Source organism: Protomyctophum parallelum (assembly GCF_964188405.1).
Source record: "Protomyctophum parallelum genome assembly, chromosome: 20".
NCBI classification, from domain to species: domain Eukaryota; kingdom Metazoa; phylum Chordata; class Actinopteri; order Myctophiformes; family Myctophidae; genus Protomyctophum; species Protomyctophum parallelum.
Window position 1 is genome coordinate 15613977 of NC_139718.1, and position 72089 is coordinate 15686065.

The following is a 72089-nucleotide window of genomic DNA, read 5'->3' on the forward strand; positions in this document are numbered from 1 at the left end:
GCATCACTATAGCTGGGCCTGTAGGGCTCCTGGAAACAGACTCCATTGTTTCCCCGCTAATCATATTTTCTTTGGTTTCATTTGGTAAATTAACTAGAATCCAGCAAACTCTTGGCCCTCTTCGCTTCACTTCATCTTTAACTTTTTACCCACATCTTGCCGTGTCTTACTGTACTTATAGACTAATATAATGTGTTGAGTTACGGTAAATACATTTATGAACCATCTCTATAATACAGTTGTTTGTGGGTCTGCAGGTCTTCATATGCACGCTCACACCACCAGGTCAGATTGGACATTTCATAGTGTTATGATGAGGCAGGTTGTGGGCAACTTTTTACATTTTTGTTTCATACTTTATCATTTAACCTTTCATAACTTAAATTGTACACCATTTGCGAAAGAGGCCCCTAACTTTGCACAAATATGGAGATGACTGACACCATAGACTGTCCTCCACATACTCTGACGATGTCCGCCGCATTTGTACCCATTTCACATATTATACGCATTAAGTCAACCTGGGCAATACTGTGCGTACCATGCTAGTTTAGTAGATTCCACTACAATAGACAAGGATGCTACATAATGTCATCACTTAAAAGCTTACAAGCACTTCAATGATTGATGTTTTTCGACATAGCCTGGAGCTGAAAATGGGTATATCAAAGAAATGAACAAAAAAGTAGGCTATGATTATTCACTGTGCCATATTCTCCCTCCACAAAATTAGAACAGCGAATGGCTATTACAGTAGTTATGTGTTTACATTCCCCGCCAATTCAAGGCAGCACCAACAAGAACATACCTTATATAGACAAAATGTCAGCCTCCACAAGTGCCACAGGCTTAGCTTGTCTGATTCCAAGACAGAGGAGAAAGCAACTTTACCATGGACTGTAGAAATGTCTAAATCAAGAACTACCCTGGGTTGTGTGTGCTGCTGTGCCTCAAGCTAAACTGTACGTGTGCAAGTTTCACGGAGACCAGATTGATATCATTCCTCGTAAATGATTATTCCCACTGGGGCCAGCCTGCAAATCATGAAAATCATTTGGAGGCTTGCAGACGGAATGTCTGAAGACAGGTAAGATGAGAAAAGACCCTGAAACGTGCTAGCGGATTCAATGTGATATAGGAAATGACCTGCGTCCGTGCCTGCATGCACATCGTCATGCCGGCTAGCGTGCATGCGTACCTGCGAGCTTGCATGCACTCTGGAGTAAGACGTAATTTCAAGCAAATTCAATTGATTTGCTTTAGCTCAAAAGACCAATGGTTCAGTTTTTTTCCACGTGGGCCAAACCTCTCTATGAGACACGGTCTGAATCACAGAGAGGGTGAAAGGTGGGCCGCAGAAGTGTGTCAGAAACCCGCCAGCACAAAGCCAGAATGAAACTGGGGCTGGAAAATGAGCGTGCAATTGTGTGAAACTGAAATTAAGGTACAGAACGGACTCCTCCGTGTGTATCCCGGACCCTTACACAGTACAGAGGTGGGTTTTTTGTGCACTACAAGACATGAATAGTCAACACACTCACTTGTTTTCAGTTGTAGTACAGTAACTACAATGGTGTACAATACAATGGTGAAAAGGCAATCCTGATTTATACTTTATCCTGGTGTTGCTACAAGCTCACAAAAATCTTCACTCTGCCTTACAGGTCAAAGGTTTTTAAAGTACATGTATGGCGTCCCCAATTTTCATCTTATGGTATATTACAATTGTGACGGGCTGCCTGGTTCGCAACGTGCTGTTCACAATTGAGCGACTAAAGCCCACCACACACCGGCTGCGTCCCCTGCGTGTCGCCGCGCGGCGGACACAGCCGCCTCCATTATTTTCAATGAACCTATCGCACACCGGCTGCGTCCACGCGCGCTGGCGCGCGGTCACGCCTCGCCTGCCGCGCCGATGCACCGCTGTTCTATTTTCCAGGCGTTGCCGCGCGGCCTCCACCCGGCTATCCGTGGGCGTGGCAATGGAATATAGTCAACAAAACTCCCCAGCCGCGTGGTAGCGCGCCGCGTCCTGTTGGTGTTGCCGTGCGGCTATGGCGCGCGGCAATACTGTACCGCGGCGGTCGCAGACGGTGTGTGTCGGGCTTTACATGCTGTTCGCGGATGTCCTGTTGCACCGTGTGCTGCGCTTGTTAAAACAGTATGTCTTCAGAAGAGTTAACTCTAAATAACTTTGCTTTAAGCAGTGACGTCATGTGACAGCCACAGTGGGCAGCCCTTACTTCACATGAGTGTGATTTTGTGTATACTTCATTGTCTGATGAAGAGCTGCTCTATGAGGGCCGAAACGTCACTCACGTCCACTGGAGGAAACCAAATATTTTTTTATCTTTGGAGCATGATCCAGTGTGCTGCCTTTATTGTTTTAGGAACCCTATATAGATTTAGGGCTCCATTTTCGTCACAGCTAAACCCCTTATCCATAAACTTCTTTGACTTTTTTTACTATTTTGAAAATCATTTTTGAATAGTTCAACTAGCCAATCTACATTGACACGTTGTGAGCTTGTAGACTGGCCATTTTAACTATTCAAAAATGTTTTGCAAAATTGTAAAAAAAAAAAAGACAAAGAGGTTTAGGGATAAGGGCTTTAGTGGTGACAAAAATGGAGCCCATAGTCTCTGGCTGCGCTCTCTTGTTTAAGACCGTAGCCCAATCAGGGACCAGCATCTCTGGTTACGTCATCATCAACAGCTAATAAGGGACCACCATTCTTGGTGACGTAACTAAGGTACGTTTATACGGTCATATCAGTTTTTTGGGGGAAGCGGTGATGCCAGTGGTGAGCACACCTCATGGCATGCTCCTCTTGTGCACAAGTAGGCCATACATGGCCTACTCCTATATGTGCAAGGCGCAAGTAGGCATCTCGACAGAGTGCATTTCTAGTTATTTGCGCATAACAGAAGATCATGAAGGTAATTCATGTTCTTCTTTCAGAGAGAAGCTGAGATTTGACATTTTGTAGCGGTCGACAGTACTTGTGCGCTCTGCTTGCGCACTAGTAGGTAAATGGCCTACTTGTGTGCAACAAGCAACTCGACAGAGTGCAGTTCTAGTTATATCTTATTTCATGTACCACATACTCAAATGCTTAAAAGAAAGAAAAAAACTATACAATAATCGTAAATAACGATTATAGTCCCATCCGTATTGGAACTGAAAGTAATTAAGCCAGCTGCCGCCGCGAGGGACACACTTTGCTGTTCTCTGCCTGGCGCACATTCTCTCTCACACAGAGAAGCCTTGATCTGTGGACATATACCGTAAATTATACCATGGAGTCAGAGGCCGCCCCTCACCAAAAGCCAAATATGACAAGGAAAGCCTTTGAAGATAGGAAGGAGTCCATTCCAGACTTGTGTCATTGTCATGGGTCACAGAACGAGCTACATCATGTCTGGCTCTCCAAGCTCTAGAGCGCTCATGCACTCATGGACAGAGCGTAAACACTTCAGAAGCTTGTCGCAGCTATTTCGACACTTCACCCAAGGGAGTGGATCTACTGGAGAACGATAAAGGTCTGTCGCCCCGATAGCAATAGGCTAGTTCAGAGGAAGTGAATGAGCTGAGTAACATGAACGTAAAATGAAGCCTGTCAGTCCTTGAATTGTAAGTCGCCATCTTTCTAGATCCGTTTGGGCCCAGCTGGCCCATTGGCTGGCCCAGACAATGAGGCGGGACTTCCGCCCTTCTTCATAGTTGGTTTTTATTTTGACTCGAGTGGGTGGGGAATCCCGATCATAGACTGTAACGGTAGCCACGCCCCTCAGAACATGCGCGACTTTATGGTAAAAAGAATTATAAATGGGACCATAATTTTCCAAAAAGAATATTATGACATTAGAAATGAGACGTTAAACTAGTGACTGGAAGCAAAAAGTATTCATGACCATGTTTATTAAGGTAATACAGTCTAGGTGAAGTTGGGCCCAAATACATGGACTTCTATGGGGCTATGGGTTTTTTTGGGCCCAATGACAGCGCCACAACAGGCCATTATATGAACTTTCAGGAAATCCTGATTTCCTTGTGGCTTCACAAAATATCTGTCTGACTGCCCCCCTGGTGTAAACGAGGAAGGAATGAAGGAAGTGGAGACTCTTGAGAATGACAGTGACGATATAATACAGATGACAGTCGTTAAGCGCTTTCTATTGTGGAGAGGCTCTTGATGAGTTTATAATGGAGAAAGGGTTTTTATATGGCCTGTGAAATTCCTCCTTCCGCTGTCAAGACAGGAAGGAGGGGTTTTAAAGCAATATGATATACAGTAGGAACGATAAGCAAGCAATAAAGTAACACAAATGAAGAACGTATTGTGTCACTAGCACTGACATGCTGAGAGTTGGGCCTCAAAACAAGCCACATTGTGAAGTGGTCCCATCATGCAGTGGTGGAAGAAGAACTCACTTTGAATTTAAGTAAAAGTATCAATACCATACTGTAAAAAAAAGTCTGGTATTCAAAAGTATTCGTATTCAAATATACTTAAGTGCTGAAAGTAAAAGTACTCATTATGCAGAATGTTCCAGTTTCCAAATCTATAAAAATGCATTGAAAATGGCAGATCTACAAGCTCACATTGCAATGCGTTGTGAGCTTGTAGATCTGCTATTTTCAAATATACATAGGGCTGAAGTGGTTAATGTATGTTTTGTAATAATAATCAAAATCTACAGTACACACATAGTAAATAGTAATTCAAGTTTTTAAATAATTGTAGTGGAGTAAAAGTACAATATTTCCCTCTGAGATGTAGGGGAGCAGAAGGAAAAGTATTGAAAAAGTCCTATCATGTAGAAAAGCATTAGTGAAACGGAAGTCCCCAGGGGTGGGAGGAAGGTAAGACTGAAGGTATCAGCCCTGTTTGCAGGGGAAGTTCATTCTTCAACCCGACCCCCCCACACCTGTGGAGCTGCTGGCTGCTGTGCCACTTTTCATCCTGTTGTGTTGCTGCTGTATAGTGCGCTGATAGTTGTTGGTTTGATGTGTGTATCCTATTATCCCTTCAAGTGGAGTTAACTCTACCAGTGCAAGAAACCTTTTATCTCAATTTTTATGTTTTTTTTTAATGTAAATGAATTACTCCCCTACTTAGTCATACTACAGTGTCACACGGATGTAGCAAAACTTGCTGATCTGCAACGCATTGCAAAATGCTGTGAGCTATTGATCGGCTATTTTTTATTGTCTTTCTTTGGGTTATTTTATATAAATATAAAACGTTATGTTTAACCAACCAATATAAAGTGTTAACGAGAACTTGGAATACAATGGAACAATTGGAACACAGGTTAAAAAGAAATCTTTTTCTTTTTCTTTTTTTTTTTCTTTTGATGACTATTGATGACTCTTAATACTCTTATGCCTCAAGTATGTTTTCAACACAGCTATAGTATAATCTATTTATCATTTCTCTGTGTTAGAAGAATAAGGTATTATGCTAATGCTTCCATTAGGGTCTGATCAATAAACATCACCATGAACAAATAGTCTCACTTCACTGTCTTCAAGTACGGAAGCAGACCTGAGGTCCTCCGTTACTAATTTCAGGGACATGGTGCAGATTATCAAAACACATCTACACCAATCAACACTGTTGATCTATTATGTATACTTTCTAACCATAATATACACATAAAATTGCTCTGCAAATGTAAAAAAATTGCAAAAGCAAATACTTGGGTGGCAATACTGGAAAGCACTCTGCAGCCGTCCTGATTTAAAGTGACTCAAGTACATTTCCTGGTCTCGGTAAAGATCCTGTCTGCACTACAGTAATTATTTCACAATTTACACTCCCAGATACACAAGGCTGTGGCAGGCCGCACATAATGAACACAGCTCTACCATAAGGCCACCCACACACACACCCTTATTTCACACAAATGCATGTTTCCACTTTGGCACTGATTTCCGGCTTCTTGTTTAATTTACTGAAATTGTCACGTAATGCTGTGATTTAACAGAACCATGAAAATTCATTCTGTACTTCTGTCAAACAGAATCCTTTTATTTATTTATTTTTTTCTATATAGTTTTTGTACGACAATTGTACAAGCTCTGAACTTTATTTCTTATAACTGTTGCATTTTTTTAATACATTTTTTGTAGTATAGATTTTTTAAACAATTCTTTACATTTTTTATTTTACATTTATTTGTTTTGCTATTTTTGTCTATGACATGCCCAAAATAGGAACATGCATGCAAATTCAATGCGTGCACTGCAGTATCTAGCCCGGACTGAACTCTGGCGATACCAGCGGCTCATCTGAAGAGTGTAAGCAGTGAAGAGGGGTGGTGTGTGTGGTGTGGTGTGGTGTGGTGTGGTGTGGTGTGGTGTGGTGAGGTGTGGTGTGGTGTCTGTGGTGTGGTGCAGTGCGGTGCGGTGTGGTGTGGTGCATTGCTGTGCGGTGTGGTGTCTGTGGTGTGGTGTGGTGTGGTGAGGTGTGGTGTGGTGTCTGTGGTGTGGTGCAGTGCGGTGCGGTGTGGTGTGGTGCATTGCTGTGCGGTGTGGTGTCTGTGGTGTGGTGTGGTGTCTGTGGTGTGGTGCAGTGCGGTGTGGTGTGGTGTGGTGAGGTGTGGTGTCTGTGGTGTGGTGTGGTGTGGTGTCTGTGGTGTGGTGCAGTGCGGTGCTGTGTGGTGTGGTGTGGTGTGGTGTGGTGTGGTGAGGTGTGGTGTGGTGTCTGTGGTGTGGTGCAGTGCGGTGCGGTGTGGTGTCTGTGGTGTGGTGTGGTGTCTGTGGTGTGGTGTCTGTGGTGTGGTGTGGTGTGGTGTCTGTGGTGTGGTGTGGTGTGGTGTGGTGTGGTGTGGTGTGGTGCGGTGCGGTGTGGTGTGGTGTCTGTGGTGTGGTGTGGTGTGGTGTCTGTGGTGTGGTGTGGTGTGGTGTGGTGTGGTGTGGTGCGGTGTGGTGTGGTGTCTGTGGTGTGGTGCAGTGCGGTGTGGTGTGGTGCGGTGCGGTGTGGTGTGGTGTGGTGTGGTGTCTGTGGTGTGGTGCAGTGCGGTGTGGTGCGGTGCGGTGTGGTGTGGTGTGGCGTCTGTGGTGTGGTGCAGTGCGGTGTGGTGTCTGTGGTGTGGTGTGGTGTCTGTGGTGCGGTGTGGTGTCTGTGGTGTGGTGTGGTGTGGTGAGGTGTGGTGTGGTGTGGTGAGGTGTGGTGTCTGTGGTGTGGTGTGGTGCAGTGCGGTGTGGTGTCTGTGGTGTGATGCAGTGCGGTGTGGTGTGGTGTCTGTGGTGTGGTGTGGTGTGGTGTGGTGTGGTGTGGTGTGGTGTGGTGTGGTGAGGTGTGGTGTGGTGTCTGTGGTGTGGTGTGGTGCAGTGCGGTGTGGTGTGGTGTCTGTGGTGTGGTGTGGTGTGGTGTGGTGTGGTGCGGTGTGGTGTCTGTGGTGTGGTGTGGTGTGGTGTGGTGTGGTGTGGTGTGGTGTGGTGAGGTGTGGTGTGGTGTTGTGTGGTGTGGTGTGGTGTGGTGAGATGTGGTGTCTGTGGTGTGGTGTGGTGTGGTGTGGTGTGGTGTGGTGTGGTGAGATGTGGTGTCTGTGGTGTGGTGTGGTGTGGTGTGGTGTGGTGTGGTGCAGTGCGGTGTGGTGTGGTGTCTGTGGTGTGGTGTGGTGCAGTGCGGTGCGGTGTGGTGTGGAGTGGTGAGGTGTGGTGTGGTACGGTGTGGTGTGGTACGGTGTGGTGTGGTGTCTGTGGTGTGGTGTGGTGTCTGTGGTGCAGTGCGGTGTGGTGCGGTGTGGTGAGGTGTGGTGTGGTGTGGTGCAGTGCGGTGTGGTGTGGTGTGGTGAGGTGAGGTGTCTGTGGTGTGATGCAGTGCGGTGTGGTGTGGTGTCTGTGGTGTGATGCAGTGCGGTGTGGTGTGGTGTGGTGTCTGTGGTGTGGTGTGGTGTGGTGTCTGTGGTGTGGTGTGGTGTGGTGCAGTGCGGTGTGGTGTGGTGTCTGTGGTGTGATGCAGTGCGGTGTGGTGTGGTGTGGTGTGGTGTCTGTGGTGTGGTGTGGTGCAGTGCGGTGTGGTGTGGTGCGGTGTGGTGTGGTGTGGTGTGGTGTGGTGTGGTGTGGTGTGGTGAGGTGTGGTGTCTGTGGTGTGGTGTGGTGCAGTGCGGTGTGGTGTGGTGTCTGTGGTGTGATGCAGTGCGGTGTGGTGTGGTGTGGTGTGGTGTGGTGTGGTGTGGTGTGGTGTGGTGCAGTGCGGTGTGGTGTGGTGTGGTGTGGTGCGGTGTGGTGTGGTGTCTGTGGTGTGGTGTGGTGTGGTGTGGTGTCTGTGGTGTGGTGTGGTGTGGTGTGGTGTGGTGTGGTGTGGTGTGGTGTGGTGTGGTGTGGTGTGGTGTGGTGTGGTGAGGTGTGGTGTCTGTGGTGTGGTGTGGTGCAGTGCGGTGTGGTGTCTGTGGTGTGATGCAGTGCGGTGTGGTGTGGTGTGGTGTGGTGCGGTGTGGTGTGGTGTGGTGCGGTGTGGTGTCTGTGGTGTGGTGTGGTGTGGTGTGGTGTGGTGTGGTGTGGTGTGGTGTGGTGAGGTGTGGTGTCTGTGGTGTGGTGTGGTGTGGTGTGGTGCAGTGCGGTGTGGTGCGGTGCGGTGTGGTGTCTGTGGTGTGGTGTGGTGTGGTGTGGTGTGGTGTGGTGTGGTGTGGTGTGGTGAGATGTGGTGTCTGTGGTGTGGTGTGGTGTGGTGTGGTGAGATGTGGTGTGGTGTGGTGTGGTGTGGTGTGGTGTGGTGAGATGTGGTGTCTGTGGTGTGGTGTGGTGTGGTGCAGTGCGGTGCGGTGTGGTGTGGAGTGGTGAGGTGTGGTGTGGTACGGTGTGGTGTGGTACGGTGTGGTGTGGTGTGGTGTCTGTGGTGTGGTGTGGTGTCTGTGGTGCAGTGCGGTGTGGTGCGGTGTGGTGAGGTGTGGTGTGGTGTGGTGTGGTGCAGTGCGGTGTGGTGTGGTGTGGTGTGGTGCGGTGTGGTGTGGTGTGGTGTGGTGAGGTGTGGTGTCTGTGGTGTGGTGTGGTGTCTGTGGTGTGATGCAGTGCGGTGTGGTGTGGTGTGGTGTGGTGTCTGTGGTGTGATGCAGTGCGGTGTGGTGTGGTGTGGTGTGGTGTCTGTGGTGTGGTGTGGTGTGGTGCAGTGCAGTGTGGTGTGGTGTCTGTGGTGTGATGCAGTGCGGTGTGGTGTGGTGTGGTGTGGTGTCTGTGGTGTGGTGTGGTGCAGTGCGGTGTGGTGTGGTGTGGTGTGGTGTGGTGTGGTGTGGTGTCTGTGGTGTGGTGTGGTGCAGTGCGGTGTGGTGTGGTGTCTGTGGTGTGATGCAGTGCGGTGTGGTGTGGTGTGGTGTGGTGTGGTGTGGTGCAGTGCGGTGTGGTGTGGTGTGGTGCGGTGTGGTGTCTGTGGTGTGGTGTGGTGTGGTGTGGTGTGGTGTGGTGTGGTGTGGTGTGGTGTGGTGTGGTGTGGTGTGGTGTGGTGTGGTGCAGTGCGGTGCGGTGTGGTGTGGTGTGGTGCAGTGCGGTGTGGTGTGGTGTCTGTGGTGTGATGCAGTGCGGTGTGGTGTGGTGTGGTGTGGTGTGGTGTGGTGTGGTGTGGTGCAGTGCGGTGTGGTGTGGTGTGGTGCGGTGTGGTGTCTGTGGTGTGGTGTGGTGTGGTGTGGTGTGGTGTGGTGTGGTGTGGTGTGGTGCAGTGCGGTGTGGTGTGGTGTGGTGTGGTGCGGTGTGGTGTCTGTGGTGTGGTGTGGTGTGGTGTGGTGTGGTGTGGTGTGGTGTGGTGTGGTGTGGTGAGGTGTGGTGTGGTGTCTGTGGTGTGGTGTGGTGCAGTGCGGTGTGGTGTGGTGTCTGTGGTGTGATGCAGTGCGGTGTGGTGTGGTGTGGTGTCTGTGGTGTGGTGTGGTGTGGTGTGGTGTGGTGTGGTGTGGTGTGGTGTGGTGTGGTGTGGTGTGGTGTGGTGAGGTGTGGTGTCTGTGGTGTGGTGTGGTGCAGTGCGGTGTGGTGTGGTGTCTGTGGTGTGATGCAGTGCGGTGTGGTGTGGTGTAGGTCTGAGGAGGGGGGTCTGGGGAGGGGGGTCTGGGTAACCCGACCGCTTGGTGACCCGGCTTCGTTTTCAGGATACTAAAATGTAGCGAGCTGCTCAAGCGGAACGTGTTGAGGTGCAAAAGAGAGGGAATCACGGAACATTATCCGCCCAATTACACAATGAGAAGAGCGGCCTGCTGGGAGTATCCCCGCTGCACGACACGTAATGTTCAGCGGTGGGCCTGTGGGCCAGCCTGGCCTCATGCCCCTCTCCCACCTGCAGCCAGGGAACATGGCCTGGGATGGCCTTCTGCATGTCTCAAAGAGACACGGAGACAAAACAAGCTCAGGGACACATGTCACACATGTAGGAAGAAATTTAAACAAAAGGAGAGAGAGAGAGGAAAAAGGAGTACAAAATTAACTGAACGACTGTGGATGCTCATAGGCCTAACAGATTATGTGATTTTTTTTTTGGACAGCAAGAAGAAAGGTGTTTTCACGGGTAACAGATTTCACGGGGAGTTTGATTGCCAACTAGAAACACTACATGGTAATTTTGGTATCGTCTTGCAAAAGCACACGCGCACACACGCACACCACAGAAAGTCAGATTTCTCTGCAGTCAGCAAAATTCAAGGGAACATCCTTATTCAACAGGTCTGTAGATAAATGAGAAATGCTTGCCTCTAACCTGAATGGGTAAAGAAATGTGTATTTAAAGCATTAATTAACATTTAAAGTCCATAGACTTGGCTGCCACATGACATCATACAGTATGTTGGATGACATTGGAGGAGCATACTGTATATGATGATGTCTGCCACATGACGTCACGGGGGGGGGGGGGGGGGGGAGGATAGACATGCACACAAACTAAGTCACCACTTCATGATCAAAGGAACATAAGGTGCATGTTAATTACCTCACAGACTACAATCTTCTCTCTCTGTGTTCTCACAATACACACATGATTTTCTTTGGCATTCCTGCTATCTTTTGATAGCTACAGAAAAGACTCGCAGTCCAACCGGGAACACCATAATTTGCATTTAATGAAGATTGCTTCATCAAGTGTAATGTGCGAGCAACTCTGAAATGTAGTATTTGAATTTAAAGCTGCTGAGCTACATGCAAGATGGAAAGCCTGTTTGGACAGGGAAGATATTATACTTCTTGTTAACCAGCAGTGGTCCAACCTGACCACAGGATCTCAATAGAATGTCAATAGAAGAACAAAGAGACAACCTCCAACCACTGCATTTGTGTTAGTTATAACATATTCTCCCATACAGATTAAAATAACATTGTATTCACTAAAGTCATGGATTGCAGCTTTAATGAAGACAGTTTGACATTATTATTTTCTTTTAATGCTGTACCTACTCCCTCCAATGCACCTGTCCTAGACATACAGTCAGATGTTCCAAATAGACTCTTTTCAGTAAGTAATTTCCTCTAATTTCACCCAACTTCGACACAGTCAGCTGCAGAATGCTGTGAGACCGCTGCCGCAAACCGACAACAGTGTTGTAGCTATGACAGATGCAGTAGTGATGGGAACTTAATGATAGGTGGCTTAATGTGGGTGTTATTTGAGAAGGGAACTAGAGGTGACATTTGTTGAGACTGTATTCAACACTGTGGAAATGTCATTATTCGAAAGATTGCATGCCTTGTTTGAATATGGGCATTATTCCAAAGCGAGCTGAACGTGGTTCAATGTTGGTTGAACTATTTTGACAAAGGGTTTATTGATAGTTCTTATACTTGATGGATGAGTTCTGTCCAGTGTGTATGTGGTTGGGGTTACACAGGTTTTCAAAGTGGGGGCTGCGGCTCCAAGGGGGCACACCAGGGGGCAACGTGGGGGCCAAATGGAAAGGAAGGAAAAAGAGTGCTGTGACACTATTGTGACATTATTCACACACTGACACTGTGACAATAATTATTGTGACAGTATCGTGAGCTTGTAAATTGGCTATCGCTCAAGGTCATAGCACGGCACGAAGTGGCACGCTATGAGCTTGTATATCTGCAATTTTTTTCTAGAATGACACAGATGCTTTCTTGGATTGATTAAGTGAGGAACAGATTACCAGACAGTGTAGAAGGAGAGAGTTTATGATGCAGGGAAAAGTCTTGCGCTGGATCTGCGAATTCTTGTGTTTACAGGTACAGTACATTGTAAACTTTTAACCCACAAAAATCTAACCATAAGCTCATAATATCTCACTAAGCTCTAACCATACCAACTGTAACAATCAGGACAACTCAGTCATCTGAGGTCAACCAGATGACTGACCTCTCATGTAATGTGGAGTTGAATCTGATATGACTTGTGCTATAACTTACAGTAAGTTTGATGGATTGATGAAGGTTAAGGTTAACCTTTTAAGCCCTATACTTCATTTTATGACAAATAGCTAAAATGGCTGCTCTAAAAGCTTCACTAAGTATCTACATATCGTTAGCCTCATAGGATAAATGCATAAGTCATTTTTTATGATTTTCGGATAATAAGGAAAAACACATTTTCTCGCAAGTATGTAAGAGTTTTTAATGCAGATTTTTACAATGGTTTCCTGAGGGGTTAACAAAATGTTTTTTACAAAAAGATAAACATGAGAGTCATTCCATAACAAAAAAAAGTGACTTAGGCCATTTTCAAGAAAATAATCTGTGACTTAGGCATTTTTTAATACATGTCTACTAAACACCTGGGGGTCTATTAGAGTGATGTTAACTCCATACTAAACACCTGGGGGTCTATTAGAGTAATGTTAACTCCATACTAAACACCTGGGGGTCTATTAGAGTGATGTTAACTCCATACTAAACACCTGGGGGTCTATTAGAGTGATGTTAACTCCATACTAAACACCTGGGGGTCTATTAGAGTGATGTTACCATACTAAACACCTGGGGGTCTATTAGAGTAATGTTAACTCCATACTAAACACCTGGGGGTCTATTAGAGTAATGTTAACTCCATACTAAACACCTGGGGGTCTATTAGAGTGATGTTAACTCCATACTAAACACCTGGGGGTCTATTAGAGTGATGTTAACTCCATACTAAACACCTGGGGGTCTATTAGAGTGATGTTAACTCCATACTAAACACCTGGGGGTCTATTAGAGTGATGTTAACTCCATACTAAACACCTGGGGGTCTATTAGAGTAATGTTAACTCCATACTAAACACCTGGGGGTCTGTTAGAGTAATGTTAACTCCATACAGAACACCTGGGGGTCTATTAGAGTGATGTTAACTCCATACTAAACACCTGGGGGTCTATTAGAGTAATGTTAACTCCATACTAAACACCTGGGGGTCTGTTAGAGTAATGTTAACTCCATACAGAACACCTGGGGGTCTATTAGAGTGATGTTAACTCCATACTAAACACCTGGGGGTCTATTAGAGTAATGTTAACTCCATACTAAACACCTGGGGGTCTATTAGAGTAATGTTAACTCCATACTAAACACCTGGGGGTCTGTTAGAGTAATGTTAACTCCATACAGAACACCTGGGGGTCTATTAGAGTGATGTTAACTCCATACTAAACACCTGGGGGTCTGTTAGAGTAATGTTAACTCCATACAGAACACCTGGGGGTATATTAGAGTGATGTTAACTCCATACTAAACACCTGGGGGTCTGTTAGAGTAATGTTAACTCCATACAGAACACCTGGGGGTCTATTAGAGTAATGTTAACTCCATACAGAACACCTGGGGGTCTATTAGAGTGATGTTAACTCCATACTAAACACCTGGGGGTCTATTAGAGTAATGTTAACTCCATACTAAACACCTGGGGGTCTGTTAGAGTAATGTTAACTCCATACAGAACACCTGGGGGTCTGTTAGAGTGATGTTAACTCCATACTAAACACCTGGGGGTCTATTAGAGTAATGTTAACTCCATACTAAACACCTTGGGGTCTGTTAGAGTAATGTTAACTCCATACAGAACACCTGGGGGTCTATTAGAGTGATGTTAACTACATACTAAACACCTGGGGGTCTGTTAGAGTAATGTTAACTCCATACTAAACACCTGGGGGTCTGTTAGAGTAATGTTAACTCCATACAGAACACCTGGGGGTCTATTAGAGTGATGTTAACTCCATACTAAACACCTGGGGGTCTATTAGAGTGATGTTAACTCCATACTAAACACCTGGGGGTCTGTTAGAGTAATGTTAACTCCATACAGAACACCTGGGGGTCTATTAGAGTAATGTTAACTCCATACTAAACACCTGGGGGTCTGTTAGAGTAATGTTAACTCCATACTAAACACCTGGGGGTCTGTTAGAGTAATGTTAACTCCATACAGAACACCTGGGGGTCTATTAGAGTGATGTTAACTCCATACTAAACACCTGGGGGTCTATTAGAGTGATGTTAACTCCATACTAAACACCTGGGGGTCTATTAGAGTGATGTTAACTCCATACTAAACACCTGGGGGTCTATTAGAGTAATGTTAACTCCATACTAAACACCTGGGGGTCTATTAGAGTAATGTTAACTCCATACTAAACACCTGGGGGTCTGTTAGAGTAATGTTAACTCCATACTAAACACCTGGGGGTCTGTTAGAGTAATGTTAACTCCATACTAAACACCTGGGGGTCTATTAGAGTGATGTTAACTCCATACTAAACACCTGGGGGTCTGTTAGAGTAATGTTAACTCCATACTAAACACCTGGGGGTCTGTTAGAGTAATGTTAACTACATACTAAACACCTGGGGGTCTATTAGAGTGATGTTAACTCCATACTAAACACCTGGGGTCTATTAGAGTAATGTTAACTCCATACAGAACACCTGGGGGTCTATTAGAGTAATGTTAACTCCATACTAAACACCTGGGGGTCTATTAGAGTAATGTTAACTCCATACTAAACACCTGGGGGTCTGTTAGAGTAATGTTAACTCCATACTAAACACCTGGGGGTCTATTAGAGTAACTGTTGTTTGCTGTGTATGCAATGTAAAAATGCCCAAGTCACACAAAGTGAGTTAGGCGGCAACGTAAAAATGCTCAAATCACACAAGTGACTTAGGCAGATCATCATTTTTGAAGATTGTGAGCTTTGTGATTGGCTGAGGACATAGGCGATGATCCAGAACGATGCAGCAGCCCCAGGAGATCACCTGTATGCAGAAATCTCAATTTCGCCAAAAAATGACTTAGGCATTTATCCTATGAGGCTAACGTTATGCAATGCCTTGCCTTGATCATTTGGATATTTTTGAAATTTGTTTTGAACTATAATGCACAATTTCGCCTATAATGACATGCCCAAAATAAGTGGTTAAGCAATAGTGATAGACCTTTCATGAATGGGTACTGTATATATTTGTATAATTTTAATTATGAATATAGTTCCCACATTGTTACATGTGTAATTTCATTCGTTTTTCAACTAGGGTACAATAGTAATGTCTCCTTTGGCATTACTGCTTTATTCTTATATTTATTTTCCATGAATTAACTCCACTCTCTTCTGCCATTGATAAGAAAAACTGGGAAACAGCAAGGTCCTTAATCCATCCCAGATTTGAAAAGGTACCGGTATGTTCATTTCCCCTTGAACATCACGTTGGTGTCACCTTGTCATACACAATTATTCTCTCTCCACCTGGTGATCCATAAGGTTGTAATGTTAATGACCTCACAGAGTTTACTATAAAGATGACATTTCATAGGAATCAGATAAGATGCCCCCCCCCCTAACTATCAGGCACACAAGGTGGGAAATGCATAATTAACTGTGTGCCCTATATACCAATGTGGCCAGGTTTTGATGAGCTAACAAAGTCGGAGGTCATCTGGAAGCCATTTCTGCCTGTGCCTTTTCCCTCTCCTCATAGTAATCTCTTGGTAGAATCTCAACCCCCAATTCAGCTCCCTGGGGAAGCCGGGGTTCAGCGACCAAGCTCCGCGCACGCTAGGCCGGCATGGCACGCAAGCTCATCCCTGTTCCTGTCTCTGGCACGCAGAAATTCGATGGGATGAACCGCAGATCTCCAAATATTACACATACAATACAATGATCTACACATCAGGGGGAGGGGGGTTTCAACGTTTTCCAGCACAAGGATCCTCTATCTGAGAGAGAGATGAAGAAGGGACCCCCACTACATATACTGCATAGAATAGTGTTGAAGATTAAACTTTTTCATGCATTTCATAGAAGACTTCATAGACTTGTTTGACAGCACTGTCATTGTGTAGCGTTGTGTTGGCTTCATGTTAATGTGTATATTTTAGACGACTTGTCTTAAACCACTTAAACCCTAAATACTTAGGCCTTTTGCTGCGAGGCGTTGTGAGCTTGTAGATCTGCTATTTTGGATAATATTCCCTTCAGAATAGGGATGCTAGGGTTCAAGTGGTTAATGGAAAAAAGAAAGAAAAAATGAATAAACAAATGCCATCACAGAAAGATTTGGCGGACCCCCTGTAGTAACTCTGAGGACCCCCTGAGGGTACCGGACACCTGTTGAAGACCCCTGCTCTACATTGTCCATTGCTCTACAGATGAGAAATGAGCTGCAACATCGCCCTCTGTATGAATTGAGGCACAATTAGCCACTTAAGCCCTATATAGTTTGTTGTAGGTCAATAGCCAAAATAGCCGATCTACAAGCTTCCGTTGAGGGGTTGTAGGCTATTGGTTATTTATTGGCTATTTTTGGAAAAAAATATTTCGCACAGACTAGGGATGATAGGGTCCATGTGGTAAAAGTACCGCAGACGCTGTAAGTGATTTTTGGTTTTCTATCTGGTAATCTGTGTAACGCCTAAAGCTATCAAACAAGTGACTTCCTTAAAAATATTTTAGTGGACTCTCTCCTTGAATTTCTCCCCTTATCTATTAAAATAAACATTTATAAGCCAAAACAGGACAAAAATGCAATTCAGCTGAGGCAAACCAGATAAAACATGCTGTGCAAGAGTATGAAGTACAAACAATTAATTAATGTGAGTGTAAAATATTGAGAACAATGAATAATAACTAATAATAATCGTATCAAATTAATAGCCTTTAATTTAATATAGTTTTAAAACATGTCTCAATGTAACCATGAAGGGCTTAAAACCTTAAACCATACAAGAAAGCTTTTCTATTCATGCCAGCTCTTGTAGAAACAGGTTACATTCAAATAGTTTGAATAGTGAAATATATCCTATAGTCATCATGTAACTGACTGCATGTAATATCTGAGATGTTAATGACTGACCTCTTGCATAATATGGAGTTGCATCTGATGTATGACTTTTGCTATGTAACTAAAATTTGATTGATTGATTGAATGTCGGGTTAAGCAAAGGTCACCGACCTCTCGTGTAATATCGGGTTAAGCAAACGCCATCTGTGATTGGACTGAGCCGCCAGTGGTTCCAGTGTTCACGTCTAGAACAGCCAATTAGATCGCGTGTCAGACCGAGTTCAGGATGAATGAAGCCATGGGTGCTTGGCCATTTTTCTTTTGGCAAGAACAAGAGGAAGGAATTGAAGCCTGAATGTTGAACGTGTCTTATTCCTAAGCCAGTGTTCTTTCATAGAGAGGGTTTCTCGGATTTAGAGAGTGATAGAAAGTAACATATACTCAACTACTGCATTGTTTTACTTTAATTGAGTATGTTAAATTTTCAATAATTTAACTTCTACTGCACTACATCTCGGAGGCAAATATTATAATTTTACTCCACTACAATTATTTGACAAGTTTAATTATTAGTTATTTTGTTGATTTTGATTATTATTACAAAACATACATTGACCACATAGAAAGAGCCAATCTACAAGCATTGTGACACATTGTGAGATTGTAGATCTGCTATTACCAAAAGATTTGTATACATTTGAAAACTTGAAACGGGACATTCTGCATACTCAGATTACTGTGTTAATTTCTATTGCTTTCCATATGCATATATTGCACATATTCCTCAAATATGTGCAGGTAGAGCTAAGAAACCCTTATGGTCTCATCAAACAGCTAACTCCTGGCCATCCATAGTGTAGTTCGATAAATGAAAACATACAGTAGCTCAAATGATACAGTTTTGTCTGTCAGAGTGAGTTCAAATATAATAGCCAAATGGTGTGATAACACACCACACTCCTGCCACACCGTCTCTAGCCACCTGCCAATATTACGTCATCATCCGACTGAACTGAACAGTGCCTATAGCATACCCTTTCCGCTTTAAGTTTTCCTCTTTAAATGTGGTCGACTAAAGTTCATTCCGCTTACTTTGACCTTATGTTTTATAAGTTGCTCTAGTTTGTGGAATTCCCAAATTGTAAAACAGCTGTCGAGGAAAACGCAATTTTTCAAGTGTCAGTGTGTCCTAAGGCTGTGGTCTCGCAAGCCAAAACAAAAAGCATTCATTTCAAACATGGCCATCCATCTCATGCTAGCAGTGTCCGCGGTGGTGGTTACCCCTTTCGGCTGGGCCCTGAGGGACATTTTGGTTGCTTGTGTTTACTGGTTTTGTCTGAGTTGTTTTTGGCCACTGCATTTCCCCCCCCCCCCGATCATCTAGTCTCCCCTCCATTCTCCCTAAAGCCTAATGTACTACGAAAATTCCTGCACTGCCCCTCTACTCTTCCCCTTTTCTCCCCAAGTCCCACCAGTTCCCCAACTGCCTGTTGGACCCCTGGCTTTCCTCTCCTGGCCGAGCCCCCCCCCCACCACCACCACCACCAGCACCACCACCATCCCCCCTTTCCTTCCTCCCTCTCGGTGCTGTGCGTGACAGTAGCTCACTGAGAAGTGGAAATGAGACTAGTAAACAATGATTAGCTCCAGAGGCAGGCCTGGCTCAGTCCACCATTGGCCCCGTCTGCACACGGCGCGCCCACCCGCCGGCACATTACATGCTGCAGCGTAGACCCCCTACCCCCCCAACCCCAACCCCCTCAGCCAGAGTCAGCGCAGGGTCAGGGCCAACCGTTCACAGCCAGGTTACAGGGGATAATCACAGGCAAACACAGCAGCCACACGCAAAACGCACACATAACCCCGGCCCGTCCCCACCCCCCCATCCCCGTCTCCCCAGCCACAAACCTGGCTCTAATTAAAGTGATGGGGATGCGAGTGGCCACATGTGCATGAGGAGCAGAGTGAGGGAATGGGGGGGGGGGTCAGGGTGTAGCATTACACACCCAAACATGGACCCCCCCCCCCCCACACACACACACACACACACACACACACACACTTTAGGAAGCAATGGGAAAAGAAACAAGTCATCCCCCAGAGAAGTATAGTGTCTTCGAAGACGTTGCTATGTCTCTGGTTAACCGAGGAATCGTTCTGGAGGGGTTTTCGTGCTCGTCCGCAATGCATTTTCTCAAGACAAACAGTTCTCGGGCAGTGCTGTGAACCAGCCAAACTCCCAGACATCTGTAAACAAGGAGGTTTCAGTCCCATTAGTGTTCCAGAACACGAGAGCACGTACTAAGTTACTTTTCATCTTTTCGCAGCTCCTCCAGGGTCACCCCCTCACCATGAACCACTTTCAACCTGGCATCCCTATTTTGAGCATGTAAAAAGTAATATATATCAAAAACTTTCAAAAGTTGCAAAAAGACAATCTATAAGTTCACAATGTGTTGCATCACGCCATCATATGTATAAAACAGGGCATTGGTTAACGTGAGAATTGGGCAGATGTTTTGTCTGTCAAAATGCAAACCTTTGTGTGCTATATAGTTTTGCTGTGGGCATGATTCTCATGCCGGTGGTTGTCAATGAGCGGGGTAATACTGGGTCATTTTGTCCAAATATTTAAGGAAGTCAAAGGTTTTAGGTATTACTTAGAGACTGTGGAAGCTTCCTCTGTCACAAAGGCAATTAGATTCAACTATAACATTGTTGGGAAACACGCAGATTAAAAAAAAGGAGATGGATATCCGCACACTGGATCACATGTTCCCAATACTTTAGTGATTAAACTTGCAGATACCAGGTGCATGTTTACTGCTGATTGTGACATATGAGACATGCACTTTGCACGATTGTACCTGGTTTGCATTTCAAACCTTGGAACAATGACAGACCTGGAATAAGCAAGCAATTTATTCTCCCTCCTGGCTGCTCTATTTATTTATTTTTCTTGTAATAATGCCCACACTATTTGTGAAAGACAAAAATGGCTCCACTGTTTGCGTGTGTAAATGATTTAAGCAACAATTTGTTCATCTCACGTCTAAGTCGCGTGCCAGCAACATTTCAAACAGTTTCTTCCTGGGAAGTTATCTATATGAAAATATGATAATGGCCAGATTATACAGGAGTCATATCTCCTCCAAAAATAAGCCACACTGTTTATGTCGAGTGAAAAAGTAATTCAGATGTAATCTTCACAGCACCAACCACACGATACAATCCTGAGTGCCAACGGGTCCATTTGGACACCGTCTGAGTTGAATTGGCACTGAGGATTTTACTGTGGAGAGATGCAGAGAGATACTTAAATTCCTCCATGCCTTTACCCTGATAAAGAGTGACTGTGCTGGCGTGTTAGAGACGTCCCTGTCCCTCTAAACTTAATGCCTCACTTCGGAAATGTTTTAGAGCCTTCAATTAGGGTCATTACCTCCCTGCGAAAATAAACTTCCCAGTTGGTGGGGGAACAAGACACACACATTTTGTCTTTGGCACAGGGGAGGAAAAAACGTTTCGCCTCACGAACTAAAATGAAGGCATTTAAATCAAAAGGTTAATAGAATCAAGGGGGAAGCTGTGATTTCCATAAGGAATACACTGTGCTTTGTGGTCTGAGCCAAGAACGTGGTTCAAGTCGACCATGCCAGAGGTACAAATGTATCTCTCCCCCACCCCCCCCCCCCCCCCCCTCTCTGCAACACTGATTAATATTCTGTGGGAAACTCACAGAATATGATGTGAAATGCTTTTATACTTTTCCTGAGATAGATAGATAGATAGATAGATAGATAGATAGATAGATAGATAGATAGATAGATAGATAGATAGATAGATAGATAGATAGATAGATAGATAGATAGATAGATAGATAGATCCATATATCATTCTGAGGTGTTAGTAGCCAGGTCCATTTGTCAAATGAATTAATTAGTTATGATCCATTAATTATGTATTGATTAAAATGTAGGCTTATCAGAATCAGGTCTGAAACTCATCTGCAATCCACATGGCAGAGGACATGCACATGCACATTGATTTTATTTCTGAAAACATATTTTCATTTAAGGCTATGAAGTTAACATCATTTGGATTCAATTGAAACATTGTAAAATGACAGTCACGAAATTGAGGTCGCTATAAGTGCTTTATCAGCTATCAGCTTCACCATAGTCTATTAAACTCAAACACCCCATCAAATTAAACTTAAGTAGGCCTACAATGCATCAGTTAGCCTACACCATAATGTTTTATTGCTAATTTAACTATGTTAATTTGAAACAAATTATATTTGGTTTGGTAGATTAACTTTGGTTTCATTCGGAGCCAGTGCGCAACTTCGCTTAACTTGAATTCACTGTAACGAAAATACAAAAAAAACACTGAACATCGGATATGATGCACTGACTAGTGGGAGATAATGGACACATTAGTCGATACTACTTTATTAAACATAAAGCGGATTGTATTTTTAAAAACACACTTTGTGCAGCGTTTGTTTGAGAATGGGACATCTGCAGGGAAATCCACCATGCGCATGGGAATTTAAGAATAATCGAGGTGTATCCGTTAGCTCACTGTTAACGAAACTGAACACTTGTTTTTAATTGTGGCGGCCGGCCATAAGGAGACAATGTATTTGTCTGTAACACCGCGTTTTATATAGAAATGGCATCTCCAGATGTGCCAAAACAAGATTTACGCGGATCAAAGTCATCGCTCTGCTCTAGGCTACTGCTGCAAACATAAGTAGCCTAAATAATATTACCGTATAGGCCTACAGTTAAACACATATAAGTCCGATTTCGCAACGTCACCGCGTATAAACTAAATCTGTAATTAGAACCAACCGTATATTCACAAAGCTTTTCTAGTCAAAGCTGCTCCCACGGAATCTTCTGTAAAGCTACAAAGAAACCGCAACAAAAATATAAAAGATTATAGGCTACTTGTGCAATGTCCAAGTATTGCCAGTCTTCAAATGAGGTTACAAATTGCCTCGACAAGTTTCCTACTGAATCAATGTGTCACCATGCAGAATCTCTGAATCTTTCCTCCGTGCGTGCAGACAGACAGACAGACAGCGCGTCGTTCATGCCGCGCGTTCACGAGCGCCGGAATGAATGAGTCTACCTCACAACTAAGTGCGCGCCTCGACAAAGTCCGACAGCAGAAAGATAATATAGTGGGGTCTCCAGTGCAGTGCTACCACAATGGGAGGAGTATGAAAGTTACACCGAGCCCTGCCCACCTCCTGCAAACATATAAGACGCTGCAGTGAAGCAAAACCGGGCACTAAAGTCTTAAATCTAGCTGAAAAGACTGACTTAAAAGGACACAACTTGGCCTTAATTCACCAAGCTTAATTATTACATTCATAAATTATTTTCATTTGACTCTTGCAATGCTCATTATTATGGCCAACAACAAGGCATTCTAGGTGCTCATTTGAAATTATGAGCAATTGAGAAATTATTTTATATGGATACCCAAAACAACTGTTGAAAGTTTTTACAGTTTGCCACTGAATAGTTTTGCTGATCTTGTTTTTCTTTTTTTTTCTCCTTTCTTTTTTGAGGGACAATCTGTGCAGACAATCTGTTAGTGTTCCATAATGGCACTGGACACTGAGTTTGGTGTGCAGGGGAGCAGCATCATCAGAGAGTGGAGTGGACAGGTCCAGCCTGCTCTGGTCGCCTCCTTCGTGTTCCTCTTCTGCCTGGAAGCCTGTCTGTGGGTCAGGAACATCCGGCTCAAGAGAAGACTGCCGGGACCCTTCGCCTGGCCAGTCGTGGGCAATGCCATGCAGCTCGGCCAAATGCCTCACATCTCCTTCGCCCGGCTGGCAAAGAAATACGGCAACGTGTATCAGATACGACTGGGCTGCAATGACATAGTGGTCCTCAATGGTGACAGGGCGATACGGGAGGCGCTAATACAGCACAGTGCCGAGTTTGCGGGCAGACCCAACTTTGTGTCCTTCCAGATGGTCTCCGGAGGCAGGAGCATGGCGTTTGGTAATTACAGTAAACAGTGGAAAATGCATAGGAGGGTTGCTCAATCCAGCATCAGAGCCTTCTCCTCTGCAAACAGTCAGACCAAGAGAGTCTTCGAGCAGCACGTTACAGCCGAGGCAATGGAGCTGGTGCAGGTACTACTGAGAAAGAGCACAGACGGACGGTATTTCAACCCCTCTCCAGAACTCACAGTAGCTGCTGCCAACGTGATGTGCGCGCTGTGCTTTGGGAAGCGATACGAACACAATGACCTGGAGTTCAGGACCCTTTTAACAGGGGTGCACAAGTTCGGGGAGACGGTAGGCGCCGGCAGCTTAGTGGACGTCATGCCTTGGCTTCAGTCCTTCCCCAATCCGGTCCGCAGCGTCTATGAGAACTTCAAGCACATCAATGAGGAATTCTTCGCCTTCGTGAAAGGCAAAGTGGTGCAGCACCGGGAGACCTTTGACCCCGCCGTGACCCGGGACATGAGCGACGCCATCATCAACGTGATTGAGCACGGGAAGGACAGTGGACTGACAAAAGAGCACGTGGAGGGCACGGTCGCAGACCTCATCGGGGCCGGTCAAGACACAACGTCCACAGCGTTGCACTGGATTATACTGCTCCTGGTTAAACACACAGACATCCAAGTCCGGCTGCAGGGCCTCATAGACAAAGTGGTGGGCCGTGACAGACTGCCATGCATCGAAGACAGAAGCAGCATGGCCTACCTGGACGCCTTCATCTACGAGACCATGCGCTTCACCAGCTTCGTCCCCGTCACCATCCCCCACTCCACCACCTCAGACGTCACCATCGAGGGCCTCCACATCCTCAAAGACACGGTGGTGTTCATCAACCAGTGGTCCGTCAACCATGACCCTCTAAAGTGGAAGGACCCACAAGTTTTTGACCCCTCGCGCTTCCTCGACGAAAGCGGGTCCATAGACAAAGACCTGACCGGCAATGTCATGATCTTCTCCGCGGGGAAGAGACGATGTATTGGCGACCAGATCGCGAAAGTGGAGATCTTTTTATTCACAGCGCTGCTGCTGCATCAGTGCAGCCTCGAGAATAACCCCTCTGAGCCTGTCAGTCTTGACTGTACCTACGGGCTCACACTCAAGCCTTTTCACAGCAGCATCCGCGCCAAGCTCAGGGGCAAGCTGCTCGGCTTGGTCTCCCCAGCGTGAGCACTCTAATCTCAATACTGTGACTTAAGGCCAGCAAAGACAATAACCCTTTCTCATCAGTGATGTTTTAGCAGTAAGTATTATCAAACTTGCACTGAATGCTGTTGTTGTAACTTTTTTCCATATTTAATATTTAATGAATATCTAAACACAGTCTATTATGTTTGCATTGTTGTTGATGCAGGGTTGAGAATTATTTCAAACATGTATGGTTGGTTGTAGATGGAAATGAATATACATTTTGGAAGTTTGAATATAAAGCTCTTGTGGGAATCAGTGCAAAGTTCTCAAAATATACTTGAGTTGTTTGTTTTTTACATTTTGAATTGTGTGCTTATATTTTACATCCATTATTCAGCATGTACATATATGATATGTGCAGGGAACAGCAACATCCCTGAGAAGACAATATAAACTAATATCACACTACAGTATATGAAATGCTTGTGAACATGTGTGAATGTTATGCCACTTGAAGACTTATTTTTGTTGTTGCTCTCTTCTCTAATGGTATAAGAAGTTATTTAGCCATTGTCATGTAAAGCATTACAAAGTATTTTTATAGCTATATATTTCAGGTATGACAATAGTTTTAAATAAATTTTAATCCAAGTATCTACTGTACTCAATGTATATGAACACATTGAATATACTGTTGGAAGGATGCACAGGTGGCGCTGAACAAAATGAGGAGGAAGTCTCTCCTAGAAAGACTAAAAAGATGTGATGAAGGAGAGATTGCATTGGAGTCTGGGAGAGCGCAACACTTGTGCTTGTGCTGATGAAAAAAAGAAAAAGAAAACATGAACACATGACAAAATGTGTTATATCTAAGGGTCAGCTTTACTGTAGAAGCACTGCCGCTATCTCACTAGCAGATAAGAAAGAGCACACAAAGGCTGTGCAAGATAATCCTTTTCTCAGTCTCTAAAGGCAAATTTGTTTACACGACACTCCTCTCAAAGCTACATGGATATAATTCACTTCTATCAAAGACTTTTTGTGTCCAGGAACTTGTGCCAGCAACAACCCTAACTATACAGCATGCCTCGACTGCTTAGGGACGGAATTCTTCATAATGGAGTATGTTGTTAATTTAAGATGGTTGCTCTATGTGATTGGAGAAAATAAGCTACATCTGAAATGAATAAAGTGATTAAAAAAATATATCTGTCAATCGTCTGTTTTAATTGTGAGTCTGTCTGAGTCTCTGGGTTATATTCCAATGGCATGTATTTCCACACCAATCACACCATTCTAAACATTTGCTGCACATTGTTTATGTGTGATTTGGAGTGTGCCCAAAACAATACATTATGTCATGAGGTGGTCACAGCTCAAATCAATGCAGTTTTGATTAAGGTCTGACAGCACAATGTGACTGTCATTAAAATGATTTCACATAAATGATTAAGAAGGCTGTTGTAGACAGATATTGAAAATCTATCACCGTATTACCATACAGTACTGTGAGTGGTCAAGTACAAAAAGCAGCTTTTAACCACTTTCTTCTGGTGTGAAGCTATACAGTAACATTTGATGACCCCTCTCAAACCACAGAGCTGTGTGGTCATCACTGGTTATGATGCAAAACGGGTTTCTCAATCTTAACTCTGGCCCACATAGTTTCCCAATAGTCAGAACTGGCTGATACAGTATCTGAACTGTCTGAACTGGACTGCGTTTGGCAACACTTTGGTTCGCAGGCTGTTCGTGCCATGCATTATTATCATTGAAGGCGATGCATGCACAGTTCTACAGTGCTGAAATAGTATCTGAATATCACTTTAAAAGTTATTTTTTCATTGCACAAACAACCACACGAGCAGAGGAATTAATTCACAAAGTATGGCAATTTGAATTATTCTTCAAAAAGTGTCTTGATACCGCCGCAAGCCAAACAGCTGCATTATCTCATTTACTTTGTTTAAAAGGCAATTATGCCGACAATATAAATACATTCTTTTATAGAGCATAATAAAGTGCTGACTGTATAACTTTTGTGTTCTAATCTGGAACGCAGAGCTTTTAGGGTCAAATCTTAGCGTCTGATTATATATGTTAATAGTTATCAGCTTTGATGGAAATAACCAAATCATGTTTTATAATGACTACGGAAAGTTTATATATGAAAATCTTAACAAGCCCGATATTGATTTAAATTTACAGTATTAAGAAACAGTTGCTGGGCTAGTGTCCATATACACTACGTGCTCAATAGGCATGAGGGGGTGTGTACCATTTAAAGGTGTCAAAAGGGTCATCTCTCTGTCCTATTATTTAGCCTTAATTTTGTCTTTGTAAACCAGACCTATATGGACTAGCTATCTGCACTCCCCCTCTCCCTCATTCTACAAACTGACACAGGACTGGAACGAGGCCTGAATGGGACTCTGAGGTCTATAAGCTGTGGTCACAATGGGAGGAGAGAGATAATAAAAAACCTGAGTTTCTGACCCCTCCCACCAAGGAGATACTTATAAGCGAGAGTGTTAAGGCTGAAATCTGCATTCCTCTGAAGTGGTCAACTGAAGACGCACCGCTCCACCTCATCATCAAGACATCCTGCGTGCGAGTGAGACAGCGTATGAGGGGTGCTGAAGAGTCTTATCTTGGATTTTACGTTTAATGTTTGTACAAAATATTGGACTACATTTTTTTATATTTGTATTTGGAAATATTCAACATTATGTACAGAAGTGATACTTGAAATATTCTGACTTTTGGAACAGCTCTGGTAAAAATCAACTAACATTTTCTTTGCATTGGACGCAGTGGGGGAAACACAGCAATGGCTCAGCTGGACGCAGAGTTTGGTGTGAAGGGCAGTAGCAACATCAGAGAGTGGAGTGGACAGGTCCAGCCTGCTCTGGTCGCCTCCTTGGTTTTCCTCTTCTGCCTGGAAGCCTGTCTGTGGGTCAGGAACCTCAGGCTCAAGAGAAGACTGCCAGGACCCTTCGCCTGGCCAGTCGTGGGCAATGCTATGCAGCTTGGCCAAATGCCTCATATCAGCTTTGCCAAATTGGCAAAGAAATATGGAAATGTGTATCAGATACGACTGGGCTGCAGTGATATTGTTGTTCTTAATGGATACACGGCAATTCGCCAAGCTCTGGTACAGCACAGTACAGAGTTTGCAGGCAGACCCGACTTTGTGTCTTTCAAGTCTGTCTCAGGTGGAAACGGCATGACCTTTACCAATTATAGCAACCAATGGAAGATCCACAGGAAAATTGCTCAATCAACCATCAGAGCCTTCTCGTCTGCCAACAGTCAAACCAAAAAAGCCTTTGAGCAGCACGTTGTGGCTGAGGCCAATGAACTAGTTGAGGTTTTCCTTCAACTCAGCGCTGAAGGGCAGTATTTCAACCCAGCACATGAGCTGACAGTAGCTGCTGCAAATGTGATTTGCGCCTTGTGCTTTGGAAAACGCTATGCACACAATGAGCTTGAGTTCAGAGCCCTGTTGAAGAGGCTGGACAAGTTTGGGGAAACCGTGGGGGCTGGCAGCTTGGTGGACGTCATGCCCTGGCTTCAGTCATTCCCCAATCCGGTGCGCAGCATCTTCAACAACTTCAAAGACATCAATGAGGAGTTCTTTGACTTTGTGCGGGGCAAGGTGGTGGAGCACAGGGAGACCTTTGACCCGCAAGTCACCCGTGACATGAGTGATGCATTCATCGGGGTGATGGACAACGCAGACAGTGACATCGGCCTAAACGAAGCCCACACGGAGGGAACCATGGCCGACTTAATCGGCGCGGGCATGGACACCGTTTCTACTTGCCTTCAGTGGATACTCCTTTTGCTGGCGAAACACCACGACATACAAATCAAACTTCAGGAGCTGATCGACACAGAGGTGGGCCGTGACAGACTGCCATGCATCGAAGACAGAAGCAGCCTGGCCTACCTGGACGCCTTCATCTACGAGACCATGCGCTTCACCAGCTTCGTCCCCGTCACCATCCCCCACTCCACCACCTCAGACGTCACCATCGAGGGCCTCCACATCCCCAAAGACACGGTGGTGTTCATCAACCAGTGGTCCGTCAACCATGACCCTCTAAAGTGGAAGGACCCACACGTTTTTGACCCCTCGCGCTTCCTGGACGAAAGCGGGTCCATAGACAAAGACCTTACCAGCAATATCATGATCTTCTCCGCGGGGAAGAGGCGTTGTATTGGCGACCAGATCGCGAAAGTTGAGATATTTCTGTTCTTTGCTATTCTGGTCCACCAGTGTTGCGTTGAAAAGAATCCCAATCAGGAACTGTCTTTAAACTGCTCTTATGGATTAACACTGAAACCTCTGGACTACAAGATTTCTGTCAAACCCAGAGGAGAATTACTCATACACCGATAAAAGCCCATGGACTTGTACTGTGAACTCACACAGTAGTAATACAGTGCACTATTAGGTATGTACCAGTGGTGGAAAAAGTACTCAAATGTTTTACTTAAGTAAAAATTATCTTACAAGTAAAAGTCTAGAATTCAAAACATAAAAGTACAAAAGTATTGGTATCAAAATGTATTTCAAATGTATGAAATGTTTTAAAAAATGGAAAATAATGCAACGCGACGCATTGTGAGGGCTGGAGTGGTTAATGTATGTTTTGCAGTAATAATAAAAATCTAAAAAGGTATCTATAGTGACTAAAGTACAAGTAAAAGTATTGAAAAATGGAAATGCTCCAGTAAAGTAAAAGTACCTCAAAATTGTACAGTGCCTGAGTAAATGTATACATGTACATAGTTACTTTACACCACTGGTATGTACTCATAACAAATATTTATGCCTTTATAGCACCATACTATTTTATTTAATACGCTATTTTATTACTTCTGGAATTATATTTAAATTGACACTTAACAATCCAAAGGATAAGCTTTTTCACTTCTGACAAATCGCTGTGATATTTTTGGAACCAAATCACTGTATCTCTGTGGGACCAACTCAGTCTGCTATATAGAGAAACTGAAGGAATGTGCATTATATCTGAATCAACAGAGCAGTTCAGCCTCTGAAAGTGCCGTCGCAGAAGAATCTGCTATTTCAATCTAAATGGCCGAGGCAATCCAAGTATAATATGCAAAGCTTGCTCCAGAAGTATATTTTAAGGCAGCAATAAAATATATATATCTGTGATGTGGTGACAAAAACCACAGTTCACAATAAATGTTAAGTATGTATTGTCATTTAGATGATTGTATAAGTTTCAATGACCTCAAATTGCCGTATAAACTTGCGGTCAGGAATTCACTGTAAATGCTTTGCTTTGTTCACTGATAGAGGGATTATGTGTTAGACGTTTTGTCCCAAGAGAATAATCGGAATACTTAATCATCCTACCACTCACATGGCTTTATGCACTGAAATATGTTTAAATAAATGAACTAATTTGTATATGCAAATTCATATCAAGGTATGTTATTGGTTATAAATTACACTTTTAATGAAGACAACATTAACCATGACCTGGCATGATATTACCGTGTTCTGATATTCATTATAATACATGCAATATAATTACATACATTATGTGACTGCCATTTCACATGTAATATTCACACGTTCACAAAGTATTTGGAAGGAAAAAACACACTGCTGTCATACAGATTATTCAGTTATGTTCTATACTTTGCACTCCATGTCCACTGTAAACACTCCATGTTTGACTAAAGCCACCGATGTACAATAAACATTTTATATTGATTTCTTTGTCTGCATCAGTGTGTTTAGAAGTCAGGCAGTGGTGGAAAAAGTACTCAATTGTTTTACTAAATGTAAAAGTATCAATACTGCAATTTAGAAGTAAAGTAAACGTCCGGAATTCAACATTTACTTGAGTAAAAGTAAAAAGTATCAAAATGTACCAAAAGTAGAAAGTACTCACTATGCAGAATGTCCCGTTTCAAGTTTTCAAATGTATAAAACCCTTTTGAAAATAGTAGATCTACGCATTGTGAGCTTGTAGATCGGCTATTTTCAAATGGCCGAAATGCATATATGTAGCGCTGAAGTGGTTACTGTATGTTTTGTAATAATAATCACAATCTACAAAGTAACTAAAGTTTTCAAATAAATGTAGGGCAGTGAAAGTACAATATTTACTGAGTAGAAGTAAAAGTACTGGAAATTGGAAATACTCAAGTAAAGTAAAGTACAAATAACACAAAATTGTACTCTAATGAGAACACTCAATCAACATTTCACATGGACCACACACACAGTACCGGACTGTCCTATGTGTCCTCTGTCCAGTGGTGGAACATAATCTGATTTTTGAGGGCTCCTATATATACACGTTTAATGTTTGTTGTTAGTTCAATGTTTGAACTCATTTAGACGTGAAGACGATTCTACAAGAAGTCTTCTAAATCTGAAAATTTCTGAAAAACCTATCTTTCTATGTCAAGGACCCCCCCCCCCCCTCCCAGAAGCAAAGATTTGAGTTAAAAACGTTCGCTCTGAAAGAATATATTCAAAGATTTGTGCCACATTTTCCCAAAAATCGCAGATCTACAAGCTCGTAGTTAATATAGTTAATAGTTATAGTTAATAGTTAAAGCAAAATGCTTAAAACACCCGGGTTCCCGTCCAGAATGGGTTAAAAACGCCATTGACAATGACGGGAAAATGTACTGTACGTCATATTGTCCCTTTATTGTTAATGGCATTTAATGTTTGTGTTGGCACCGTTTGTTTTACATCACCATATCAACATGAGGTAGACTTAATATATTAGCGCCCCTCCCTTCACACAGGTGTGATTTTTTACTTACAATGTAGAAATAAAAATCCTGCATTCAAAATATTACTGGAGTAAAAGTACAAGTGGATTGTATTAATGCAGTAATGTGTTCACTACTTTTAACGTTGCAGCTGGCTGATTTGAATAACGTTGTGCTGCTGGGTAGCACAAGCGGAAATCATAATGGATCAGTTAAAGGGTTAGTTCAGGTTTTTGGACTGTAGGAAATACCATTAATATAGTGGTTGCATTAAAGGTATTAATTGATTGTGGTTCTGGTAGTTCTGGTCCAGTTTTGGTGAATATTAAAGGCCCACCAATTATATGAAAATAGGTTGAAAAGTGGTCTTTTAAGTAGTTCCAGTCATTTGGTGGGGGTCTGGGGGCCACGCATTAAAAATAAATGAATCCACAAAACTAGCATAATTTGTATTGTTTTTGAACTTTGACCCCCCCTTGTCACATTATGTGTCCTGTATCATAAAACCATAGTTCCATGTGACAACGAATGTTGCTCTATATGATAGAAATAGGTCAACAATACAACTGACGCTAGCTTTGTGGCTTCATTTATTTTTAATGCGTGGACCCCATGTACCCCCCCACCCAATGTCCGGAATAATATAATAATAATGGTGAATCATATTCACCAAAAGTCAAAGTAAAGTAAAAGCAGCTAAAAAGTGTACTGCTCAGCTTCAGCTGAGTAAACAGCCAGCTCACATAGAGCAGTATGCCATGGCATGCGTCTCACCCAGTGGTGGTAAAAGTACTCACATGTTTTATTCAAATAAAAGTATCAATACAGCAATGTAGAAAATACTCTTTTGCAAGTAAAAGATGGACGGCAAATGAGTAATCAGCTAAATTGTGAAATGTTAACATTGTGCCCTGGGAAATATTCTGTATCAACTCAGGGCTTTTAAATGGCATTCATGTGGCATCTGTTTCTTGAAATCAAAATGAAAGCAATCTCTGATGACAGCCCTTACTGATCATGGTGATAATGATAACACTGTGCACCCACTCCTTCTATTCTAAACACAGATAGGTCAGTACAGCATGTCTGCCTGCTTGCATGTCTATCTGCCTGCTTGCACTTTGCTTGGGTCTCTCTCGCTCTCTCTGCCCTGACACCATGGTCTCTCTCTCTCTCTCTGCCCTGACACCATGGTCTCTCTCTCTCTCTGCCCTGACACCATGGTCTCTCTCTCTGCCCTGACACCATGGTCTCTCTCTCTCTCTGCCCTGACACCATGGTCTCTCTCTCTCTCTGCCCTGACACCATGGTCTCTCTCTCTGCCCTGACACCATGGTCTCTCTCTCTCTCTCTCTCTCTCTCTCTGCCCTGACACCATGGTCTCTCTCTCTCTCTGCCCTGACACCATGGTCTCTCTCTCTCTCTCTCTCTCTCTGCCCTGACACCATGGTCTCTCTCTCTCTGCCCTGACACCATGGTCTCTCTCTCTCTCTCTCTCTCTCTGCCCTGACACCATGGTCAGCTCTCTCTCTCTGCCCTGACACCATGGTCTCTCTCTCTCTGCCCTGACACCATGGTCTCTCTCTCTCTCTCTCTCTCTGCCCTGACACCATGGTCTCTCTCTCTCTGCCCTGACACCATGGTCTCTCTCTCTCTGCCCTGACACCATGGTCTCTCTCTCTCTCTGCCCTGACACCATGGTCTCTCTCTCTCTCTGCCCTGACACCATGGTCTCTCTCTCTCTCTGCCCTGACACCATGGTCTCTCTCTCTCTGCCCTGACACCATGGTCTCTCTCTCTCTCTGCCCTGACACCATGGTCTCTCTCTCTCTCTGCCCTGACACCATGGTCTCTCTCTCTCTCTCTGCCCTGACACCATGGTCTCTCTCTCTCTGCCCTGACACCATGGTCTCTCTCTCTCTCTGCCCTGACACCATGGTCTCTCTCTCTCTCTCTCTCTCTCTCTCTCTCTCTCTGCCCTGACACCATGGTCTCTCTCTCTCTCTGCCCTGACACCATGGTCTCTCTCTCTCTCTCTCTGCCCTGACACCATGGTCTCTCTCTCTCTCTCTGCCCTGACACCATGGTCTCTCTCTCTCTGCCCTGACACCATGGTCTCTCTCTCTCTCTGCCCTGACACCATGGTCTCTCTCTCTCTCTCTCTCTGCCCTGACACCATGGTCTCTCTCTCTCTCTGCCCTGACACCATGGTCTCTCTCTCTCTCTCTCTCTCTTCCCTGACACCATGGTCTCTCTCTCTCTGCCCTGACACCATGGTCTCTCTCTCTCTCTGCCCTGACACCATGGTCTCTCTCTCTCTCTCTCTCTGCCCTGACACCATGGTCTCTCTCTCTCTCTGCCCTGACACCATGGTCTCTCTCTCTCTCTCTCTCTCTTCCCTGACACCATGGTCTCTCTCTCTCTGCCCTGACACCATGGTCTCTCTCTCTCTGCCCTGACACCATGGTCTCTCTCTCTCTCTCTCTCTCTGCCCTGACACCATGGTCTCTCTCTCTCTCTGCCCTGACACCATGGTCTCTCTCTCTCTCTGCCCTGACACCATGGTCTCTCTCTCTGCCCTGACACCATGGTCTCTCTCTCTCTCTGCCCTGACACCATGGTCTCTCTCTCTCTCTCTCTCTCTGCCCTGACACCATGGTCTCTCTCTCTGCCCTGACACCATGGTCTCTCTCTCTCTCTGCCCTGACACCATGGTCTCTCTCTCTCTGCCCTGACACCATGGTATCTCTCTCTCTCTGCCCTGACACCATGGTCTCTCTCTCTCTCTGCCCTGACACCATGGTCTCTCTCTCTCTCTGCCCTGACACCATGGTCTCTCTCTCTCTCTCTGCCCTGACACCATGGTATCTCTCTCTCTGCCCTGACACCATGGTCTCTCTCTCTCTCTGCCCTGACACCATGGTCTCTCTCTCTCTCTGCCCTGACACCATGGTCTCTCTCTCTCTCTGCCCTGACACCATGGTCTCTCTCTCTCTCTGCCCTGACACCATGGTCTCTCTCTCTCTCTCTGCCCTGACACCATGGTCTCTCTCTCTCTCTGCCCTGACACCATGGTCTCTCTCTCTCTCTGCCCTGACACCATGGTCTCTCTCTCTCTCTCTGCCCTGACACCATGGTCTCTCTCTCTCTCTGCCCTGACACCATGGTCTCTCTCTTTCTCTCTCTCTCTGCCCTGACACCATGGTCTCTCTCTCTGTCTCTGCCCTAACCCATGGTCTCTCTCTCTCTGCCCTGACACCATGGTCTCTCTCTCTCTCTGCCCTGACACCATGGTCTCTCTCTCTCTCTCTGCCCTAACCCATGGTCTCTCTCTCTCTGCCCTGACACCATGGTGTCTCTCTCTCTGCCCTGACACCATGGTCTCTCTCTCTCTGCCCTGACACCATGGTCTCTCTCTCTCTGCCCTGACACCATGGTCTCTCTCTCTCTGCCCTGACACCATGGTGTCTCTCTCTCTCTCTCTGCCCTGACACCATGGTCTCTCTCTCTCTGCCCTGACACCATGGTCTCTCTCTCTCTCTCTGCCCTGACACCATGGTCTCTCTCTCTCTCTCTCTGCCCTGACACCATGGTCTCTCTCTCTCTCTCTGCCCTGACACCATGGTCTCTCTCTCTCTCTCTGCCCTGACACCATGGTCTCTCTCTCTCTCTCTGCCCTGACACCATGGTCTCTCTCTCTCTCTGCCCTGACACCATGGTCTCTCTCTTTCTCTCTCTCTCTGCCCTGACACCATGGTCTCTCTCTCTCTCTCTCTGCCCTAACCCATGGTCTCTCTCTCTCTGCCCTGACACCATGGTCTCTCTCTCTCTCTGCCCTGACACCATGGTCTCTCTCTCTCTCTCTCTGCCCTAACCCATGGTCTCTCTCTCTCTGCCCTGACACCATGGTGTCTCTCTCTCTGCCCTGACACCATGGTCTCTCTCTCTCTGCCCTGACACCATGGTCTCTCTCTCTCTGCCCTGACACCATGGTCTCTCTCTCTCTGCCCTGACACCATGGTGTCTCTCTCTCTCTCTCTGCCCTGACACCATGGTCTCTCTCTCTCTGCCCTGACACCATGGTCTCTCTCTCTCTCTCTGCCCTGACACCATGGTCTCTCTCTCTCTCTCTGCCCTGACACCATGGTCTCTCTCTCTCTGCCCTGACACCATGGTCTCTCTCTCTCTCTGCCCTGACACCATGGTCTCTCTCTCTCTCTCTGCCCTGACACCATGGTCTCTCTCTCTCTGCCCTGACACCATGGTCTCTCTCTCTCTCTCTGCCCTAACCCATGGTCTCTCTCTCTCTCGCAGTACGTGTCTCCGCTCCAGCAGAACAAGCTGCTTGACCTTGTCCACTTTGCCCCCCCCCCCCCCCTTCTGAAGCACACCCAAGAAATCACCCTGCTGAAAGACTCCCTTTCACCCTTAATTTTAAATCCCCCCCCCCCAACCCTCAAGGCCCTGGCCTGGACCTGCTGAGTTTTACTTCTGACAGGGAAAACAAAAAAGTGCACTGGTCGGCTTTTTTCCCCTCAATGTGGGGTTTCCTCACATGTTTGCACGTACGCAGAGTGACCCCAATGCCCCTCAGTACCGGACCTATACCCCCCTTCTGCTACCAACCAGTCACAGCGCAGTGCAGTGCAGTGCAGTTGACCAGATTCCCAAGACAAGAGGTAGTACTGTAGGTAACCATAGTGAGGTTGTAATGCTTACATCCATACAGCCAAACATTGTGTCTGAGTATTGGCTGGAGATGTTATTGCTGTTGTCCAATTCAGCTGGTGTTTAACCATCATGAATGTCACCACAACAGCCACAGCTCCAGACCAAATGAAACAGTCAACCAACATTGCTAAACTGTATGTCGTATGCTGATACACAAACACTGAGCATCTTAATAAGTCATCTGATTGCGGTGAAGTTGGACCCAAAGAGGAAAATGACAGTTTCTGACAGTCACTTCCACAAAAGCCAGTTCCTCGTCTAATAGATCTTCCATGTCTTCAAGCCAGACTCTCTGTCAGAACACTTTGCAGCATAAAAATAACTTAATTGTGTCCGGTACAAAGTGGAGAGAGTCCTTATTTGCATTCTAATTCAATATAAATTATATTCCAGAGTTGCTCTGTGATGTTCCATTGGTTCCCTTGGTTAACCTAAAAATATGTTTCCTTTCTTTTGTTTGCATGTCTGGAATTATGTCATGGTCATAAACACTGTGCAGGACTTACTGTATTGTTCCACATGACATTACAATCAAACGTTGTGCCCCTTTTAAGTCTGAGATGCTCTGCTGAAGATCGTATTTATTCAGACAACTCACTGACGTGCATCCCAACTATTAGTGAACCTTAACAGTGTTCTTGAATGTCACCTCATGCAAGACCCATAAGGCAACGAGAGGTGACCTTTTTCAATAAACAATTACCTAACTCATTATTGTAGGGTGGAACGTTTACTTGTTTTGTCATTTCTGGGAATGCGTTATGGATGAGCGGCAAGTCTCGTGACGTTTGCTACAAAGTAACAAAATTCCATTACCAACATTTCTTTCCATAATAACAAACAATTATTTTCAGGAAATAGAATATGGGATGTGATTTATTTTCCATTATAAGCAAACTGCAAGCATGTGGTCCTTGTCCATTTTTTATTAATCGATCGACAGAATCACGCTCAGTCGTAAATAATAAATAAATACGGTTAGAGCAACCTGTATTTGTAGAGTGACTACAAAGTCACTCACAGGTCACCTTTGAGCTTTTATTTCTTTCACCATGACTGGACGATCTACAGCAGTGATTATCAACCTGTGGGTTGGGGTCCCCACGCCTTTGCGTGTGTGTGTGTGTGTGCTATTTATAGCAGGTTTTATAAAATCTGCTATTTTCACAATATTTATTTAGAGTGGGTATTCAGAGTGAAACTAAATGTAATGCTTCAGCAATTGCAAGTGCTTGTCAGGGTGGGGGGTCTCCAGTTTAAATATGATTCTTTTGGTTTCGGCCTGAAAAGGTTGAGAATCAGTGATCTATTGTATAGTTCTCCTGAGTCCTGAAGCCTTTTGTGCACGCTGCCATTACGTGGTTCTTTTTTATTTCAATCACATCAGCGTTACAGACCTGTAATGGTCGGCTCCATTTGGTTCCTAACTGTCAATCATTTAACTGGGGAGCCCCATCAAGGACCTCTGGTTGTCCCCAGACCCCACTTTGAGAAGCACTGCCTTGCGTCACCGTGATGACCTGTCAATACAGAGGGCAGAGATCATCACGCCTTATCGTACATGTAATCCGTAGTTTCCTGTATGCAGCGAGGCATGACAACGTGGCCGAGAGAACTGACAAGGTTACACCAGACCAGTTGGCCAGAGAACCAGACCAGTAGACCAGAGAACTGACAAGGTTACACCAGACCAGTTGGCCAGAGAACCAGACCAGTAGACCAGAGAACTGATAAGGTTACACCAGACCAGTTGGCCAGAGAACCAGACCAGTAGACCAGAGAACTGACAAGGTTACACCAGACCAAAGAACCAGAGACCAGACCAGTAGACCAGAGAACTGACAAGGTTACACCAGACCAGAGACCAGACCAGTAGACCAGAGAACCAGACCAGTAGACCAGAGAACTGACAAGGTTACACCAGACCAGTTGGCCAGAGAACCAGACCAGTAGACCAGAGAACTGACAAGGTTACACCAGACCAGAGAACCAGAGATCAGACCAGTAGACCAGAGAACTGACAAGGTTACACCAGACCAGAGAACCAGAGACCAGACCAGTAGACCAGAGAACTGACAAGGTTACACCAGACCAGAGAACCAGAGACCAGACCAGTAGACCAGAGAACTGACAAGGTTACACTAGACCAGTTGGCCACTTTGGAACCACTGTCATTCTTTAGTGACTTTATGTACAAGCATCAATACATAATTATAATTTTAAGAAAAAAGAAACATCTGACCAGGTCCAGACAGAAGGAACACAAAACACCCTCTTCCATTGGCCACATGAACCCCATGCAGCGTCCTTATTTCCTGGGGTGCAATGCAATGTTGTAAGCTTGTAGATCGGCTATTTTGATGTAGAGGGAATAAAGGAGCTGGGGACCAGTGGTGGAAAGTAACTAAGTTTTGTACTTTTGTACAAATTTACAGGAGTATTTTAAAATTTCAATACTTTTACTTCTACTCCACTACATCTCAAAAGACGCATTAACAAATGTATCCCTAGATACTTTGGCTATTTGCAGATCGACAAGCTCACAATGCGTCGCTCTCTGCGGCGCGCTGTGAGCTGGTATAAATCTGCTATTTTCAAAAGATTTTAATACATTTTCCAACCTGAATCCTGAGTATTTTTTACTTTTAGTACTTTAAGTACAAATTGATGCCAATACTTTTGTACTTTTACCTTTAACAGAGTATTTCTATATTGTGCTATGGGTGCTTTTACTCAAGTTAAAAATGTCTATACTAGGCCCACTCCACCACTGGAGGGGGCCTAGTATAGACCCCTGCGGGACTCTGGTCAGCCATGGATATAGGATTGAGACATCCAGCTTAATGAGATCACTCCCTGCCAAGAGAGGAAGAAAATGACACTTCTATCTGGCTGCGACCGTGGCGTTTCATGATAAATCTTCTTTGGTGTGCACTGTGTGCTCCCCAAGGTCAGATTCTTCCTTGTTCTTCCTTGTAGGTCAGATGCCCTCAAGAGACTATAAAACGAATGCCGTGTCAAGTCTGTCAGAGATAATGGTGTCAAAAAGTCTCCAAGGACCACTACTGCCCAGACAAAACACTCTACTGGCACCAGCCTTAAAGAATCCAGATGGGATCATCTTTGACAAGTTAAAGAGCAGTGTCTTCGGGAAGGAGACACACAGCATGTGTGGAAGCGCATTTCCGCCACCGAATAAAAATATAAAAGGTCTGAGTTGTGAAATATATTTTTCTAATAACTGGCCTATTCAGGCCTACTGAATTATAGTATAATGGTGAGTTATACCTCTAAGAATTCTGAGGTGCAATTGCCTATTGGAGTTCTGATATGTGAAGCTGGAATAGTGAGGACGAAACCTTCTCGATTCAGGCCTTTTTATTTTTATTCGGTGGCGGAAATGAGCTTCCAAAGTTTTGGGAGGAAAGACAGAAAATAAATTGCATTATAGCTTTGTGTATTTTTTCAAGTAACCAGAGACGGTTGGAAATGTTTGGCCGTGCGCTATCCCACGTAGGAGTGAGATAGAGAGACGAAAATAAAGCTTATTGAAAACAACTGCTACGCATAACAAGGGTGCAATCTTTTCTTACACAGAAACCAGTAGCATAAAAACGGCTGGGACAAAATACATGTATTATCAAATTAAATACTTTCCAGAGTGTACTTCTATTTATGCGTTGCTGCATAATGAGAAAAATAGCAGTCTTTGACTGGTATGTTTGGATTCGACAAAACAAGTTGAAAACAAACGCACGCACAACATGCACACACACTCACTCACAACATGCACACACACAATTCAATTCAATTTCATTAAAGTGTCAAATCAGTCAAGAAGTGGGAACTGAAAATAATTGGGAAGGTCTTGGGAACACTGATAAATCTACCAGTAAATATCTACGTATATAGTCCACTCAACAAAATCACATTTTAGGCTGACCGTCCTCTCGGGCTATGGGATTGATGGAGTCTACACAGGTGGGGGGTGCTCAAGAGTATTTCCGAGTTCATAATGGATCCGGTGCGTGTGGGTGCGTGTGAGTGAGCTACATTCAAAGTGGGGTCTGGACAGCCCCAGGAGTCCTTGGAGGGGTTCCAGTGGGTCCCCAGCAAAATGTTTTACTTTGGCAATTTAAAAATAGCAGATATACAAGCTCATAGCACGTCATTTCGTGCTGCGCTGCGAGCTTGTATACATCTGCTATTTAGATTTAGTTATTTATTTAATCTTGAAAGTATTAGAATAATGTTGAATATATAATATATATATATTTCTTAACATAAATATTCTCTTCTGGCAGGTCCCTGGCACAAAACCTTCTCAGATAGGGGTCTGTGCATGGTCAAATTATGTACATATAATTTTGGGGGTCCTTGACAAAGTTTGAAACCCACTGAGCTACAGTATGGGAATCACGTGGTGAATGAAATAATGATTCAAAATGATTCATTAGGGCTTGCCTCTTGCTCGTTTTCGTTTGACAGGAAGTAATTAAGATGCACTTTTAGGGACATTTCCCATAAAAATACACAAAAAAAATGTGTGTATTTTTCTTTGGCATCTATTGTTAATTATATCCCCCATTATGACCGTGGGTTTCATAACTCCCTTGCATATTTTCTTTTCACAAGAAAATGAAGAATTCTATTTGGCATCTATTGTTAATTATAATGCCCATTATGACTGCGGGTTTCATAAGTCCGCTGCATATTTTCTTTTCACAAGAAAGCAAGTCCATCCGGCTAGAGGTGTTGTGGATTAAAACCATATTACAACAAACTGAACAAAGGTACACTTTTGGCCAGATTTAATAGAGGGAATATAATACTGCTTAACGATGGTCTCACCAACCCTGGATGAATAGAAACAAAGAACAACCACACTAATAATATTTATAATATGGATACAGTAATGATGAGTTTGTGACCTGTTGTGTTGGATTTGTTTAACTTTTAACATTCAGTATATTTTCTGTGGTCTGGGGTTTTCTGGCTCAAACAAGTGCTCTGATTTGCCTGTGGACTGTAAGGTAAGAGTCCACAAATCCCATATACCGGCATGACATAAGAATTTGCCAGCAGATGTCACTGTTGAGGACCGTTTGCCTGTTTTCATTGCAGCTCAAAAGGCTTCAGAACACACACCCCACACCACAGAAAATCCACTGAATGTTCAAAGTTCAGGTTATAAAACCTAAAAGAAAAACGAAAAATTTAAATTAAACTGTAGTTACTGGCCTGGGGCAGACCGAGCCCCGCAACGCTCCCTCTGGCCTGGGGCAGACCAACGCTCCCTCTGGCCTGGGGCAGACCAACGCTCCCTCTGGCCTGGGGCAGACTAACGCTCCCTCTGGCCTGGGGCAGACTAACGCTCCCTCTGGCCTGGGGCAGACTAACGCTCCCTCTGGCCTGGGGCAGACCAACGCTCCCTCTGGCCTGGGGCAGACTAATGCTCCCTCTGGCCTGGGGCAGACTAATGCTCCCTCTGGCCTGGGGCAGACTAACGCTCCCTCTGGCCTGGGGCAGACCAACGCTCCCTCTGGCCTGGGGCAGACCAACGCTCCCTCTGGCCTGGGGCAGACCAACGCTCCCTCTGGCCTGGGGCAGACCAACGCTCCCTCTGGCCTGGGGCAGACCAACGCTCCCTCTGGCCTGGGGCAGACCAACGCTCCCTCTGGCCTGGGGCAGACCAACGCTCCCTCTGGCCTGGGGCAGACCAACGCTCCCTCTGGCCTGGGGCAGACCAACGCTCCCTCTGGCCTGGGGCAGACCAACGCTCCCTCTGGCCTGGGGCAGACCAATGCTCCCTCTGGCCTGGGGCAGACCAACGCTCCCTCTGGCCTGGGGCAGACCAAGCCCTGCAATGCTCCATCTGGCCTGGGGCAGACCAACGCTCCCTCTGGCCTGGGGCAACGCTCCCTCTTGGCAGGGCATCCTGTTCAGTGTGGATGCACACATCAGCGCAGGACAGCTCGTCCTAGCATTATGAGCTCGCCGAGAGAAAACTATCCCGTTACCATGGCGATGCAAAGCCCCAGCTGTCAAAGAGAAGGCCACGGGGTAACTCCTTGGTAAGCATGGCAAAACATAACAACAATATAAACACTGAGGCATCGGGGGGAACTTGTTGGAACCGAAGGGAAACCCATTGGACTATTTAAGAGTTATGTGTGCTTTTCCAGCCGAGCGTGCCACGCATGTGTTTGGAGCGTCCGTCCTCTACAGCTTTTCTTGGTAATTGAAAACATTTTCAGAAATTGAGATGTGCCTATTTTCACTTGTCATGCTTCGTTCCGTCAAGAAAACGCGAGCCCAATATTGTCTGTCCTCAAAAAGGATCAACATTTCAGGATGGAAAAGAAGCAATTTGTCCCATGATGCTGCAACAGCTATTTTTGAAATGTCTCGTTAAAAGACATGCATGCAGTGAGTCACGGGAGATGGAGACCACACAGGTTAAAACTCAGGCCCAATTCATCTCCCAACTTTGTCTGTGGCAGCCAATGTTGTAACTGAGTACATTTACTCAAGTACACATTTTGAGGTATTTTTTTGTTTTGTTTACTAGAGTATTTCCAAATTCCAATACTTTCACTTCTACTCCACTACATCTCAGAGGCAGATATTGTACTTTTACCCCACTACAATTATTTGAAAACTTTAGTTACTAGTTATTTTGTAGATTTTGATAAATACATACATAAACTACTTCAGCCCTATATACATTTGGTCATTTGAAAATAGCCAATAGTAGATCTGTTATTTTCAAGAGTTTTATACATTTAAAAACTTGAAACGGGACATTCTACTACTACTTTTAAGGGCCTGTGGCATCGTTAACCGTGGCCAAAGGGCCTCGGTCTGTTTATCGTGGCCAAAGCCCAAAGGGCCTCGGTCTGTTTACCGTGGCCAAAGGGCCTCGGTCTGTTAACCGTGGCCAAAGGGCCTCGGTCTGTTTATCGTGGCCAAAGGGCCTCGGTCTGTTAACCGTGGCCAAAGGGCCTCGGTCTGTTAACCGTGGCCAAAGGGCCTCGGTCTGTTAACCGTGGCCAAAGGGCCTCGGTCTGTTAACCGTGGCCAAAGGGCCTCGGTCTGTTAACCGTGGCCAAAGGGCCTCGGTCTGTTAACCGTGGCCAAAGAGCCTCGGTCTGTTAACCGTGGCCAAAAGGCATCTGTCTGTTAACCGTGGCCAAAGGGCCTCGGTCTGTTAACCGTGGCCAAAGGGCCTCGGTCTGTTAACCGTGGCCAAAGAGCCTCGGTCTGTTAACCGTGGCCAAAGAGCCTCGGTCTGTTAACCGTGGCCAAAGGGCCTCGGTCTGTTAACCGTGGCCAAAAGGCATCTGTCTGTTAACCGTGGCCAAAGGGCCTCGGTCTGTTAACCGTGGCCAAAGAGCCTCGGTCTGTTAACCGTGGCCAAAAGGCATCTGTCTGTTAACCGTGGCCAAAGGGCCTCGGTCTGTTAACCGTGGCCAAAGGGCCTCGGTCTGTTAACCGTGGCCAAAGGGCCTCGGTCTGTTAACCGTGGCCAAAAGGCATCTGTCTGTTAACCGTGGCCAAAGGGCATCGGTCTGTTAACCGTGGCCAAAGGGCCTCGGTCTGTTAACCGTGGCCAAAGGGCCTCGGTCTGTTAACCGTGGCCAAAGAGCCTCGGTCTGTTAACCGTGGCCAAAAGGCATCTGTCTGTTAACCGTGGCCAAAGGGCCTCGGTCTGTTAACCGTGGCCAAAGGGCCTCGGTCTGTTAACCGTGGCCAAAGGGCCCCGAAGCGTGCACTGAATCCACTTTATGTGAATCCACGTAATGTTTTATAACCACTGGTACGAATGAAAAGGCAACATGTCATCATTGTATACAGTGGAGCCAGTTGATCTCCCTGCCTTCACAGGGCCGTGTGAAGCAGAATTGTTTGTCAGTGAGAACGCTGATGAACAATGGTAGGTGAAAGGGGAGTAATTATGCTTCTCCAGCTTTATAGTGTCTATATCTGAAGTCCGGGCCAATACGTTCTTTTTTTTTTCTCTCCTTTTGCTACGGAACATGGTGTAATCGTGTCCAGTACTGTTACCACGGCCACTTATTATAAGCGACTTCGGGCTCCTATTTCTGTAAAGTTGCTCGTCGTAAATATTGGTAGTTGCAGGTTCTTTGTGGGGTTGTTGAACTGGTTTCTAAAGTTGCTGTTGGGCTTGCTTCCAAAATGTTTTACCGTAATTATTTAAACCCGTGGTTTTCCCACGTCATGAACCCCCAAATGTTTGTCCCAGGGAGCTCTGTACCAGATTTATGTTGTTTCAGCTCGCGATGCGTTGTGAGCTTGTAGATAGTCTATTTTCCAATAGTCGATGTATGCAGGTTTAACATGCTCATGTGGCCTACAGTATAGTCACTTCCTGTTTGTTTTCCTAGACCTGGTTGCTTATTTCTGTCACAAAATCTGGCAACACTGATCCAACACAACGATATCACACAGTCAAACAAAATGGCAACCGCAGCACCACACACACCGTCTCTAATGCCTAATTTATGCTCCGTTCCAGGCCTAACATAGCAGATCTACAAGCTCACCACGTGTTGCGGAACGCAGCGCAATGTGATCTTGCAGATCGGCTATTTCCGGCGTATAAACGACGTATAAATCAGGGTTTAAGCCCCCCCTGCCCCCATCCCACTTCAAGCCCTCCTGTTGGCCACGCTTGAAGCCAGACCAAAACAATTTAGCAATAAGCTATTTGTGTTCGCAGGGATTCATTTACAGTTGTTTTTACATTCACCTTTTGTAGTGGGCTGTGATTGCCCATGTCAAGAGTCCCTCGCTTGCTGAGGGAATAACGTTTTGCATGAAGCTGCACGACCAGGCTCTGAACATACTCCCCCTCTCTGTAAAGGTTTCTGGAACACGCTTGGCGTGCTAGCAACGTGTGACATGCGATACTCCCAGTCCCGCTCTCCTAGATCATGACATAGCACCACAATGTGCTTACATTGTGTTCATCTTATGGTTTAGTTCTTCTTGTGTATAGGGGGTGGTGTGTGTGAGAGCGTGTGTGGGGGATTGACTCTCACCAGAAAAATAAGTAAACACGCGATAACTTTTCACGCAAGACCAAATTTTGGCGGGATACAGAAAAACACAATTTAGTTTAAATTACCCCTTTGAAGCTCCAGCACTGCACAAAGTTAAAATCCTATCCCAAACTGTCAAGCACGCTCACGAGTCTTTCGTTCATTTCATTTTCTCCCACTCTTACTTAGCCATTGCCAATTCCCCATCATGTCTGCTGTGGTTCTCCGGTGTTGCTGCCAGCCCCCCTGCCGTTGGCCTGGGGAGGTGCAGACAACCGCATGCCTCCTCCGATACACACGCAGTCACAACCAGACACGACTGTTCTCTCATGTCTTGCAGATGGTTAGTCCTGACTTAGACACGGTGGCGTCACACTAAATAAAAAAATAAGAAAATAGCATATCTACAAACGTACAACGCTGCAACGCGTTGCGGATCAACGCAACACATGCAACTATAAGTGTAAATCAATCAGCCTTTAGTCCATATACATTTGTGGCCTGACTCAAGTCAGCTGGAATCCCAAATCAAGAAAAATGCGTTCTTCAGGGTGCTTCAAATCAAACACCGCTGAGCAACTTCCATTGACATTAATAGCTGGGGGGAGGGCAGTCCGTCCTATAAATCAGTGGTTCTCCAATCTCAACCCTTTTCATACCAAGGTCCATTATTTATTCTGCATTCGAGCCACGGACTTTATCCAATGATGATTTTTTGTCATCATTGGATAATATTTTGTCCACAATTTCATGCTGTATTGATGTGGTACCATAGGGGAGATAACAGGCAAACGTTAACCAAAATAATTATTCTGCATTCTCTAATTGTGTATAATTTAACTCTTGAGATTTGGTTTCATATTACACTCTGAAGAGTTAAAGATCGATAAGGGTCCATTCGGTTTCATGTTACGCTCTCAAGAGTTAAAGATCTTATAAGGGTTAATTTGGTTTAATGTCATGCTCTCAAGAGTTAACAATCTAATAAGGGTCCGTTTGGTTACCAACACTCCGTTATTTAGCTGGTGGACCACCTGGAATCCCATCAAGGACCAATGGTGGTCCCCCGGACCACTGGTTGAGAAGTAACCACTGCTGTAGATATACATTATACAGTGACCCTGCAGCTCAGCCAGCTGCAGGGGTTAAAGGTACAGGGTATCTGTGTGCTCTGACACAGTGAACGGGGCTTGCGAGTAAGCGCAGGGCACCGCCTGGGGACAGCGAGAGGCCCCGGAAGACGGCCTGAGCCGGAGAGGAGGTGCGGATCACTAAGAATAACACAATGGGGATGAAGGGCGCTTAGCAGAACGCTGGAGCTAACACAGGGTTCTGGAGACACCGTTTACTCAGCCTGCCGGCATTAGAGGACTTGGCCGAAGGTTCCTCTCTCTCTCTCTCTCTCTCTCGTGGTATATTGTATTATGAAATAGGGTTTATCAACAACACTCTCTCTCTCTCTCTGTATAGAGCTGTGCCCAAATGACCTGCTATATGGTTAACTTCTCATTAATGTGATAGATGCATTATACATTGTGGGGAAATAAATACAGTATATATGACTTCCAAAATCTCTTTTCTACTTTTAAAGATTTGGTGTAGAGGGAAGAAAAGGAGCATCGGACTCTATACTCCCATGTACTACAGTATAAAGATCCACACATATCATCTACTGTATTTAGAGGATTGTATTCAAATAGTGACAAAACACTTCCTCAGACGGTATAAACAACAAGTCCTATACTGTATATAGGACTATACTGTACTGTAAAACCATGTGACAAAAAAACACATCTGTTGCCTATTGCCATCAGTCAAGCTGTAGCAAATGCATACATTTCACATACACACAGATTCTATACACACACAGGGCTACATACTGTATATATATATACACAAGGTACACCAAGAAATCACAGTACAGTAAATACAACTTATAAACCCCCCATAGTGTGTACTCCAAACAGACTGAAGCTAACTAGCCGGCATAAACACTGTCAATTAGAGGTTCCTCTGTCTAATTATGCATAATGTAGTATTTTGACAAAACATATACAATGAAATATAAAGTATAATTTGTATCTAGTCACGTGGCTGTAAACCTTGCCAAGGTACAACGCATCACTTCCACTGTCGGAAATAAAGACACTGATGTAACGTAATTATCCACACAGAGCGTGAGACAAAAGTCTTGTGAACACTGAACAGGGTACATAAAACTTATTTTTGACAATGCAGCAGCAAATATTTAATATAACAGCAAAACAGCAAACATAGCAAAACACAGCAAACAAAGGGAGAGAATATAGTGCAAAAATAGAGCAAACAAAGAGTAGAAACATTTTATCATGTGCATGTGCATGTGCATTAAACCTGTGTACATTAAACCCGTGTATAGGAGGGGCTAGCGCCCCTAAAAAAAGGCAAAGAAGTTTAGGCATAAGGCGTAAGGCACTGGCGAAAATAGGGCCCATTGTCCCCTAAAGGCCTGTGATGTTAGACCATATTCTTATGAATGAATTCTGGGTCATATAACACTTTTTACTTTACAATTCTTAGTTGAAGGAGAATGAGTAAAGCCATGCAATGACACTGATGACAACACACACACACACACACACACGCACGCACCCACGCACGCACCCACGCACACACACACGCACACACGCACGCAGCATTATTACTTTGGTCCCGCTGCCAAGTGAGCTCATATCGTAGCATTACATAAGAGAAGAGTGTGCTGTGCAGAAGACATGCGGGTGCATCCCACCACCTACGTCTGCTCCACCATGCATGCTAAACTTCACTGCTCTGAAAAGCTCTGCATTCGTTGAGCGTAATTAAAGAAAGAACTATACAAATAAGCCGCCCGGCAGTGCGTTTTTGCCTTCGTGCCTACAGTGTGATATATGCGTAATTAAAGAACCAAAGGAGTTGGTACGCTCAAAAGTGGAAGAAGACTTTGACTTTATTGCTCATGGTGATGATTACATAATCAGCCAGTTGGTGCCAACAGGGGGAGGAGTCAACACATCTGCAGTATACCCCTCTCTCTCTCTGAACCATAGAGACTACATGTGGACCCCCTCACATGTGGAGCCTTCAAATACAATTACGGGTTCGTGCGAATTTTCTGTCTTGCCCAAACTCTTACCCACTAAAATCACTTTAACAATATCAGACCCCGACCGTTTTTAGATGAAGATAAATGACTCGATGGCGAGTCACAATACCCGTAGTGTAAAGCGGGGATGAATTATAGATTTTCCTCTCATTACTGTGGTGGTCCCACGATGAGAACTACAAATAAATAGAAAAGGGATAGTTTATGAAAATAAAGTCAGGTATCTGGTGACGCAGGGAAACTGGACACGCAACTGGGCACGGAAAGGCCACGCGGCCAAGAGTGGAAACCGTTGATGGGAAATTTACGATCAAAACAATTTGACCATGTTTCCATTTCCACAAGTACGGTGAACATTGTGGCATCTCTTTGTCCAGGAGTCGAAAAGTAGTTAATCACTTGAAACGTACAGTACATACAGTACAGTACTTCATTGACCCCCAGGGCGGCGGGGGGGGGGGGAGGGGGATCATGTGCTTAACCGATTACATGTTGCCATCTGGTGGCTAAACTTGGTGGTGTTGCCAGACAACTCCAATAGAAGGGGAGTCTTTAGCAGATGCTCTTTGAGTCTAGTTGAACCGGAAGTAATTGTGTGGTAGGGAGCCTCAGTCCACAGTGTCATCTCAAGATGCAAACAATGGTTTTCCACTCGCGAGGTCGGATTAAAGTGTTATTAAGCTGTAAACATAGCCATTTATCTCAATCTGAATCTGTTTTCATATATTCGAACGGGTAAGGACTAGTTAAAACATGATATTTCTCGGGTTGGCAAAGGAGGGTAGAAGGATTAAAACCCGAGAAATCGTGGGTTCGGCATGGACAGGGTTTGAGAAAACCTGGAGACCGCAAAGGACAGGGAATGGCCTAGACCCGTAGAGTCACATTTTAGCAATGTCACGAAAGGTCCTCTTCCCTGATCGGGAGAATGACACATATGGTGGAGCTTAACTTCAAGTGCACGCGGGTTTTCTTTTGTCGGAGGTGCCGCTTTATAAAGCCTGCGAACAGTTATGATTCGATGACTCAAGAGGAAGAGGGAGCTCTGTGAACGTGCGACGCGGCGCGTGACTCAATATCCATAAGTGTATACATGACACAGGTGGCTGTGGTTTGGTTCCACCATCACCTCTCCTGTCGAGCAGGAGACACCAGAAGCCATAAGAGATGCCTCCATCCGCCGCCGCCAACCCCCCGACCCCCCCCACAAACCCCCCCCATTGCGGCAGGCAGAGCGGGGGAGACAGGAGTCTGGGTGTCTGCTCCAATTCTCCGAACTGGGATCACATAGCAGTGGAGAACCCATTAAGGGAGGCCTGCACTTTGGCTGACTCCCGAGCAGTGTAGGCCCCCCTTTTCCCCTTCATCAGTACCCCCCCCCCCCCCCCCCCTCACTCTCTATCTCCTCCCACGTGGACGAGGACACCCACCACCCGCTGGCCACTTTGCCAGGAGGTAAGATATATCGGTCCCTGCCTGCAGCCCACCACCTCCAAGGTAGCGCTTCTCTCCACTCTGCCAGTACAAATAAGACATATATAACCCCCCTCTAACACAAGTTGCTCTGCATCACCGTGCTCATGCACGGAGCTGCCAGAAGCATCTGCCAACAGCTACACTCTGTTTTGCCTCCTTTTCTCCCCCCTCTCCTCTTTTTCTCTCTGGTTCAGAAAGAGATTTACTTTGCCCAAGAAAAATTTATGTGGATAGGGGCCTGCCAGTGTGAGAGGAAACGTGTGTTCTGTGAGATAGGTTACTGTGTACACACTGGAACGGACCACTTGTTGCGTTTATTGTTCTTACGTTGGAAATTGGGAATTACATGGGCTGTAGAGCATCTGAGCCGGGCCACAGAAAAGGCCAGTCCAAGAGAGCACTTGGAATGTACCAACCAATTATCCTTAGCACAGTTCAAAGACCTGGATGAAACCTGTATGCTTATGAGAGTTTGCGCGCGCGCGCACACACACACACACACACACACACACACACACACACACACACACACACACACACACACACACACACACACACACACACACACACACACACACACACACACACACACACACACACACACACACACACACACACACACACACACACACACACACAGGTTTTGCTAAACAAACTACTCTTAATTCTAATAATTCTAATGAAATACAAACCTATAGCCCAATCTTAATTCTAACCCCGTCCGTCAACAGTCAACACCTACACCCTACACAGGTTATTGGGGGGGAAAGGGGGGCTTTCCCCCCCAATAACCTCTGTGCCCTCTCAAAAATGTACTTTTCAAGCACTTTCTATTCGTCCTCGCAAGGATACAAGCACTAGAACAACACGCACACATCATCAGGGGCTGGCCCATGGTTTATGGTACAGAGAAACCCGGACATTCTCCAAGCCCAACAGTTTATCAGCCTAGCCTTTAATCTCAACATGAGTTTAACCACCAATCCTAACCTATCATTAGTTCAACATCATGTCTTTTAAGGGCTGCAAATTTTATAGACTTTTCTATCCAGTGAGTAACTTTTCCTATTAAAGCACTCAAAGCACTTACAAATCTGGCAATTTCCAGCTCAGAACAAACTATAAAGCAAATCAGTTCCGACTAGCCAGCATGTACCATATAAGAGTTTGACTTCTGCCATTGTGCTCAAGTTAGGTCAACATCGTGCGGGGAGGCCAACTTGGATTCAGCCAGGCGTTGGTATCGTTGCTGTTCGGGTGGAAACCTTGTATGTCCAAAATAATTGGAAAAAAAACGGTGGCCAAATGGATCCATTAGTTATCACAAGCTCTCGTTGGTACTAAATATTTATAAAACCCACAGACAGACTACTTCCAACCTAGAGTCCCTATTTTGGACATGTCATTACAGTCCAACACCTTTCAAAATTGTTCAAAACTTTGTTGGTGGTGTAGGCGTGCTATTTATTTATTTAAGGATTTTTCAAAACTACCCACACGCACTTTTGCATGATGTTGTCATATTCCAAAGTAGAAAATAGGCCATTCGTTTATAAAGAAAACCCATAAAAACACGAGATGCAAGGTTTCTGCCCGACATGTCAGCAACGAAATGCACTGTCACAAAGGACCATGCACCTATAATAATAGCTGCATTTCAGGGACAGAGTGAACATGTGGGTCTTAAGCAACCATTGCTGCCTCCCTCCCTCCTCCTCCAATTGGACCAGCTGAGAAAACAGCGCTTGCTACGCACACTGCAATGTGGCGAACTCCGCAGAGCAGCATTCCCAAACATGGAGTCCCACGGCTCACATCCCATGACTCCTATTTGGTCTGGCTTGGCCCAAAGCTGACATCACCCCCCCCCCCCCCCCCACACCCCCCAATCCCCCCCCCTCCCTGTCCAAGGAACCACTTCATACCGCAGGGAAGCGTATTGACTCTTTGCAGATCACTGGCCAATTTATCACAAGTCATCATCTGTCATGCATCAATCATCAAGCATCTATATCATGCATGTCTGGAGTAGCGTTGCAAACCTTTGGCAGGTAACAGTGAGTGGGAATAAGATGAAGGAAATGTTGTAATATCACAATAAGGGTTCAACTTAATTCACGGCAAGACGATGCCGTAAGAAACAAAGGTCACAATTAGCCAGCTCTGCGGTGTCTCTAGTCTAGGAAATCGTTGGTAAAAAAATCTACAAAAACCAGGGTATTCGTAGTGAACACCGAAGGTAAATATATCTAGTGAATCATAGGATTAAACTGGTGCGCTTTCGGTTCTCACACAGATACTAGTAGTACCTGTATCTACTGTATCATATCTATCAGCCACTCTACCACCAGTTAAAATTGCTGTTGAAATTATTACCGTATTTGAACTTTGTTGATAACACGAGTCGACAGAAAGTCTGAAGGTTAAACCTTTACCAAAAACGGTGCCAATGGCAAATGCCCATCCCTAGTTTCTAAGTGGTTCATATAATTGATATACCGCATATATCATTTGCGGCAGTGAGGTGAAACAATTTGTCGTCCAAGTGGATTACCAACAGCAGTATTTTCGACCGTCATTAATCCAATGGAGAGCGCAGCATGATAACTACATTTATTTCTCCATTCTCTCCCACTCCCCGGCCCTCCACTCCTGTTGTCTGTCAGTCCCAACAGGAGTGGAGGGAGAGAGACAAGAGCCAATGACCACCAAATGACCCGTGTTGCTTCAAGACCCTACGTGGAGTAACATGGGTGTTAAGAATCGGAATATGTGTCCCACAGCGCTTGTGCAAAGACACCTCCCCTGCCCCCAGTAGGCCAGTGATGTCATGTGTTCTAATTCACAGTTGCTTAAGCACAAAGTACAGCCAGCTGCTGTCCCAGGCCAGAGAGCGAGAGGGGGGGGGGGGTAGTGAAGGGGCGTGTAACTCACCGTGATGGCTATTACACAATCTGGCACCTTCAGAAGTCGATCAGGTATCATGACATCAGCACTGAGCTGCACGTACCGCATGTGCCTCCTCGCTCTTTCTTGGACGCGTGTATAGAGAGCTGATCCGAAGACCTCCTCCTTCCTGCACTGGCCTCTCAGCACAGTTTCTCCTGAGAACCATAAGGGAGAGCAGAGTGAGAGAGATCTACTGAACGTTAAGCAGCAGTTAAGCAATCAAAGAGGACTGTTTCCTCGTTTATTGGGCGCAGAGATGAAACGATTGGCGAAGACCGAAGAGTGTTGTAGAAAAAGAGAGAAACCAGAGAAGGAGATGGAGAAACAAACAATAGAATATAGGGGTCCACGTGGGAACGGCGTGGCTCCCATGTGGATCTGGGTCTTCATCTTCACTAGCCTGTGACGTCAGTCATCTCCCAGTGGTTCCCAAACGAGAGAGAGAGACCCAAAAGTAAAGTGAGACGTTAAGCCTGCATGGGAACCAAGCTATAATGAAAATAAAAATCACACCCCTGTGTGAAAAGACTAGGGGCGCTCTCATCATTATACAACATCGTCATACATCATCTCATGAACAACTGCATTTATGTGATTGGTTAGCCGATTTGCTCATCTACATGACGTACATTTTCCCTTCATCGTCAATGGCATTTAATGTTTGTGTTGCCACAAATTTACGTCATATTTGGTGGACATTTTGACCTAATTTCTCCTTTCATTGTCAATGGCAAATATGAGACGTGTGTGGACAAAAGCTGTATAGGAGGGGCTACAAAAATCGAACTCGTGTGAAGTGAGCGGCGCTCTTAGCCTCTTATTATCATACATCATCATACATCACATTCCATGCTCAGCCAATCAGCTGAGCACATTCCGTACTCAAACGGACACAGATACTGTACACACAAAGCTGTGCATAGGAGTGGTTAGCGCCGCTCAACAAAAATAGCAGATCTACATGGAGTTTTTGTTCATGAAATTATTTTGAAAAATGTCTGAATTTGTTTTTTTAATTAATGAAAAATCACACTGCCACATGACGTCACATTTGTGCTTAAAGCATAAAATTTAAATTCTTAAAACGGACTTGGCTGCCACATGACGTCACAAGTAAAAGCCAGACGTTGGAGGGGATAGTGCCCTTCAAAAATGTAGAGTTTTGGGGGAAAAGATTAGGAAATGAAAAGAATAAAATCTGCTATTTACTCGCGACCCATAAAAATTTACCTGTAACCGCAACAAATGGGTCCTGAATGATCCACTGTTTGGGAAACGGTTATCTATGCCATATTTATGCTAATATCGCCATATATTGGCAAGGTCTCAGCCCAATCTGAGCCCCATTGACTTCCTTAAAATGTACGTAAAAATGTATCAACAATATATCGTTGCTGTCGGGAGGAAACCACTAATTCCATTTTTGACTTTTTATTTTTCATAAATCAGTGTTTATTTTGAACGAATGGAAAGTATTAAAAAGCGCTTTGGACAAAACCTCTTAAGGTTTGAGGCATGTATTGCTTTAATACTTTTCTTTCTTCCTTTCCTGAAAAAAAACATTTTCTGAAAAAGAACATTTGGGAGTTAGGTGGTTTCTTCCAGACGTCAGCAGAGATATATGCGAGAGGTACTTCTCTGGCTTCCTGCCTGGAAGTGTGTATACGAAGTTTAGCGCCGATCTGTCCAGTACGTGGTTTGCGAGATCAAGTCCAGACACACACACAGACCGACCCTCTTACAGACAGCTAGCGTCCTGCAGAGCCACACACGCAGTAAGGATTTTATGGCGAATCAGCAACAATCCTGGCTAACATATTACCAGGCAGGAAGTATATACAGTACACTGCACGTTCACTTTCACTTATCCTGTGATTGGAAACAAAGCAGACATATTGTTTAGCAAAACGAGTGCTAATTTGTCAAGAGTGCTAATCAGAGGTAAGCAGAACTTGTTGCCTGCCTCGCCAACTACAACACACGTAGGAAACGATATATGCACACGTTGCGGAAATGCCCCGGCTGGATTGATGTGACTCCACAAAGGCCAAGGACATTCATCATTGGAGGTAGCAGTAACGGAACACTGAGCGCCAGTGTGCTGCCAGTGCCAGAATGTATGCAGCCAAAGCCACTAAGAAGGCTGGGGTTTGTGGCGTAAGACATAGACAAGGCAACAGCTTTAACTTGCAACGGGAGGTATGGGTAATGAAGGAAGAAATTTTTTGGTCGTGTCTTGGTAGTGTAAAAATGTTGGACCAGAGGAAGAAGCTGGCAGTCAGGCTAATGATCGGTTTGTACATTCCTGGCAATCTATCTCAATCGCCTATAGGCCTACAGTATGTGCCCTCGGTCTTTGAACACAAATTCAGCAGGTCTTGAATGCGAAATATGGATTCGCGGAATTCCATCCCATGTAATCTATCTATCTATCTGTAATCTATGTGTTTGATCATATGAAATTTGTTAGCATGTACTAGGACATTCTGGCGCACATGTGAAGAAAGAACCATATTTGTATAAAAAAGAAACATATAGATAGGCCTAGTAACAAAAGTTGTACACCAGGTCAAACACCATCGAGCACTTATGAACAGTGTTCGGCAGTAACGAGTTACTATAGTTACATATAACTGTAATATTATTACTTTTCCCAGTAACGAGTAAAGTAAGTTATTACTCTGCCAAAACAGTAATATTATTACTATTTACTTTAAAATGTACGTAAAATATAGCACATATTACATATTACTTTTTTGTTTTTGTTTTGTTGGCTGCCATTTGAAAACATTTCTTTTTAAAGGTAGAGAGAGATTGCTGCTTTATTATTTTATAGCCTTTTTTAATATTAGTATTCAAAACAATTGGCTTCAGTTCTAAAAGAAGCTGACATAACAGATTGTGTTGTTGTAGATTCCCTTTTTTGCGGGTGGGTGTGTGTGTGGGGGGTGGGGTGGGGGGGGACTAATATGTAATATTATATAATATCAACAGTCTGTCTGTTTGTTATTTATGTATACAAATATATACTGTCCGTTTTGAGATGCTGCAGCCAGTTGTGTGCAGTTCAGATTGTTGATGTTGAATTCCAAATGTGGAATATGCAGCAGAAAAAGACTGATGAGACTGTTGACAAATTTTGTTTTATATCCTGCAATAAGAGACTTCTTATTCAAATTAATTGAATTAAGTTGTAAAAGGAGCTGGCTAAACAGATTGTGTTCTTTTGTGGGTGGAAGGGGCCCGGCCGCCCGGGTGAAAAGTAATATGTAACTATATTACTCTTGATTCCAAGTAATAATTAATGTAATATTATTACTTTTTCTAAGGAGTCATAAGTAAACATATTACTCTCCTAAGCAATATTGCCCAACACTGCTTATGAACTCCTAATATACTTTGTCATATGCAAGTAGTGAAAATAGCAATCTACAAGCTCACAACGTGTCGCATTGACGTTGTGAGCTTGTAGATTTCATATTCACTATTTATGAAAAAAAAAAAAAAAAATGTAGTAGATGTTTGAAAGTTTGTCCAAATCAGGGACACCAGGGTTAATGTGGATAAAAGAAAACTAAAGCTACAGGTAAGCTAAAGCTGCACTCCCGAGTCGGAGGCAGACGGCAGGGACTCTTAAATTAAGCAGTCTTCTGTAGGAACTCATGACATCGTCACTTTGAGATAAAGTGTTGGGAGGAAACGGATAAAGCTCTCCGATCTGCTGTGTTCTTTCTCTCGACCGTCTCTGCTTGTCCCGCCCAGCCGCCAAAAACCCTCCATGTCACGAGAGGGAGGAAGCGGGGGAGCCGAATGTTGGTGGAGAACATGCATGAAGAAAAACACAAGGCTTCCCAAGTGACCCTGATGGCTACGGGACAGAGGGCGCAGTGGTCTGGGCGGGCTGCCAAGACAAACAACCTTCGGGGGGAGGGCAATTCTTAGCTGGGCACGGGGGAGTTCACATGAAGTATATAAATGGAGGGAGACGAGGCGAGACGGGGGCCGTTATGGCACAGCAACGAAAGTCTGAGAAGCAGAAGTATTTGTACTCAAGTACTGTACAATTTTGATAAAATGTCCAGTCTTTCATACTATACACTTCTATTCAAATGTTGTATTTGTGTCCGTCAGTCGGTAGAGCGCTCGCCTTTGAACCTCCAACTCAGTGTATAGATTATATCGGCAAGGCATGTGGTACGTACTGGGAATTTATGGCAGGTGTTGCCCTCAGTCAGCAATCAATCTCCCAGGGGCCTTCTCGGCTGATACAGACAATAATAATAAGCCTCTCTGACCATACTTACTTAGATATTGTACTTTTTGCTCTACTGCAATTATTTGACAGCTTTAGCTAGTAATTAGTTTGCAGATTTAGAATATGAATACAAATCTCGCCATCCGACTGCATTAGGGCCTATTGTGGGGCTATTTGTGGTAGCCTGGTTATATTTGTGGTATGCACCTTAACCACGAGGTCATCAGCGCCCCGAATACAGGACTTTTACTTCCTACTTCCTGCAACAAAGTATAGTGTCTATTGTGGTATTGCTACTTTTACTTTAAGAAAGGAAAGAAAAACCTTCTTCCGCCACTGCCGAGAAGCCGAGGGGGAAACTGAGACTTCTCTTAAGAGAGGGATTTATTTAGGGTCTGGAATCTGGATCCACAGCGATAAGGAGGAGCCACCTGTGCAATAGACCGTAGAATACAAACATACACATTTACAAAGTGTGCACTGCCCATAGTACAATACTGGCCCGGGTACACCCAGGGGTCACTTGAAGGGGTTCTGGGGGAGTCCCCTGGGGGTAACTCTCCAAGTCAATTTAACACAGAGGAATTAACAGTGTAGATTGGGGTATCGAATGGCCTAATGCATTTCAAAGTGGGGGTCCTTGAAATTAAAAGGGTTAAGAATGACAGCTGTGGAACCTGTTTCTTCCCTGCTCCAACACACTGTGTCGCGCACATACACACACACACACACACACACACACATGCTCACACACACACACACACACACACACACACACACACACACACACACACACACACGATATCCAGGCTTCTGTGTTCAGTGCAGCGGTGTGCACTGCCAAGTCACACAGCTTGAACGGCAGGGAGGTCCTGACCCAGAGGGAGATGGTACGTGACAGAGAGCAGGCTCTCTAATGTATGCGTGTGTGTGTGTGTGTAGCAAGGCAGGCAAGGTGGATAATTTGCAAATGTTCTCAGGAAAATGTTTGTGTGCAGTGCACATGTGTATGTGCATGAACATATGCAAGTGCACAGTGAGTGCGTTTCCAAACAATATGCGCTTAAGTTGTTTGTGTGTAAAGGGAGGGCAGTGAATGAGTTAGAGGAAGAGGAAGAAGGGGAGAGAGAGAGGGCAGAACATCTGACATCGATATGCTCATTTGGCTAAAACTATTTTAATCAAGTTTGTGGCTTTATGGAGCCTATACAGCCTGTAAGTAGCTTACGGTAAGATACAAAATACAGCTAAAAGCACACATTAGTTTTTCTCTCTCTTTCTGTGTGTGTGTGGGTGTGTGCGTGAGAGCATGTGCACACACAGTATACAAAACTGTGCAATCCATTTAAGCTTGGCTCATCCACAGAGGCAGGAAGGCAAGGAGAAGAGAAGAGAGATCTTCACGCTGCATCAGTCCCTTAACTCCAAACTCTGAAAGTGATTTTCTCACCGTATGCTGAGAGGAAATGATTCATTAGTGCCAAGGCCCAGTTGGGGTGGCTATTATCCCAGATAAGAACCAGCCCTTTATACCCTAGGCTGCTGCATGTGGAGCCGAGCGTGCACTGTGACGGAGGGACGGGATGGCGGGGTATCGGTGCGATGGAGACAAACAGGGAGGGGGGGGGGGGGGGGGCAAGGAGGAATGACAAGGAGGGATGCAAGTGGAGAGACTGAGTGCAGGGGTTGGGACTGGAGGCCGGGAGGCTGGGAAGAGGTGCTGGTGGGGGGAGGGGGGGGGGGGGGCCGAGGGGAAGGGAGGGGAGTCTCTGTGGCTTTGAGTCAAATAGCGCAACTGCTCTAAGACGAGTTTCTGAGGTCACCTCCTTCTCAGTGCAGTGCATCTGTATCCACACAGTCCACCTCTTTCTCACTGCAGTGCATCATCTGAATCCAGATCTTCAAGCTCACAACGGACATTAGTCTTACAACGGGGAGGCAGTGGCTCTGGGGGTAGAGTGGCCATTTGGGAACTGGAAGGTTCACAGTTCGATCCCGGGCTCCCTGAGAGTGAGTTGTGTCCTTGAGCAAGACGGGGAATCCCAAATTGCTCCCAATGAGCAGGTTGGTGCCTTGCATGGTTTCCTCCACCATCGGTGTGTGAATGTAATGCACAATCATTGTAAAGCGCCTTGGATAAAGGCGCTATATAAATGCACCATTTACAATGAGAACCTATAGGTGGTTAATGAACTCTTCCAGATTTGAGAAACTACAAAATATATATACTGTATATATAATATTTACTTGCCAGGGTAGTAGGGTAATACCAGGTTATTGCACGGGTGAAATATAGGCACATCTGGAATGGGGTTGTGTCCTGGGGGATCCCAAAGCGTTTCAAGGCCAGTTTGGAGATATAATCCCCCCCAACTGATCGTTGGTCTGCCAAGGGTTCACCTCCCAGTGAGACGTGCACCAAGGACCGAGGGACCTCCCTATAGGGAGACGCTCAGGACGCATCCGTACTTATGCCACCTTGCCCGAGAGTTAAATATCAAATTAAGTATAAAACATTTCAAACAAGAAAATTTAAAAATCTGATAATTTGATCTGGGGTGTAGGCATGCGTAAACTACAGACAGACAGACAGACAGACTGGTCGTATTATTCTTAATATAGATTAATTAATGGCTCCACCTTTTAGCATGCATTAGCAAACATGCTTGACATTACACAGAGAACACATACAGAACAGACCCTCGTAGGTGAGTGCCAGTGTGGGTTAGATAAAGTGTTGAGATAAAGCAGCAGGAAACTGTGGTCATTGAACTGTGGCATCGTCCGATGCCAAAGTAAACAGTGTCTGAACTACACTGCTATAACCTGAACTTAAAAAGAGTTCCATGTACGAGTATGAAACATCCTCACGTAACCTTCCAAACGTGTCCATCTATTCTCACCTCAAGCGGTCCAAAGGACTGGCACGCTCACTGAGCTACTTAGGACGGTTCTTAAACATACATAATCACAATGGGAACATCCGCACTCACGAAATACGCTTCAAAGCTTTGATGCATCGCAGCAGCAATCACAATAATGAAGGCGTTTCGGCCCTTCTGGACTTTGTCAGCCTCAAAATGCTGACGAAGTCCAGAAGAGGCGAAACGCGTTCGTTATTGCGATTGCTGCTGCGATGCATTAAAGCTTTGAAACCTATTATCTCTGCCAGGCCAAAGGCCGGGGATGTAGTGTGTGTGTGTGTGTGTGTGTGTGTGTGTGTGTGTGTGTGTGTAGGGGGGCTATTTTTGACAGAAAACTGCATACAGTGTGTCATCCAATCAACGAACTTGGAGTGGCATGCTGATGGGAGATATAAACCCTCCAACTCATCCTTGGTCTGCCCCGGGATCTCCTTCCAGCGGGACATGCACCTCCCTAGGGAGACGCCCGAGAGGCATCCTAACCAGATGCCTGAGCCACCTAAACTGGCTCCTTTCCAAGCGAAGAAGCAGCGACTCTACTCCGATAGAAACTATATTTCCCCCTGACGCTTCCTTGAGTCCCTCAACCCATCCTGGCAGAGATATGTGCTCTTTCTTGTGCAGATGTTCATGTTGTGATCTATCTCACATCTGACGGGAAGGGGCATCTGATTTACTGCTATATGTGGAATGCAGTGTTGTTTAGCCTAAAGAGAGAGAGAGAGAGAGAGAGAGAGAGAGAGAGAGAGAGAGAGGTGCTGTGTGTTTAACGATAAAACGGTCACTTCCCAGAAAGGGCAGAAAGCCTGGAGGGAAGAACAAGAGTGTAAGAGAAGATAAGACTAGAGGGCTTGGATACCGGTATATATGTTTTCCTCCCACCAACTGTGTGTGTGTGTGTGTGTGTGTGTGTGTGTGTGTGTGTGTGTGTGTGTGTGTGTGTGTGTGTGTGTGTGTGTGTGTGTGTGTGTGTGTGTGTGTGTGTGAGGGTGTGTGTGTGTGTGTGTGTGTGTGTGTGTGTGTGTGTGTGTGTGTGTGTGCGCGCGCGCGCACGCGTGCATCCGTGTGTTGGCGGGTGAGATTGAGAGAGAGATCAAGATAGAAAGCAAGAGTCACTGATGAAAGTGTGCAGGAGTGAGTGGGTGTTTACCCAAAACAGTGCTGTTTAGTATAATGTCACATGACATGATGTAACCATATATTGCAGCAAGATATATTTAGCAGCACTAGCAGGGTACAAAGTGCTTGGATGCCAGTTTCAGCCCAAGCTTAGGCGTCTTTACTAAAAGTATATTAAAGGATTGGATATTCTTTTAACCTCATTACTCAACCTCCCACCGACTTCAGTGAAGTGCTCTCTCTGTGTGTGTGTGTGTGTGTGTGTGTGTGTGTGTGTGTGTGTGTGTGTGTGTGTGTGTGTGTGTGTGTGTGTGTGTGTGTGTGTGTGTGTGTGTGTGTGTGTGTGTGTGTGTGTGTGTGTGTGAGAGAGACAGTGTGTATGAGGGAGAGAGCGAGAGAGAGAGTCAGACAGAGAGAGGGTATGTACCCATGTTTCCATTGTGACCTTACACCTCAGTTGGAGCTTGTAAATGTGCAGCAAATTACAAATTAGATAAGTGTTTGTGAGCTATAGGTCTGGGAACACAGCAGCCTGCACTTCCATGCCATGAAATTGTTACTTTGAGTCCCCGACAACATGCATGGACTGCCTTGTAAAACCACGAGAGCTGTGTGTGTGTGTGTGTGTGTGTGTGTGTGTGTGTGTGTGTGTGTGTGTGTGTGTGTGTGTGTGTGTGTGTGTGTGTGTGTGTGTACGTGTGTGTGTGCCTGCGTGTGCGTGGCCGTGGTGTACTGTAAAGTAACTATAAAGTACATGTACTTAACTTACATTGAGGTATTTCTTTAACTTTCTTATGTATTTACAATTTTAAATACGGTACTTTTACAGCTTACTCCACCACAGTTACATGAAAACTTTAGTTATTTTGTATTATTGTATTGTATTGTATTATTTTGATTATCATGACAAAACATACATTCACTCGCACTGCAGGACCCATTCTCCTGTAATAAAGTAAAATGTGAGTGTATGAAATATACTTCTGTTCAGTGCCCAAGATTGGACGCCTCCCAATTGGCGAATTGTGAAGCATTATCTGAACATAACTACTTCAGCCCTATACAGTGTATATATTTTGGCTATTTGAAAATAGCCAATTTACATGTACAAGTTCACAATGCATCGCCATGTGAGCTTGTAGATCTGCCATTTTCAAAATATTTGTATTTTTTTTTTTTTTTTTAAGATATTTTTTTGTGGCTTACGCCTTTATTGATTTTTTTAAGGGATAGAAAGTAGGCTGACAGGAAACGGGAGAGAGATGGGGGGATGACATGCGGTAAAGGCCGTGTCGGGTCCGGGAGTCGAACCCGCGGCACACCGCGACTGGATCACCAGTCCGGTGCCCAGACCGTTACGCTACGGCCTGGGCCAATATTTGTATTTTTAACTTGTGCAATGGGACATTCTGCAAAGTGACTACTTTTACTTTTGGTATACTTTTGTACTTTTACTGCAAGTACATTTTGAATACAGGACTTCAACTTAGGCCTACATACTGTACTATACTATAGACTAGATACATTGCAGTATTGATTACGACTGTAGGTCCCAGTTTACTATGAAAACCTGCAAAACCTGTCAGTCACGCTTAAACATGTCAGTCAGCTCGTCCGTCAGTCACGCCTCGTGACACGCTCCATATACAGTATGGCCAATACAGAATTCATTCCACATGTTGATCTGACCTCATCAAACTCTGTACACTCAAGACACGGTCCCCGCTGCCACCCTTAGATCTCCTCCATATATGTGCCAATAGCCCGGCGAAAACTAAAGTTCTCAAAAGGCCCGAAAATTAAGGCCCGGCCCTAACTGGGCCCTAACGGGGCAGGCCAGAGGCCCCGCCCGGTCTTACTAATTAGCACACATGTTATGCCCTACAGCACGAAAATGTCAATTAAAAAATTCCCAGACGATGCCCTGTTAGGGCACCCATCCTAATACAATCCCCTTTATGCACATATATTGATGTCATCAATATTAATGTGGGGCTGACTATCATCACCTGGATCTCCATATATGAAGATCACCACACTGACCTCATCAAACGTGCATCAACGTGCGTGCGTGCGTGCGCGCGTGCATTACCATGCCACCCACTTCAGTCAGGACAGCATGACGTACAGTATGAATGCCACACATGTGGATTGTCACCTCGTGTTTGTTTGTGAGAGCGACCACAATGCAAATAAGTCCTGGACTTTATTGTACTTTATCCCGGGTTGTTTTTACACCAACATATGTTGTATGATTTGTGGGCTGTGTGCAATCCAAACAAACTAAGGCTAAACTAAAGTACATTTTGAAAGAGGGAAATAGGGAGCGCTGGCTGGATACACTGTATAAATCATTCAGTGACATGAAAGATGGATGGATGGAACTGAAGGAGCTCTTTGGTAGGGGGAAATAATCAAATGACTTAACCACATTAACCCATGGGAGGGGGAGGGGGTCATTTAAAAAGGAGAAGAGAGCCAGATAATACATGTTATGCTTGGTTGTGTGTGGGTGTCGCGCTCGGAAAATAGCCGATCTACAAACTCACAATATGTCACAGGCAAGCACGACTCATGTGCTTGTAGATCTGCTATTTTCAGGCATCACAACGTTAAAACACTTTTTTGATATTTCAATATTTACTAAAACTATGAATTGAGCTGCAATGAGTTTTCTCAGGGTGCGTAGCATCTCCGTTAGCAATAAGAAGCTCAGTCAACCAGGACTCAGGAGAGAGTCGGAGCAGAGCTGCTGCTCCAGATGGGGGGGGGGATTATATAATCTCCATCCTGGCCCTGGAACGCCACGGGAAACCCCAATTTAGAGGTAGTTATGTGGTACGGGAAAGGGAAGTCTGGGACTCTCTGTTGGAACCGTTACCTTGGTGACCTGACATCCGGATACGCGGATGAAGATGGATGGGTGATTAATAAAACAAAAAGCCCAAGGAACTCTTCCAGTGCCTAAATGCACAGATTGCGGATGTGTTCTCTTCGGGGGAATACAAATGCAAGACGGCAATTTATGGGTTATCTGCCATGAACAGACAGTGAATCGCATTGAATCACTGCAATTTATTGTCCCCTCGAACCCAAAGTGGTGTCTTGCAGTAATTTCACAATACATAGCAGAATGTAAAATCTAAACTGGATTATTGCTCATGTATGATTTAAACAGCACAGTACATGTCCGGTTGTTTACAGGGATCAGCTGTCTTCGGTTGTGCGGTGCCATAAACTGCAGACAGCTGATCTTCGTCTCATTTCACGCTGTCACGGAGGCCAGTGTTCCTGATGTGAAGGGCACGGGGTGAGCGCACGGCAAGGGAACCCCCGACGACATATGGACTTCATCAGAACCAGTAGTTCTATGACATCATTGTCACATAATTGACTCTCCTCCTCTCAACGGTCCGTCGCTCTATTTCCTCATAAGTGGCGAGGGCAAGTTAAGGCTGAGGCGTAATTCCGAAACATTTTCCTATTTCACATCATGGCCCTCTAAGCTTGCAAATCTGCCACAGCTTTTAGTACTACTGTGTTGACTGGATATCGAGAGGATATTCCATTCGTAGGGAGTTCTTTCCTAAGCGGATATCAAACAGACAGTTTGGACTCCCCATTTCAGTGGTCTAGTCCAGATTGCGGTGATTTATTAACGGAAAATGAAGCTGAGCCTTAAGTGTGACCATTATTATGTAAGCTTGCTTAGCCGGCACACACGTACTCCACGTTTATCGGTCTTTATAAATCATAAACACTTTCGACCCTCACGCACGGCATGGTTTATCATCAGATACAAACGTATAGCCATGGCAACGAGCGATAGGGTGAAGTCATCGGCTGTAAGTGCATCGAGACAAAGATGGGTGTCTTCCTTGTGGAATTAGTGTGATCCATGTCTGCTGCTGCGTGCCGTGACGCACGCGAGCAGTTCGGGGTCACAGCTGCTGTTCAAAATGGCATCACAAAAAAGCACCTCGCATAACCCGCAACTGCCAGAGCTGACCACAGTGGCAAGCAACGTTTAATTGTGAGCCATCGGGAACTTGTCCGTGCTTCCTGTGCAATTAAGTGTTAAGTGTCAGGGTAACTATTTTGCTGTCTCGCTGTTGTTATGCGTTTAACAAAGTCAAGCTGTTGCCCTTATGTTCTTGCCAAGCTTGTTGTCGTGGTTGTTGTGTACTTTTTTTTTTTTTTCCTCGGAAGAGAAACCATTTCCTATTCGGTAATGATGCACAGCGATGACGAACTGTGTTGGACTGAAAAACCGCCCACTGCAACATATCATTAAAAGTCAAACATGACAACACAAAGCCTTATGGGAGTCATCATGTGACTCAGTCATTCTGTTACTCTACTGTACATGCGTCTGTCCTCACGTCTGTCCTCTCTTGTCTACTCATTTTGTTTTTTGATGTCTGATGGTGTTCGTCAACGGACATCTTACACATCTTAATTAAGGCCTCAGGCCTTGCTCTATAATGCTTAGAGAGTAAGTAAGGAATAGGTATGTAATCTTAGGTGTTTGAGTGCAAGGGGTACTTAGCTTGGTGTGCGTGTATGTGTGTTTCCGATTCGCTGGAAGGTATGCAATACAAGTGTTTTATGCACACACCTCGTTGAATATTCAATATGCACCAAGTTGTAACTTTTTGGTTATAGTTGTTTAACAACTTTGAAACTGTAACATTCATTGGTTTTACATACTGTTTTGGCAGTCCTCCTAAAGGTTTGGCAAGTTGGGCACCCTGGTGGTTCACTGGTAAGAGAGCATACAGCTATAGTCCTTCCCGCAGCTTGAATCCCCCCCCCACCTTTCCCCCGTCTCTCTGCAGAAATACAGACAAAGAATAAATGAAGGTTTGGCCAGTGGTACATGTGGTCATAATAATCAGTTTGATTATTTGGCAATTCCAACATTCTCATTCTCCTTTACGAAAAACTAATGAATGACTTGAAGTTAATGACCAAGCCCAGGTGCTTTCAGTTTTTATTGATCATGAATTAAATTCCCATTCAATTCATTTAGGAAGCATGAATAACCAAATGTTGCATCAAAACCAAGTCTAAGTCTGTAATTGGAAATAGTTTTGGATCCGTTAAAACCGGGAAAGCATCCATTAGTCCGACTGAAATCAGAACAGAGCTGTGGTCTAACAGTGTGTCAAGCCGCAACCAGACCAGAGATGTGCTCACAAGCCAGAGTACAAAGGACTGGGGCCCTGGGGCAACAGTTAACATATTCAAGCTGACCTTTTAATATTGCCTTATGTGCATTATGTGGTTTTCCCATTATCTGGCAGCGTAAATATGGATATGACAAAATTATGCTCTCAAGCAAAGGAACAAGAGGAAAGACAGTGAACAAGATGGTCATCTTGGGGTGCATACGTTGGTTGCACAGGGAAGCCATACCGCTGTCCAAGGGAGAGGGGGTGTACTCAATTGCTGCGCGAATCCCATTGGCAGAACAAGAGGGTGTGAATTGAACATTTATAATGAATGGAAAAACAATGTTTATGACCCCATTCATTATAAATGTTCAATTGATACACCCTCTTGTTCTGCCAATGGGATTTGGGCAGAAAATGGAGTACACCCCCTCTTCCTTAGACAATGGTATGGCTTCCCTGTGCAATCTGTAACTATGTTACAGTAGCTATACAGTATGCTTTATGCTTCTTCATGTGGGCTTCGCAGAATGAGCCGAGCTGTAATTGAGCCGAGCTGTAATTGGCGTAGCAGCATTCGATGAGTAGCAGTGATTAAAACAACACCACCAATGATATGTGAACACACGACAACTTGAGCTTCAGCAGACATCTTAAAATGTCAATTAAAAACATTTCTTCAGTCTTGCTATAGTGGTCTTTGCGTCATGTAAAACTATTTGAAGACACCATGCCTTTTTGGCTGTCCCCAAAGTGATCCAAATACATTTTTATTTCAGACCCAGGAAGATCCATTATCACAATTAAAAACTAAACAACACAATAAAATAACAGGACTGGAGGAAAAGAAAATGCAAATAGCCCACTTTTTTGTTGAAAAAGTGTAGGTATAGCGCCAGAAGACATAGGCAGTGGAGTCTTAAATTTTCAAGCACTCACCTATTTTCTTGTGTGGCGCTTATCATTTCCAAAAGGGATATTATCCACATGTGCCGAGTAACTCTCACGAGAGCAGCACTGTAATGCTCTTTCGGCGTCACGCGTGTACTGTAGGCAGTTGATGGCCGGCTGCATGTGCACCTACGAAAGCACACAGAAAGGAAATGTAGTTACTGTACCACTAGTTATTCGTGCAGTGATTGACTTACTGAATTAGATACCGTTTGACCAATGACCAAATTGAGATGCCAGATCCCTCTTTGCGAATGTCATTCAATATAAGCAAAAAGACCTAGATCAAGTGTTTCCACTGCAAGGCACGATCGTACGACGAAGAGTAAAATAGGCCTCAATTGGTTTCCAACGTTAGTCTCTTTATGTATCTCATATAGGCCTACAGTAGATTAGTGACCAAGATTTGTAGAATGAATGTAGAATTAGTAATGAATGAGAGCTACATTTTTAATTGGATTTGGAACACAAACGAACACTGTGAAATGTAATAAAATAAGACTCAGTCAGGTAATAAAGATGGCTGAATATAGTTTTGTGTGCTGTGTCATTGGCTGCCCGGGTCAGCCCAGCCGGGCGCTGGACCAGGAGAGAATGTGTTCCCAGGGTGCCTGTGTCATCTGGAGAGCATGGTCACGACGGGCGGCCAGGTCAGTACGTCAGGGTTATACTCCATAATTGCATGACGGTGTTGCATGTAGACGAGAACTGAAAATCGCCGGCATGTGTCACGGTTGTACGTACGGACTATAAATTAGGTTTAAGGACCGTGAGAAAGTACTAGGGATGCACCGAAAGGGAAATTCTTGGCCGAAACCGAATATAGGAAACAGTTGGCCGAAAACCGAATATCCGAATATGATTAATATTATAGCCTATATATCTTTTTTCCTACCATTGCCGTCATGGCCATACTTTAAAGCTACCTGATTTATGGCAAAATAAATGGTTATGGCAAAACTTAACTTAAATAATAATCACTATTATGGGTCCATAAAACATGTATTCATTGCATTAATTGCATACATTATTCAGTGATATATTTTCTGCCTATTCAGGCCGAAACCGAATAGGCCGAAAATGCATTTTTAGCCATTTTCTGCCGAATATTCTCTGCAGACGAATATTTGGTGCATCACTAGAAAGTACAGTACGTGAGAGGAGAGTTGAGGTAAGGTGAGCTGAAGACTGGAGCAGAGAGGAGACAGAGCTTCATCTGCTCCGAGTCTGGTCAGTAATATATGCTGCATGGGGATAGTTATTGTATGCGAGATGCTGGACGTAATTTTCTCATTTTGAAAATAATCAAGGTGGTCGAGGAGGTCAGGGATGCACTCTCCTTCCAGAACAACTTCAAATGCCAGGGACATGGATGGAGGCTGTGCAGCTCCCCTCAAAGGAACTCTACCAAAATGTTATCTCATACAACACAGGTTCCCAAGCTTCTCCGCAAAAAGAAAAGAAGAGACAATTTGAGTAGCCAATCTTTTTTTACCCCTTTATTTTCTTGGAGAAACCAAAATACCCAAATACTCCCACAATGCAGAATCGTTACAGTAGGTTGCACTGCCAAAGAGTACAATGAAGCAAAAGCAAAGCAATCACTCAGTAATTTTTTTATTTGTCTCTCCAGAACACACAACGGACCCGTTTCGACCTATAGTAGTCATCTCCATCAACGCTCAACTTTTAGGAAAGCTGAAGAAGACTGACATCCATTAATTGTATGATTGATTTGGTTGATTTATAGTACAAACCAAAACTAAGAACATATTGTCTTATTAAAAATAATTATGGCCCTGAACCTTGTTACACAAAATATATCCAAAAGTCAGAGATCTTTTTGTGCATAGCTGCATTCTGGAACCTTGTGTGTCTAGTGTGTGATTTGAAAGAAATTGAAAATGAAATTCATTTTTTGTTTTACTGCCCATTATATGAAGAATGAAGACATGTATTATTTTGTAAAATGACAACCATCTGTGCTAACTTCTTCTGGTTAGAGGACTATGAAAAACTGGAATTTTGTTTTAGGAAAGGTATTTTTGCCTTAGCAGACTTTTTATGCAGAGCGTGGGAAAAAAGGCAGAATGTTTTGTTTGTGTAAAAAAACAACAACAACAACGAAACAAACCTGTTTCGTGTACACAATGTAATATTGAAGCAATAATATGGTGTGTCCTATAAGTCCATGTTGGGCTGGGCGCCTTTGGTGCATGACACAAAAATAAAGAATCTATCTATCATCTGTATGTCCCAGTGAGGCAAATAGATCAGTTACAGGACATTACAGAGTGCTGGCTTCTCTCATTTCACCACTTTCTTTTCTTCCCAATGTAGTCGTTATGCCACTGGCCTATACTGGCTCACCTGACAGTGAGTAGCCCCCACTGGGAGGATGTAGCACCTCCGTCCCGTTGAACAGCCCCCCAGCCTCCCCACTGGATTCCCTCACGACCAATTGTGTTCAGATGGTCTGTTCTGTTGGATGCACAGCTGTGGATTCTAAGTTAACCACTATAGATTCCACGGTGGTGGGCAGGTATTTTCGCCCTGCGCTACCGAGCTCAAGCTTTTCCATGCTAAATAAGCTACCCACAAATAAATGTCACACACTGGCTCCATATTTATTTGTATTGACATTTCAGTCATCCAGCCTTCATCATACTAGAAAGTGTGCCAAACACTGGTCTGTTATATAGGCCACACCACCAAACACACACCTGATGGGGATCAGATAATCATGACCAAGTGGGGAGGAGCAATCAATGGGCCTTTTAAATCCTTGAATACATTGAATTTGCATAGATTTCCCCTCTCTGGTGCACCGTGGACCATAGCCTGCACCTGTTACCTATAACAATGCACGTGCTATCACACACGCAATCACACTCACTCTCTCTCCCCCCTCAAAAAAGTACATATCAGGAAGAAATAGATGTTCTTCACATAGTTCAACAGCGCAGCAATTTATCACAATTAGGGGGATGTAAACCTATATGGAAAGTACACCTAACACCCAATCTATCAGTGCAGGACTGGAGACCTGCCTGTTCTCCATACACCCCCACCGTTAAAACCTTGTCTGTCTGCTCAATATTTAAATGCAAGTCCGACACGCACTTATAGTAAATCATCATACACACATCGCTGCGTTTATGCTGTAATTCATCCAGGCCCAGTTTGGCCTCATGATTTAAACAGATTGCTTTAACAGTAATGCTGCTATCCCAGGCTTTCAGCCCACTCATATTCGCAGCAAATAAATTCCCTTGTACATAATAGGATGCTCGATGGTCTGCATGGGGCGTGTGAGACACCGAACAAAGCCCCCCTTCGTGTAACAGACGTTAAAGTGGACAAGCTTCAACGCTACTGTGATATTCATTTCAGAAAGTAATTGTTTCTGGTTCCGGTGGGAGGTAGGGTTGTCTTGTATGACTCCTACAGCAAAATAAAGTACCATAGGTTACATTAAATCAGTGATTTTCTACCCTTTTCATTTCGAGGACCCCCCCAATTGGATATGCATTAGGCGACAGACACAGACCCACATTTGATACAGTTGTTTTTAAGGAGTCTGAGAGACCAGTAAGATGACATTTGACCACCACCAGACCCCACTTTGAGAGAATCAGTGTTTTTATCATAAAAACACAGTTCAGTCAGATAACTCACAAATAGAATTAACCAATATTATAGAATGAAAATACATGTGCATATAATATTTTATCTTGGCATTCGGCTCTGCTACATTTTCTCCCTGCTCTGCACAATTAAACACCACCATTAAACATTAAGAGCAGGAAGATAGACATACAATAACAACCCCCCGCATGGGGAACAGAAATAGCAGAGTGATGGTGCTGGGGTGGCAGTGGGAGCAAACATCGCATAACAACAACCAGGAACCATATGCAGAAGGAAGGCAGGAAGAATGCATGCAGTCTAGGTGAGCTTAAATACCCAATTGGTCAGCTTATGACATGTGGGTCTTGCAAACTCTGTATACATACACCCACATAGTAACGCAGTGTATTAACCCCTAGAGTAGCCTATATGTATGCGCCCTTGAGCATAACATGAAGCCACTCAAGTATATCTGACTGAATTAACTCTGCAAGCTACGTATAATTTATACAGCAAGTTCCTTATGGCCATTTTGACTACATGACTAGCCTTGCAACACCCCCCACCCCACACTACCCAGTACCCACCGACATTCTACTCTCTCAGCGAGAAGGTAAAGAAGAGGATCTCATCAAAGCATCAAACTGCGCTTCCTGTGGCACCACAGGAGGGGGGGGGTGCTCCGGTGTCACCTCAGGTCACGGGAAAGGTGACCCCGGCACACCAGTAACCAGCAGCAGATGAGCACGGTGCAGGAACGTCACAGTGGGGAGCAGAGGAAGTGGCCCGCGTGCAACCCCGTTTGGACAGTGTTTTTTGGCAGCATGGGGGGTTGGGTTGTTTTTGGACCTCCATGAATGCCTTGTTTTTCTTTCCTGAGGCAGGTTTCAGGTCAGTGGAAACACCAGGAATAACTTTTCTTCCTTTCTTTTTCTCCACACCAGGAAGGATTGGGTCCCACCATATCCACCCATTAAGACCCGAGTCCTGAATCAGTAGTTCTCACACTTTCAAGATTTTTCTAAACATGTTCAAAAATACCAGATGTACAAGCTCGCAGCGTGGCACAAAGTGACGCACTGTGTAGCTTGTGTGTGCTATTTTTTAAAAGCCAATACTAAAATCTAAAATGACAGTTGGTTTCCTGGTTTTGATGGATTAAACCTCCATATCATTCAGCAAGTGGGTCTGAATCTAACAGAACTGAAGGTACGTATAGGTTTATGTGTCATTATTTGACAATTTCTGGCCACATAAATCTCCTTTCACACAAACAAAAGGCCATCAGAAGCTGACATAGAGCCTCAAAGCCAGTAGGGGGCAATCATCTCACCACCGTCTTATACCTCTCAATGTAACAGAGAATCAGATCAGAGTCAGACTGATTAACTGAATATGAAGAGCCCAATGGAAACAAGCCATAAGCTTTCTTAGGTTTTAAATCCTCTTAGCAGACCTTGTATTGAACTTCCCTGTGCCTCTTTCTTCAAACTGTTAATAAAGTATTTAAAATAAACTGGGGCTGTAATTACATATTTGTCCTGAGCATTAACCTAAG

General features: G+C 44.7%; 2 protein-coding genes across 2 annotated transcripts; both read left to right on the forward strand.

Annotated features, from left to right (window-relative positions):
• The first annotated feature begins 22483 nt into the window (after positions 1-22483).
• cyp1c1 (cytochrome P450, family 1, subfamily C, polypeptide 1) lies at positions 22484-24739 on the forward strand. Its single transcript, XM_083792022.1, has one exon. The coding sequence runs from the start codon at positions 22818-22820 to the stop codon at positions 24393-24395; it is 1578 nt and encodes a 525-aa protein (XP_083648148.1). The 5' UTR covers positions 22484-22817; the 3' UTR covers positions 24396-24739.
• A 2184-nt stretch (positions 24740-26923) lies between these two features.
• On the forward strand, positions 26924-30114 carry LOC310877987 (cytochrome P450 1B1-like). Its single transcript, XM_083792023.1, has one exon. It carries the CDS (start codon positions 27187-27189, stop codon positions 28759-28761), a length of 1575 nt encoding a protein of 524 aa, XP_083648149.1. The 5' UTR covers positions 26924-27186; the 3' UTR covers positions 28762-30114.
• Positions 30115-72089: the final 41975 nt, after the last annotated feature.

Coding starts and splice junctions, on each gene's coding strand:
- cyp1c1 (XM_083792022.1), top strand. CDS start 22,818: ATGGCACTGGACACTGAGTTTGGTGTGCAGGGGAGCAGCATCATCAGA.
- LOC310877987 (XM_083792023.1), top strand. CDS start 27,187: ATGGCTCAGCTGGACGCAGAGTTTGGTGTGAAGGGCAGTAGCAACATC.